We start from the raw sequence: 70,284 nt of genomic DNA, 5'->3' as shown, positions 1-70,284 counted from the left end.
TAAAATATCGTCCATCGTCGCGCTCGTGCCCGTCCTCAGCCAGTCTGCTGTACAGCTGCGGGAATGTCAACTGAAACACATCATGTTGTTATTGGGCACACGTGTGGACTGGAGTGTGTGGTGAACTGGGTCGCATTGCTGTGGACTTCTCTTCCAGACGCGAGGAGGATTGCAGGCCTGGAAACACTTCAGTGCTGGTTTGGCGTCCCGAGGAGAATCTGAGAACAGCTGCAGTCGACTGGACAGTACACGAGCACACAGGCCGGGGACGACTGGACACACACACACACACAGAGAGAGAGAGAGAGAAAGCAGAAGGTGCGTGTGTGCATCATGTCGCAGCTGCTGCTGGTAAAGCCCTTTAAATCTTGATGAGAAGGTCGATCATCACCCTTAGAAGGACATGATAAAAGTCCGAAACTCTTCACAGATCAGAACTGCTGAGTTGTCCATGACTTTTCTTCTGTTTTGGAAAGTCGTGGATACACACAATGTTATTTATGGATATATATGTATGTGTAGGCTATATATATATATATATATTTTACTGCCAGGAAAAATGTCGTTTTGTTAAAATTGTATATATAAACTATATATGATGACACAAATGAATAATAAACAAAAGTAGGCTATTAGTTGTTTGTAATCATTTTTGTCTCCTTTATTAACTGATTGGTTAACTACCAGCCTAACTAAAATATAAACTATAAAATTTGCCCAGTTTTAAATCTGTTTCAATGTTTTATTTATTTACCTATTCAAAATTAAGTGTGTGTAGTAATGTTGTGAAATAAAGTTTGATATATATAGTTATATATTTTTTTTTAAAGTCAAAAACATTGTCTTTGGAATGTCCAGTGAAAAGTCTTCATTAAAATGTCATCTGTGTGTAATGGTGATGTTTCGACGCACGCACGCGCGCGCGCACGCACGCATAGCTGAGCAGATTATCGCGGGCGGATAATGAAGTGTGTTCAGAAGCGCCGTGTTTCGGTCTGTGTGCTTCAGGAGCTCGAGCTGATAAAGCCTTTGACTGGCTGCAGGTGAGCCCGTGTAATGAACACTACAGGCCAGAGCTGGCGACAGCTGGGGATATCTGGAGATGTATGAAAGCCAAGCCAGACAGGGCGTGTGTGTGTGTGTGTGTGTGTGTGTGTGTGTGTGTGTGTGTGTGTGTGTGTGATAGATTCTGCGATTCTGTCTGTCAGGTGCATGTTTAATTAAAGTGATTTATGGCAATGACTGATGTTTAGTAGATATTCTCTCTGTTCCACAATCTAGTATGCTGCCGTGTTGTCTACTTCCTGCATAGGGAACAACCTGTCACAATTTTTTTTTTATTATTATTATTTTTTTTGCAGTTACCTGCTTTTTACGGAGCCCCTAAAGGGACATGGCAAAGAAGAAAAAAATCAGATGGGAGGAAAAATGATTTGCCAATGCTTTTTTCTCATTCACTCGCAAAGAACGCAAAAGTTTCTCAGGGGAATGCAAAACATTTTATTTTGTTTTTGAGTGCTCTACATAGGCAACACCTCTGTGACAAAGTACACGAGTATTAACGGTAGAGTAGGCAATTTCGGAGTGGCTAGCAATAGCAAGCTAGCTTTGAAATCATAAGATTCCACCTCCTTTCAGAGCGTCTCCAAAGCCACGCCTCCTTCAAAACACATGAACTGTACAGCCAGAGCTGAGTCTGCAAAGCGTCATGAGAGACAGCGTTAAGTTACCACATTTTTCATTTTTTTAAATGTTACTTGTTTCAGAACGTTCTGAAAACATTCAAAAGTAACATTCTAAAGTAACATTCTAAAGTAACATTCTAAAGTAACATTCTAAAGTAACATTCAAAAGTAACATTCAAAAGTAACATTCAAAAGTAACATTCTAAAGTAACATTCAAAAGTAACATTCTAAAGTAACATTCAAAAGTAACATTCAAAAGTAACATTCAAAAGTAACATTCAAAAGTAACATTCAAAAGTAACATTCTAAAGTAACATTCAAAAGTAACATTCTAAAGTAACATTCAAAAGTAACATTCAAAAGTAACATTCTAAAGTAACATTCAAAAGTCACATTCTAAAGTCACATTCTAAAGTAACATTCAAAAGTAACATTCAAAAGTAACATTCTAAAGTAACATTCAAAAGTAACATTCTAAAGTCACATTCTAAAGTCACATTCTAAAGTAACATTCAAAAGTAACATTCTAAAGTAACATTCTAAAGTAACATTCTAAAGTAACATTCTAAAGTAACATTCTAAAGTAACATTCTAAAGTAACATTCTAAAGTCACATTCTAAAGTAACATTCAAAAGTAACATTCTAAAGTAACATTCAAAAGTAACATTCTAAAGTAACATTCTAAAGTCACATTCTAAAGTCACATTCTAAAGTCACATTCTAAAGTAACATTCTAAAGTCACATTCTAAAGTAACATTCTAAAGTCACATTCTAAAGTCACATTCTAAAGTCACATTCAAAAGTAACATTCTAAAGTCACATTCTAAAGTAACATTAAAAAGTAACATTCTAAAGTAACATTCTAAAGTAACATTCTAAAGTAACATTCTAAAGTAACATTCTAAAGTAAAATTCTAAAGTAACATTCAAAAGTAACATTCTAAAGTAACATTCAAAAGTAACATTCTAAAGTAACATTCAAAAGTAACATTCTAAAGTAACATTCAAAAGTAACATTCTAAAGTCACATTCTAAAGTAACATTCAAAAGTAACATTCTAAAGTAACATTCTATAGTCACATTCAAAAGTAACATTCTAAAGTAACATTCAAAAGTAACATTCTAAAGTAACATTCTAAAGTAAAATTCTAAAGTAACATTCAAAAGTAACATTCTAAAGTAACATTCAAAAGTAACATTCTAAAGTAACATTCTAAAGTAACATTCTAAAGTCACATTCTAAAGTAACATTCAAAAGTAACATTCTAAAGTAACATTCTAAAGTAACATTCAAAAGTAACATTCTAAAGTAACATTCTAAAGTAAAATTCTAAAGTAACATTCAAAAGTAACATTCTAAAGTAACATTCAAAAGTAACATTCTAAAGTAACATTCTAAAGTAACATTCTAAAGTCACATTCTAAAGTAACATTCAAAAGTAACATTCTAAAGTAACATTCAAAAGTAACATTCTAAAGTAACATTCTAAAGTAACATTCAAAAGTAACATTCTAAAGTAACATTCTAAAGTAACATTCTAAAGTAACATTCTAAAGTAACATTCTAAAGTAACATTCTAAAGTAACATTCTAAAGTAAAATTCTAAAGTAACATTCAAAAGTAACATTCTAAAGTAACATTCAAAAGTAACATTCTAAAGTAACATTCAAAAGTAACATTCTAAAGTAACATTCAAAAGTAACATTCTAAAGTCACATTCTAAAGTAACATTCAAAAGTAACATTCTAAAGTAACATTCTATAGTCACATTCAAAAGTAACATTCTAAAGTAACATTCAAAAGTAACATTCTAAAGTAACATTCTAAAGTAAAATTCTAAAGTAACATTCAAAAGTAACATTCTAAAGTAACATTCAAAAGTAACATTCTAAAGTAACATTCTAAAGTAACATTCTAAAGTCACATTCTAAAGTAACATTCAAAAGTAACATTCTAAAGTAACATTCTAAAGTAACATTCAAAAGTAACATTCTAAAGTAACATTCAAAAGTAACATTCAAAAGTCACATTCTAAAGTAACATTCAAAAGTAACATTCTAAAGTCACATTCTAAAGTAACATTCTATAGTCACATTCTAAAGTAACATTCTAAAGTAACATTCAAAAGTAACATTCTAAAGTAACATTCAAAAGTAACATTCTAAAGTCACATTCTAAAGTAACATTCAAAAGTAACATTCTAAAGTAACATTCTATAGTCACATTCAAAAGTAACATTCTAAAGTAACATTCAAAAGTAACATTCTAAAGTAACATTCTAAAGTAAAATTCTAAAGTAACATTCAAAAGTAACATTCTAAAGTAACATTCAAAAGTAACATTCTAAAGTAACATTCTAAAGTAACATTCAAAAGTAACATTCTAAAGTAACATTCTAAAGTAACATTCAAAAGTAACATTCTAAAGTAACATTCAAAAGTAACATTCAAAAGTAACATTCTAAAGTAACATTCAAAAGTAACATTCTAAAGTCACATTCTAAAGTAACATTCTATAGTCACATTCAAAAGTAACATTCTAAAGTCACATTCTAAAGTAACATTCTAAAGTCACATTCTAAAGTAACATTCTAAACAGTCCAAAGTTAATGTTTGCAGAATGATAAAACAGAATGTTTCATTAAAGGGACAGTTCACCCAAAAATGAAAATTAGCCCATGATTCACTCTCCCTCAAGCCTTCCTAGGTGTGTACACTGTAATGAATTGCTGTAAAAATTACTATTATTTTACAGCAACTGTCTTTTTTCTAATAACACAGCATATTGCTGTAAACTGCAATGCATTCTGGGGTAGTGTGGCGGTTTGACTCAAATATACAGAATATTGCTGTAAATTTCAAATCTACAGAGGCATTTTGAGATCTCCAACGGTCGAGTCGTCGAGATTCGGGTAGCGGCAAAAGGAGTGATTCACAACTGTGATAAGTGACTTATTTTTTCAGTTTTTTTATTTTTTCATGTTTGGTAATTACATGCTTTAATGACAACAGTTGGTATTCACAGGAACTTCGTGTTGATCAGCACACTTCGTCGTGATTATTTTATGGTGTTATCAAATTTGCACACGCAATCATCTGTTAACATTGGTGCCGAAAAGAAAACGTGTTGCTAAACCCTCATGGAAGATGTGTCATATAAATTGTATTCGTCTGAAAGAAGAATGTCATATACATCAAGGATGACTTGATGGTGAGTAAATCATGGGCTAATTTTCATGAACTGTCCCTTTAACTTTTGCATGGAATTTTAAAACACTTTGAATAACTTAACATTAGCAAAACGTTCTTAGAACATATTTTTGTCATTTTAATATGGGCCCGTCCCAAACAGCGCACTCAATGTGGTCTCTTGTAAATGGCCGTATTTCACAGCGAACTGCTACTCGACAGTCTTCAAATTCTGTGTTATGAATTTTTAAGGCCAGACAAGTCATTTGTTGACGTCAATTTGTAGAGAAAGATTACACGCCTGTGCACATATATATTCAAACACACATACCTATAGACTAAACACATAATACGCATGTGCACGCCGTCAGCGTTTCACAGATTCATGTTTTTGAAGTTTACGCGGATATCAAGCTGAAGTCAACGCTTGCTCCTTGGAACCAAAGTTTCAAAGTTTGCGTTCTCGAGCCGCCAAACACTGCCCTGGAGATCCAGAGTTCTCGCGAGAGCACAAGTTGAATTTGCTCAGCGAGTTACTCTGGCGTTGAGTAATGATGCTCATTAAATATGCCCTTGTATCCGAGCTGCACCAATCACATCGGGTTATCTGATATAGGCGGGCCAGAGGCGAGATGACGACAGCGCTGTGACGTCGAAGTCATTAGTAAACATTGCAAGATGGCTATGGATGAACACCAGTTGTTTGAAACGGCTTTGGCCGCTACAATGAACGAGTTAGCCTTGGCTTTTTATCTAAAAGAGGAACAGAAGACGCTGCTCGAATCATTCCTTTGCAAGAAGGACGTTTTTGCTGTTTTGCCGACTGGATACGGTAAGAGTCTAATCCACCAGTTAGCTCCGCTGGTAGCTAAGCGTATGGGGTTTATTGTTGTGATTGGTCGTAGTGTTATCCAATTGCGTGCGGTGAGATTTTCAAATGCATGCCTGGTGCCGCCCCTCGAGCTGGCCGATTTTCATTAGTCGATGCCAGACCATTAATCTTTCAGATTTAGGTCTGGATTTCCAGGCTAGCCAAACACTGTTTTGTGCAAATGAACGGCCAGAACACATTAAAAGTTTTCTGTTTTCTGTGAGAAGCGGTACATGCAATGGAAGTGAATCAATCAAAACTTTAGCTGGACAATAACTTTATTCTAGATCTGCTGTAAAGCCTAAACAATCTCTGTTACTGTAACTTCCTCTTATCGCTGTAAAGCTGCTTTGAAACAATCTATACTTGTCTATACTATCTATACTCTATACTGCTTTGAAACAATATTATGTTAAAAGCACTATATAAATGAAGGTGACTTGACTTGACGGCATCACTTCCTCAAAAGCCTGACCTGCGAGACGTGAGGGACAGGACCTGCGTCAGATCTGTTACTGTAATCGACAGGCTACTGTAGAGCATCAGTCTGGCCTGAATCCTCTTCACAGCCACTGGTTACTGGTCTGCCAGCCGTCTGAGGTCACACGCAAGTCATTTATTGAGAATTTCATCTAATGACGTGCGTTGTGGTCACAGGAGGAAACCAAACGGGGAAGCTCAGAGATTTCAATGAACTGCACAGGCCTTGTTTACAGGAAAGGGTACGAGACCTGTGGTTCGCATTGCATTAGTGCATGAATATGAAGCACTTTCAGTCAGGAAATATACTTATATCTGTGTTTTTGTCTTTGCTAGTGTCAAATCTTAAAAGACTGTTGCATTCAGACTACTGATTCTTCAACTTAGACACAGTGTCGAGATCATACATACAGGACAGGACGTTCTCCGAACTATGAGAACTATTTTCATTCATTGCCAAAGGGCCTGACAGTGGATGAACTGAGACTAAAGGTTAAGGTTTGGTGTTTCCTGTCCCGAAACAAGTGAAACACGGAGAGCTTTAATAGGAAATCAGATAATATACCTGAGTATTTCCTGTAGTTTGTGTGGACGGACCTGAAAGCTTTTTCAGAGAAAGGTTTTCTGGTCAACATGATGCTTTCCTCAGGCGTTGAGAAGTGCTGTTCATGTGCATCTTTCATGTAAATAATATTTAAAGTATGTTCTTTCATTCAGGGAGGGTCAAAGTGAAAATAATTTAAATAATTACTGTCCTGAAACAACAATAACTCAAGTGCATCATGCAGGGGTTTGTGAGCCGTTTTGAGAGTAAAGTTAGTCATCTTCATTAGTTTGTGAATTTAAATTATCATAATCTAGCATACTAGCAGTATTTTTAAGGTAAATTGAACTTTAGTTTTTAGGGCCTGTTCATGTTCACTGAGGTTTATTATGGAAGCACATTTCCATCACATAAGAATAAAAATGATTTGGTAAATAGTCATAATTATTACATATAGTGTTGAAAGTATGATATAGTAGTTATAACTATAAAAAAAGGCGAGATTGACATACTAAGTTATAATCATTATGTAAAAAGTCATAATTGCCAAAAAGTCAAACTGAATGTCTTATGACTTTTTAATCAATTGTGACTGCCATGATTTATCAAGATCAAAAGATTGTTTTGTTTCTTATACCTACAGTATATCATATTTCTAAAATTGATCATATTTATTTCAAAGTCATTCTGCATAAAGACATGTTCTCCTATCTAATGGTTCATAATGACTGAGTGCTTGAATTGTTTAATTGTTTTGCATGTAAATCCGTATATGTAATAAGCAGATTTTTTGGTAAATGTTTATGCACTTACAGGATTTTGCCATATTTATTTTCACATTTATCACTATTTCAACAAAACATCACACAATAATATCGCAAGACCCTTTTATGGTACAATTTGATTGTTTTCGCTTTTCCGTGTAAGAACAGCTCAGAGATTGTGTAAAATAACTCGAGTTTCATAGAAGAAAGAAGGAACCACATGAGTGTGAGTAAATGATGATGAAGTGATCATTTGATTTAAGTAACCCTTACTTAAGTAACCCTTTTAACTTGGAAGTTATAATGTGCTTTTGGACTGATCTGAGACTTTCAGATAGTCAGTAGTGTTTACTTTACTATCACAAAGACAAACAAAGCCTCATTGTGTGATAATTCCCCGTCAACCTTGTAAGAACGTTTAGTTGTTTTGTGTCACGTCTTTCAAACATGTTTCATAATGATCGACTCCCAAACCACTGACATTGAAAGGAGCCACAGAATTGAAACCACAGACGTTTTATTTCCAGCTCTTTCTGACCGTGTCCTCCCAGTTTTGCCCGCGACTCAATGGACTCCCTGCGGTTGAAGTCCTTTCCATGGAACAATGAAGAGGAAATTTACGTTTTGCCCATTAAAACACTGAACAGGGCCGGAGTGTTTTCATGCTCTGGCGGTATTAGGTTTCCTCGCATCTGATTGGACGAGGTCAGAGAGTCTCCGCTTGATGTCGAGGGCAAACCCTACATGACTTCTTTCTGGGCGACGCTGTTTTTGTCCTGTACGAGTCCCAGACACAACAGAAGAGCGTTTTAACCTCTCGACGGCGAAGTGCACAGCACAAAGACGGCTGAGGTCACACACCTGCGCCTCACGAGACCTCAAAGCACTGATGCAGGTGTCTTCCTGTTTTTATTATGTGCATCTAATCCCTGTTTGCCTTTGTTGTTTTAAAAGGTTTGATTGTGTTGGTCTGTGCATCCATTTCGGTGGAACCAGTTCATGTGCAAATGTCAGTTTGGCCTTAATCACTCATTGCTAAATGAGGGTGCGATGGATATTTTATTGCTTAGATTTTGCTCTTTCATAGATCACGAGATTCATTTTGCATATAAGTGTCACATTTGTAAGGAGCCCTTAAAGGGACATGGTGATGGAAACATTATGTCAATGCGTCTGTTCTCTCACAGATGTTTTGCGTTCCCCGAGAAATTCTGTGTTCCCTCACAAATCTTTAACGTTCCCTCGCAAAACTTTTGCGTTCCCTCACAAATCTTTTGCGTTTCCTCGCGAAACTTTTGCGTTCCCCTAGAAATTCTGCGTTCCCTCACAAATCTTTAACGTTCTTACGAGAAATTTTGCGTTTGCTCACAAAACTTTTGCATTCCCCCAAAAAACTTGTTCCCTCACAAAATTTTTCGTTTCCTCACAAAACTTTTGCGTTCCCTCACGAAACTTTTGCGTTCCCTCACAAAACTTTTTTGTTCCCTCACGAAACTTTTGCGTTCCCTCACAAAACTTTTTCGTTCCCTCACGAAACTTTTTCGTTCCCTCACGAAACTTTTGCGTTCCCTCACGAAACTTTTGCGTTCCCTCACGAAACTTTTTCGTTCCCTCACGAAACTTTTTCGTTCCCTCGCGAAACTTTTGCGTTTCCTCACGAACCTTTTGCGTTCCCTCGCGAAACTTTTGCGTTCCCTCACAAAACTTTTGCTTTCCCTCACAAAACTTTTTCGTTCCCTCACAAAACGTTTTCGTTCTCCTGAGAAATTTTGCGTTCCCTCACAAAACTTATGCGTTCCCTCACGAAACTTTTGCGTTCCCTCACGAAACTTTTGCGTTCCCTCGAGAAACTTTTGCGTTTCCTCACGAAACTTTTGCGTTTCCTCACGAAACTTTTGCGTTCCCCGAGAAATTCTGCGTTCCCTCACAAATCTTTAACGTTCTTATGAGAAACTTTTGCGTTTCCTCGCGAAACTTTTGTGTTCCCCGAGAAATTCTGCGTTCCCTCACAAATCTTTAACGGTCTTATGAGAAACTTTACGTTCGCTCATGAAACTTTTGCGTTCCCCCAAAAAACGTGTTCCCTCACAAAACTTTTGCGTTCTCCTGAGAAACTTTTGCGTTCTCCTGAGAAACTTTTACGTTCCCTCACAAAACTTTTGCGTTCTCCTAAGAAACTTTTGCGTTCCTTCACGAAACTTTTGCGTTCCCTCACAAACTTTTCTTTTCCTCACGAAACTTTTGCGTTCCCTCGAGAAACTTTGCCTTGACATAATTTTTCCTCCCATCTAATTTTTTTTCCTTCACCATGTCCCACCTTGCAATAAATAAAAAAAAACTCAATTCCTGAGATAGTAGTATTGTATTTTAGCATTGACCTAATGAATAATAGCATTTCTGGAAGGATTCAATGAGAAATGTTTGAGGTCATGTTGAGATTTCTGTCTTTTGATTGCAGACTTTGAAGAACCTTACAATACTTTTGCAATGTTTTTAAAGGAGGCAAACGGGACAGGCCCGCTGTTTTGCCTCGATCCGGCACTGAGCTCTGAACCTGTCAGTTTCTAATTGCATTTCATAAAGGTTAAATCGTAACATCCACACTTGGATTGGAAACTCCACGAAATTCCCTCTGTCTGTCCAAAACGCCTGTGTTTGTTGCTCGTCCCTGATCTCAGCGGTAAAGACGCTCTCAGGCAGATCAACTGATGCCACATGAATAAACACACGTGCTATATTTGGCACACTCAAACCAGCCATTAAAATATCACGTGGCTTTTTCTCGCCCCTTTTGGCGGGTGTCAGAACAATGTCGTGGATGAGAGAGTGGAGTGAAGAGTGACGTACCCACACTTTTTACAATGTTTCTGCCATGCAAATTAAATTTGACATTTGTATAGCTACACATTTGACTGAAAATAGCAAGCAAAAAGCATAATAGTGATTAGATGATTTTGAAAACGAGACGTTAGAGAGTTAATGAAGAAATAAACTAGTGAGGAGCACCTGTGCCTCTTGACACTCCCACTGTCAGTTTGTGTTTGAGTCAGCGCTGTGACTAACCGTTGGCATGTGTGTGTTCCATTCAGACGGGTAAATGACACGAGCGCCTGCTTGCCAAACCTAGGCAAGAAAGGTCATGCAGGGCGAGGACGTCAAATCATTTTTATTTCACCAGCTTCTTGCATAACTAAAGGATTGTATTGGTCTCTGGTATGGCTAAAAATACTGTTTTGTTCTCTTTAGCATTACGGAAGACTATAACATTCAGTGCATTGTTACAACTAAAAAAAAATTGCATTATTTTTGTTTGCATGCTCTAGCTTTAAATGTGCATTCACTGAAAAAAAAATCAGAAAATTGACTTGGCCAGTTAAAGTTTGTTGAGTAATTTCTACTTAGCTGAAGTTTAATTTGCAATACTCTGCAAAAATTCAAGTACATTTTACTCCAACAATATAACACTGAATTAAGCCACGCTTTTAAAGTGTAATATGTAATGTAAATAATACAGTAGATACTGTGTAGGTAAAAAGTGAGGAAACCCTCTGCCTTAAAATTATTAAGTAAACCATTCGTAATTGAAAAAATTAAGTTATGTGGAATTGTCAAGTCAACTTTTTTTTTTATTTTTTTTTATTACACATTTGTTATTTACTTGATCATTTTAAGGCAGTGGGTTTCCTCACTTTTTTTATTTGTCAGCTGATCACTTTTTACAGTGTATCTAATAGAAATAATCTGGTTACTAAACCTAACAACAAAAGCAATGATACAACAGTGTCAAAACAGTGCAAATACAACCTTATTAATTAATACTGGGAACACCAGTATCAGAAATTTAAATGTTTTACTTAATTTTATAAATTTGATATTTACACTTTAATTTCTACAAATCTGAATTGAGCACTAGTATAGAATTTACTTCTTGCCTGATCTAACTTATTAGAAATGAAAAAACTGATATTTCTGTAGTATTTAATTCACCACACAGGTTGTATTTTGACAGAATATTATATAATGTTCAAATAAGACAGATGTGGGTTGAAATAATTTAATTCTCTTTTAATTGATTGCAGCACATTGTATAACCACACATAACAAAAAAGCACTTATCAAATATTTTAATCAGGCTCAGTTTGCAACCTCTTACAAATTTGTTAAAATAATATTACAACAAAATAATAAAAAATAAAAACAGAAAGAAAGAAGCTACCAAAAAAATAAGCATTTACAAAAATAATGACTCAAACCTTGACCAAAAAAAAAAAAAAAAAGCTTGATATAAATAAGTTAGTTTTAATTTTCTCAGTGTTTTTACAAAGTTATGTACACAAATACACAGGCAGTGTAAATCGTTCAAATATTAATATTTACTTTCTCTATAAATACAGTTATGCATCAGGTTTCACCACAGAATCTATTTGTAGAGTGTTTTGGTGGGGTGAAACACCCACTTCTGCAGTGAAAAAAAAGGCAAAATCAAGGGTGATCGAGTCAAAGTCAAAAAAATATCAGTAGAAAATTTCACTCAAATTATAGATGATCGAGACACATCTTACAAAGAAATAATTTAAGAGGGTGAGAGATGTTTCTCCTCCATGGAAGTGCCTGATAGTAATACTGGTCGATGCTACAAAGGTTTGACCTCAGAGTTTCAACTTTTACATCACCTTAAAAAAAAAAATCATAATAATAATAATAATAAAAAAAAAAAAAAACAGGCTGAGATGTTCAGATCCTAGGGGATCCATTCAAAAGAACTGGTATTTTGTGTACCTCATCTGAAAAAGATTTTTTTTTTTTTTTTTTTTTTTTTTTTACACCACCAATATGAAAACAGGCACACCGTCTTCAAAACGTGAAATTATGAACAGCATTTCGGAAATAATCTACACACGGCAATGGTGGCTCTTCAAGTCAAACCAAACTCACACCTCCAAAAAAAAATAGATTTTTCAAACATAATACTAATTATGTGCTACATACCAAAAGGAACAAATATATATTTATATACACAGGTAGTAAGAAAAAAAAAAAAATAATGAGCAAAAAAGGAAATTAAACCTAATTGCACACTGCTACATACACCGCGTTCAGACGCAGTCGCTTTTTTTTTTTTTTCTTGAGTGCCAGAACTTTAGTGTTTCTGTTTCAGTGCTTGAACACTCTTAGAGTTGATATGTTTTATTTTCCACTCCACTTTCTCCCGCCAAAAAAAATCGTTCGTTCACCAAGCACTGAGGTCATCAAACCGCAGACGACATCTTCAGCCCTGTCAGGAAATATCACAGAGAACACACATTATCGGTCAGAAACATCTTCATACATGCTCTCAATGAACAGAAAAACATCTTTATTTGCACATTCTCTATTATTAATCGCATTTTCAATCAAGATTACGCAACTTTCCATTTTTAGGTCGTTATTCACCTAATTTGTTTTCTGCACTGATGTGCTTAGGCGATGTTGTAAAGGTTAACAATGGTGGCGATTGTCGAGTGGATGTTTGAGTCGACTGCACCACAAACCAGACTATAACCCACCGAAAAACTGAATGAAACTTCGGGAGGAAAAAAAAAAGATAAAAAAACGCTGGAAAATGAGATCATGAAACGCTCCGAGTCCCACCAAAGCAAAACACTCTTCATTGCTAATGTTATGACTTTACAGATGTGCCGCGACCGCCTGTTATTTGCTCATTGACCGGCGGCCCGGTGACACACTGATTTGGCAGGACGTTTCCTCACATGACCGACTGAGGTAACATCATCCTACGGTTACATCAGATTTCTGGACTCAGGTGTTGGATCTAGACCTGGAACCTGCACTCACATTTGATCATGTTTACATGCAATTCTGAAGAGTTGCATTGCAATGCACTGGGAATATTCGCACGGGTGTAAATGCACGCGTATAATAATAATAATAAACGTCGCTCAGGTGTGAACACACTCATGAGTGAACACACTGCTGACGTGTAAAATGTTTTTCACTCAGAAGGAAACTGGAGCTCTCGTAGTAAATGCACCAGATTAACCCTTTCATGCACTTCCATGATGCTTTAAATGAACATTATAATATAATGGGTACAGGGTACTAATCCTATATGATTAACTTATTAAGTTATTTATTTACATACTATTTTATTTTTTTCATGTGCAAACTGAAAAGTGTTTCTATCTACTCTTGTGTGTAAAATGACTCAAATGATAGGATGCAAAAGGAAAAAGGAGTCGTGCTTACCTTGTGTTTATGTGGGTGTCGTCGGGTTGGGGTGTTTTCTGGGCTTTTTGGGTTTTCTGGGCGTTCGGGTCACTTCGTCCACACAGATGTGAGAGTGTTTGCTTTGACACGATGAGTCTGAGGAGTCAAAACATGCATTTGTCAACTCACATCGGGTTAAAAACTAATTAAAATACTAAGAAACAGAGTAAAAACATGACTTGTATCTACCAATCTGAATCATTCATTTTAAGTTGAGAGCATTTCGCACCAAATGCAACTACATTTTAACTTATTTTATCTGTGCATGATTGTAAAAGCTCAAATGCATAATGTTGTTGTGCGTCATAATTTGTCTTGCCCGTTTAAAATAAATTAAAACATTTACATCTACATTTATTACATCAAACGGTGGGCTTCACAAACATAAGTTAAAATGCAATTACATGAAAGCGTGAAAGACTTGAAGATAGATAGATAGATTAAAGGCAAAGTGAAAATTCAGATAGGTAGATAATTATGCAAAGTGAAAATTCTGATAGATATTCATTATAGGCAAAGTGAAAATTCAGATAGATAGATAAGATAGTGCTAAGTGAAAATTTAGATGCGCGCTCTATATATATAACGTTATATAACGTTATATATAGCAAGTAGTGCAATATTTTGGAAATCCTGAATTATCATGATTATACATTCTGCTGAACTCAGACTGATAAATAAGATAATTTAGGAGAGAGTACCATACCGAGACACGAGGGTCTTTTCCGCGGCTCTCGGGGTGTCTCGGGCGTCTCCTCGCGCTCCTCCGTTACCCGACACTCGTGATTCCCGTTAACATCCACATTATTGTCGTTATTATTCCCAGAGGAGCACATGTGAAGACTGGAGCCCTTCCCTCGCTCGGATCTGCTGTAGAAACCGGGAACCGAGCGAATATCCATCGCTTCCCACTGGAATCTGCCGTCGGCGCGCGGCGTGTGCGAGGAGAAGTCGAAGTTCCACGCGTCCGTCGACGCGTCCTCCATCGCCTTCAACTGCCGCTGGAAATCCTTCTTTAACTCTTCATGGTCCACCGGACCGAACAGGTTCCGACACGCCGATGGTTTGGGTTGATCGGACACTCGCGCCTCCATTCGCTCCAGCGTCGGGCTGCCGTTAGACAAGCGAACGTTAGACATTTCGAGTCGAAAACGCAAAGCCAACAGCTGTTATTAAAGCGTCAACGCGATCCAAAGCGACGGGCGTTAAGGCTAAACTTGCCCCGGTTGCGCCGCATGAGCGAGAAACACGGACAAGCGACGATCATCAAAACAAAAGCAGGCGTTCTCGATGGCCACTCCTGTCAACTGCGCGTCGTAGTAAAAGAGGGGAAGAGAAATAACAAGGCGAGGCTTTTCTGCGCCCAATATGGCGATGAAGGGGGATAGAGAACGAAAAAAACGCGTGATTGACACAAAGAGCTCTTTAAACCACCAGAGGAACGCCGTGGATTGGTGCCTCAGAGATCCGCCTTCTCTCAACGCACATCCCCCACTCACAGTCCGAGACAGGGAAGATCAACAAACACCCATTCTAGACGAGCCTCCGAGTCGCTTTAATGAACGAGTCGGTTCGTTCGAATGCTTCGTTTTTGAACCGGCTCACTAAATGATTCGCTGATCCGTAGAATTCGCTGCGCTGCATTTAACGTGCTTATTGGTTTCAATCCTGCTAATATCGCTAAGTTTTCGAATAACTTTCTGCTGTTTTCAATTGTTAATGAATGTGTTGACTTAATAATTTTTCTGCTAGCTCAAAAAAAAAAAAAAAACGCATAGGAAATGTTGGGTTTACTTCTAAATTAAGTTTTCCTACAGGCTAGTGATTCACTAATGAATCACATTGATTCGACTGAATCATTTAAAAGGTCCAGTTCAAACAAACGATTCATTTGCGAATCACTATCGAACGGCGTTGAATGTCAAGTTCTGTAACAGTTTAAAAAAAAAAAGAACAATGGAATCTTGTGCAAATGCTTAAAATTCCCAGTGAAACCGAAACTAAAAGTTTGTATAACAGCTTTATCAGGAAACTTACGAAAATGTTTCCTTCTTAAATGAATCAAACAATTACTAAAAGACGAGAAATAGCCACTGCCTATTGATGTTTTCTCAATATTGTCCTTGAAATCCTGAGGGGAAAAACCCATTGTTCAAAAATAATTGGATATATTAAATCTAAAAGGTATATGGGTTTAAGAAATTCGTTTTTTAAAACCTTCATAAGTCTAATACTTCTAATGTGAATAAACACAATTTATTCATAGAAACTAATATTCGTTTGATTTCATTAACTGTAATGTGTTAGTCTCTGGTATCTGAAGGTGATGTTTAAATTTGAGACACACACACAAAAAAAGGGGAAGTACTAAAAGATTTACAATAAGTTGTTCCAAGTAATGAGAAGCTGCTATTGGCAAAACATTTCCAGGAACAATAGCACTGCCCTGATTAGACCTCGCAATCATCCTGACAAGAACTGAGACTCACACTTGAGTCTGTGTGCGTCACGTGAGGCGTGTCATGAACCATTTTTAACTAGTCTTTGGGAACTGTGACTGTTTCTAATCTGACAACTTTACACATGGCTGATGATGACCATGATGAGCATCTCATCTCTTGTCAACACACCAAATTTAAGAAAGCTGATTTAAAAATGGTGATTTGTTCCACAGATCACCTACCAGAGTATTTATGTAATAAAAATATAGTCTTAAAGGTAGGATAGGCAATTTTCAGAGGCTAGCAATAGCGAGCTAGCTTTGAAAGCATTTGATCCCACCCTCCCCTCAGAGCGTCCTGCAAAACACACGAGGAGTCAGCAAACAAAAGCGTCACGAGTTTGGATAGACACTCAGCAGATTATTGTAAGGTGAAAGCACTTAAATGAAAGGATGAAAAAGTTATTGAAGATTAAATTTACTGTAAATCAAATGCAGTGTACTAAACATTTTTTTACAAAATCATTTTTACTATAAAATCAAAGCCATACATCTAACCAATTTATGTTCCAAATTTGAAGTTGATATCACAAAAAGTGAAGTTCCTATGCGATTTTGTTTAGGCGCTGTACCAAAACTATATATATATTTTTTATGCATTCTCCTGTAACAAAATACATTTCTATCACTTTAATCACAAAAGTGTCACCAAATATGGAACCTTGAGACTCAGACCTTTCCGACGATATGCGTTTTGTCAAGATTAGAAAAGGTTTGATAATAAAGTAACTAAAATAAATTGTAATATGAAAACTGACCACTAGAGGAGCCGCTAAAATAATTAAGTACCATTTTCATGGTAAGGCAACATCCAATTTCAAAATGGTTTTCACAGGATGAATTTTGAGTTCGTAAGCTTTCAAATGATACCTAATTTATAATTACTAAAATATGTGATACGAAAAAAAAGGCAGTGAGTAAATAAAAAGAGTGACAAGTGCACCGCTAGCAGAACAGTAGCGTTTTTAAAGAGAGCACTTAAACCAAAACCGCATCGTGCGCTTATAATAAACAAAACATTATCGTGCGTTGGTGTGGACACTAATATAGTTATTGTTCTTGTTTAATTCTGCATAATTTTGTATTTATTGCATTTTTATGAATTTACTGTACAGTACATAATTTGTTGCTTTTAAATGTGCTAATCATTTAAATTTAATGAATATATAACATCATATTGCAACATGTTAGTTTCACCTCAGAAGCCGAACTGGAAAAAACAACAAAACAAAAAAAACGTTAAAATATCACACTTAATTAAAGAGTTGAACAGAACCCAGTTTTCCAGTGTGATATAAAATCAAGAGCGTATTCACACATCAAAACGTGTAATTTGTCCAAATAAAACAGGCACAAACAAGGCAAAGTCTGTTCTCATGTCTTTGATATATTCCACAGACATTCATATGGGGTTTCTCAACAGCACAATTCAATGTATAATTTCAAAGTCTTTGATGAGTTCGAGCAGACAGAGCGCAGGTTACTGTCCTGAACCGAAACAGATCCTCTAGCGACCACTGCTGGTGAGCGCCGGGACTGCAGGATCGTTGTGTTACATACAGGGTCCACAATTGCACACACAGTTGATTTTGAATGCAAAACGTTGTATATCCGACTTGGAGATTCACATACTAAGCCACTTTAGGATGTAAAAGTTTCTCTTGCCCACTCGGATCAGGCTAAGTCCATTAGTGAGAATATGCTGACCCAGAACCAGAACTTGCTCTGGGTTTGCTGCCCTCTGGTGGTTGATCCAAACTCCACCATCCTGGATCATCTGATACCTAGTCAAGAGAATAAACTAGTCAATTATATCAAGGCATCAATGCAATTTCAAAATAAATGTGTTTTTCTGCTATGGGTCTTAAAATATGGACCAAAAAATGCTTCATTTTCTTCTTAAAGGGAACTATTATGCACTTTTACCTCTCCCTTATTGTCTAATATAGATGTTTGTGCATGCAAACAATCTGCAAAGTTACAAAGCTCAAAGGCAGTGAATCTCTGCAACAGAAACGCCTCGTTTGCAGTCCTGTTATTATTTATCGCAACGTAGCGACGTTACAATGTCATGCATTTGCATAAAGCCCGCTTGCTGGATACTGTGGCTGGGCTTGCACTTAAACTCAGTTATAAAGCGAGGAAGAGATCATCATTTTGCTTTTCACTGTTCAATTCCTCTGATTTTGGAAGTCCATGTAATGCTGCTTTCCCTCAAATCAGTGGTTAAAATGTATTTTTAACACTATTCCTCAGCAGTACAACTGCAACCTTTTGTTGAGTTCTCAGCATTTTTCATTTGCATTTTATTTTACAGTACGTGCACTTATATGTAAATACCTAAGAAAGTACTGGGTAATATAAGGTAACTACAGGGGTTAAGGTTAGGTTTAGGGGTGGGTTCAGGGTTAGTACCTAGTTATTACAATTACTATAATAATAATTACATAGTACATGGGAAACAGGGCTGTAAAATAAAGTGCTACCCGTTTTAGCAACAACTGCTTTCTGAAGCGTGCAGTTCAGTGTGTTAATGGAGAAATAACACAGTTATAATAATCACATCTAAAATGTGACAGAGGTATAAAACATAAATAAAATACCACTGTGAAACATCCTGCACAAGTCATGCTTACGAAGGAAGTTCGGGTCAATCTGCTCGTTCTTCTTGACTGTCATTAATCGGACTGATTTACTAGAGGTTTTGACAAAACTAATAAATATGAATGATTTTTTTGGTTTTAATCGGGCTGAGTGAATGATTCAATGACTCATTAATACTTTGGATGGATACTGTATGAATCAGCGTTTTTTTAACGAATCACTTGAATGAATGATTCAATGACATACATTTTTAAACAGTCACTTGTCGCCACCTACTGGTGTAATGATGTAATTGATACAATCTTTATTTGAAGTGCCATGTTACTTTCAAAAGGTGATTCACTTCCATAGACATCAGTGTTTATATCCAAAATTATAAACCCAGTAGTTTTGTGATAATATGAATATTTGTAACACTGTATGGTTGAAAAGACAGTTTGTGAAGCTGTTTAATACCGAAACATGATAACGGCTCTCTCTGGCTCAGAACGCAGATCTGAGTGTTCCCGTGTGATTTAGTCAAAGGTTTAATTGTCGTCATTTAGGAATGGGATCGCGTGGGTGTTTGAATCGAGATTCTACTTAAAAGTGTCACTGTTGACTAAAAAGTAACAATGTATCAAAATGTGTCAAGAGCATGTGTTACTTTTAAACGGAACATTCCAAAACATTATTAGTCAGATTCAGACGTCTCTCACCCTCGCGGTCCATCAGGAATGGCTTGTGCACGTCTGCAGGCGTCCAGCACCGTCGTCCCGGGATCCAGGAACAGCTCATGGAACGGAGCCTCTCGGAAAAGATCCTGGAGTTCAGTGTCACTCATCTGCTCCAGGGCCTGAATACTGCTGTGGTACAGAGCACTGGTGCACCTGTGTGTACATGCATGCATATATATATATATATATATATATATATATATATATATATGAGTAACATTAATGAAGCATTGCATGCAAAAATATATACAAGTAACACTAATGGAGCATTGCATGCAAAACTATATACAAATAACATTAATGGAGCATTGCATGCAAAAATATATACAAATAACATTAATGGAGCATTGCATGCAAAACTATATGTAAGTAACATTAATGAAGCATTTATAGAACAAACAATGAGACTAAAAGGAATTGATTTTATCCATCTGGAATTGATTGGATCGATGAATTAAACAAAGAGGCCAAAAAAAGAAAAGTTGATTCTGAAGCAAAGCAAGTTAATTTAAATATGTTGATGAATCATACTAAAGAATCTTGCAAAACTGAATAGAGGGTTTATGCATTGACGTCACTTTCCCGGCGGATCACTCCCTCAGCCGGACTGAGTGGCAGAAGAGCTGCTGTGTGACTGGAGTTAACAGGGGAAACTGTGAAAACGCGAGTAAAATAAACGATTATCAGTTTAAACTAACGGTTGGACTCGATATAGTGTTCCTAACAACTTACTAAAGATCCAGTGATCCATGGAAACATGACATGCAGCCAGGGTCGTGTTTCCTGACATTTATATGTGCCTGATTTCAACGCCGGGGAAATACATAAAGCAAATTTGCCTGTGAACGCTTTATATAAATACAATATCGTTAGGTCTAGATCTGTGTGATCACTCATATCAATGTCATATATGTCTTCATATCATCCAGCCCTAAAACTTGTATCGTTTTTTGTCAGTGTTTATCTAAATACGTCCAATTATGCAAAATATATTATGGTAAAGATTTAATTGATGAGTTATCAGTACAATATATAACAATACTATATATACAGGGTATGATTTTACCCCTAAATTCAGCAAATTGACATAAAATGGTTATTGCAAATCCACCTTTCACTGCCTGAGTCCAGTTTTTTCTGTGAATTGCAGAGATTAATTTGCTTCTCTGTTCTGTAGCTTTCAGAAGTGTGTAAAAATGGTCACCGTGATTTTGCCAAGTAAGACATGATCCTGGATCAACATTTAGTTGATCCTGGAATAACATTCCTGTCCCAAAATTTAGTCCTTAATCAACCTATCCCTACCCCTAAACCTAACCCTACCCATAACTTTTCCCTAAAATCAGAGGGAAATGACAGGTGAATAGCACTGATGTTGAAGCACCTCACCCTGGGTCTAAGCCTAAACTTGACATAAACTGTAAACTTATCCCTCAAATCTGATTGGTTGATTGGAAAGTTGATCCAGGAACATGTGGAACATGTGGAAATCATGTTCACGGTGTAAAAATATACCTCAGATTTCTTGTCAAATCTACTTGAACAGTCAATCTGGAAAGCTCTTTCTCGTTTTAGCTCTTTCTCATCTTTTTGCCACTCAGTGTGTGTGACCGCAGTCCCTCCGGCCGACTGTGACGTCACACACACACACACCCTCTATACAGTAAATAGGTGTGCTTTTGATATCATGTTGACTTTACAGGCAGAAATCAGGAGTGAGGATCTGCTCTTGCCTTTTAGCACTCTCTAACCCCTCTTTCCCGTGGACTAGCTTGGTGACTTCAGCGGCCAGGCGTTTGTGTGCGGTCCGCTTGCCCGGGTCCCGTCTCTGTGTCTCCATCACCTTCTCCACCTCAGCTAACGGCAGGAACGTGAAGAGCTTCAGGTACCTGGAGGATAACAAGCGTTTCCGTCAAGCTGAAGGGGTAAACATGCATTACTGTAGGGGTGTAACAATAAAGCACAATACAAAAATGCATGTATGGTGGATAGAGACAACATGTAGTGTGCATAGTTCACCCAAATTAAAATCATTGTATGATAAGTTTTCAGAGTTTTAGTGTCAGTACTATATTAAACTACTATAGAGAATGTTGAGTATAATGTATAATAATCCAATGGGGGAATATTTGTGGGTCCTGATAATGCCAAATGTCTTACGTTAGTAAAAAGTGGCCGACATTATTTTAAATATATCTATATCTAGCATATTCGTCTAAAATAATGCATTATTTTCAGCTTCAGAATCATTCTGGTGTCTCTATTGTCCTGTGCTTTGAGTTTCCAGCACCAAGTCCAAGCCTATTCACTTACACCAAATTTAGCTTTTTAATCAACTATTTATTTTTTGTAACCCATTATTTGTTAGTGAATTTCTCTGACATCATACATGTCACATGTCACAGCCTGGGTGTCCTGTGAAGAGCACATTCAGGACTTTTCAGAGACACCACATGATTGGAGGTTTCACCATGAAAACAACTTCTCCTTGGTCTTTAAAAATGTCTGACATTAATTTAGTGATCAAATGTAGGAAATATGATAATATATTGTAATAATAATTTTAATCGGACTACTTTTCAAATTGTATTTCATAATCCAACATCTCAGGAAAACCTTATGGGGTTTCAAATCCAAAAATGACTTTCTGTTCCAGAACAGAGCGTTGATTTCATAGAGACATCAGGACTTACATCATGTTTATCAGGCATTATTGGAGACACAAGTGAATATGGAAATAAGTTATACATCAATATTCCTATGAAATATATTGTATATTATTATTAAAATGTTGCTAATTATTACTCCAATTATTACACTTCTTTTTTCATTAAATGTTGCTCCAAGAACACATTAATGTGTGCATTAGATACAGTGTATAGATGCATTGCATTGAATGGGAATATTCATTTATGGCCATTTTACCCACATATTGCATTAAGTAAAATGGTGTATCAATTCATCCTGTTATATCTTTCATAACACAGTTGAGAATCATCTTTATACAAATTTTGGTTAAAATAAATCCTGAAACCCCAAAATGTATTGGCGATTGAAAAAAAATCCCATTGTTTTTGCCTATACATATCATTTCATCTCGTTTTATTTTTTAAACTACTGAGTCCTGGTGTCACTACAGAGGACACAGCATAACATATGAATACAATATCATTTTTCAAAAATGTTTAAACAATGTGATGACATGGAAAAAAAAAACTAAATTCAAAAAATATTTTTTTCTGGGTCTCAGGAGGATTTGTCTTGGAGTATTGCAATAATATAATATCGTATCGTGAGTTCAATATCGTGATATGCATCGAATCGTGACTTGAGGGTTTCGTTACACTCCTATAACATCAAAAGTGACAAGGGTCGGTAATATTTTAAGCTCTTTTCCTTCACAGGGACTTATCATGAGCTGACGTCAGGCTCTGTGTTTGCAGACTCACGCTTCGACGCTGTTGTCGGGCAGCCGGAGGAAGTATTGGTAGAACTCAAACGGGGATGTTTTATCGGGGTTGAGCCACACAGCGTTTCCAGCCGTCTTCCCCAGTTTATCTCCCATCGAGGTCGTGACGAGAGGAACCGTCAGGCCGAACGCTTCCTCTCCTGTCTTTCTGCACAAGAGCAAAACAAGATTACACATCAGAGGCTCTGCTATATCATGACGTTTGCATAAATAACAAGCGTTTTATTTTATGCCACACATACTTATTTGTATTAAAATTGAGCAAATGATAGCTACTATCAACTCATTTTCATTATAAATTAAGGAAATATTTATTGCCAGTAATGGAAGCCGATAATATAAAGTCTTATTTTTAACACACACACACACACACACACACACACACACACACACATATACATATATATATATATATATGTATACATGTGCGTGTATATATGTGTGTGTGTGTGTGTGTGTGTGTGTGTGTATATATACACATATATATACATATATATGTAAAATATTATGGTCCTTCATTACCAAAAACACACATTTTTACCATAGTGCTTAAAAATTATACTGTTAATATGCACACATAGTCCTTATAAAGAGATTGAGGTATTACCATGCTATTTACCATGGTACATGTCTGAAAATATGACAGTACATCATGTGCTACTGCACATACAGAACCGCTCAAAAGGTTGAGGTTGGTAAGATTACTTATGTTTTTGAAAGAAGTCTCTTCTGCTCACCAAGCCTGCATTTATTTGATCAAAAATACAGTAAAACAGTGAAATATTATTACAATTTAAAATAACTGTTTTCTGTGTGAATATATTTTAAACTGTAATTTATTCCTGTGATCAAAGCTGTATTTTCAGCATCATTACTCCAGTCTTCAGTGTCACATGATCCTTCAGAAATCACTCTAATATGATGATTTGATGATCAAGAAACATTTCTCATTATTATCAATGTTGAAAACAGATTTGCTGCTTCATATTTTAGTGGAAATCATAAAACATATTTTTTTTTAAATTTTCAGGATTCTTTGATCGACAGAAAGTTTATAAGAACATTTATCTGTTAAATGTATATTTGAAGAGTTCAGATGCAAAAGCCTCTAAGTGCCATCTGAAATTTTCTTCTAGAATGATAATTTTTATCAAGCTCATATATTCAAGTTCAGTGATTTCACTTAAGTGACAAATAATAGGTAATTTTCATTGCCATTTAAGTGAAATTATTGAACTTAAATATACGAGCTTGATAAAAATTATCATTCTAGAAGAAAATTTCAGATGGTACTTAGAGGCTTTTGCATCTGAACTCTTCATATGTATATATATATGTGTGTGTGTGTGTGCGTGAATGTGTGTGTGTGTGTGTGTGTGTGTGTGTGTGTGTGTGTGTATGTATATACAACACATACATGGTATCATACTCAAAAGATTTTCTTTTGATCCCAAAAAAAGTAATACTTTTATTCAGAAAGGATGCAAGTAACATTAAAGACATTTATAATGTTACAAAAGATTTCTAATTCAGAAAATCATATTTTTTTTATTTAATTATATATATATATATATATATATATATATATATATATATATATATATATATATATATATATATATATATATATATATATATATATATTAAGGCTGTAAAAGGATTAATCGCGACTAATTGCATCCAAAATAAAAGTTTGTGTTTACATAATATGTGTGTGTACTGTGTATAATTATTCAGTATATACAAATACACACACATGAATGTATATATTTAAGAAATATTTGCTTAAATATACTATATATATATAAATATTTTATATATATAAATAACACATTTTTCTTTAATATATACATGCATGTGTGTGTATTATACACAGTACACACACACACATATATTATGTAAACAAACTTTTATTTAGGATGTGATTAATCGCTTTACAGCCCTAAATATATAGATAGATAGATAGATAGATAGATAGATAGATAGATAGATAGATAGATAGATAGATAGATAGATAGATAGATAGATAGATAGATAGATAGATAGATACCGGTAGATGTGTGTGTGCGTGTGTCTGTGTGTGTACTATACCACAGAAATCACTGTCATCATCACACCTGTGTATGAGCTCGTGTCCGCTCATGATGTTCCCGAGCTGATCGGTTCCTCCGATCTGGATCCTGCAGCCGTGGATCTGATGAAGACGGTAGAAGTCGAAGGCCTGGAAGAGCTGGTAGGAGAACTCGCTGAAGCTCATGCCCTCGGCGCTCTTCAGCCGAGACTGCACGCTGTGTCTGCTGAGCATCGAGCCCATCCGGAAACACCGGCCCACCTCCGAGAAGAACTCCAGCACCTGCCAGGAGGAGGATGGAGAAAACCAGCTTTTCTCTGATTGTTTCGGGGAAAGATTTGAAGCATCAGCAGCAGTGTCGAAACTTACAGTGCCAACTCTTCACGATATGCTGCTTACTTTTATTGTCAATGTGTTTAACAATGATAATATTAATTCCTGTTTGTTATTTGAAATGGTTTTATAATAAAAAAAAATATATAAATATAAAAAAAAAAATCCTGATACAAAAAGAAAAGAAAACAGCGCCATCTTGTGGCAGGTCAAATGTAAAAGCCGTTGTTTCATTCATTAAGCACAAATAAAAGCCTGACAACGCTAATATTAATTTTTCTGATCAAAAATAAAAGCCTGACAACGCTAATATTAATTTTTCTGATCAAATAATTAACATATTAAAGTGTGGCAGTAAATTAAATGTAACAATTATAATAATACTAATTATAATAATATGAAGTAAATGGTGTTCTAATTATTTTATGTTTTTTATACTGTTTATATGGCAGAATTTATGATAATGTAATATACTGTCGTACATAGGTTTAAATATATATATATATATATATATATATATATATATAAGGTTTTTAAATGGACTTGAACTTCCAAAAACCCGTAGAATACAAACATTAAAATAAAAAGCTAGATGATATATTAAACTTTTTTTGTATGATGGGTAAATACCCACAATTAAATATTCACAAAGCAAGATACCTTTAATTCAAACCTAACTGCAAAGTATTTGGTTATGATTTACAGTTATTATTGCCATCACTTCAAAATATCCCCTCCAATAAAAAAAGCTTTGAAAACATCCTGTGTTACAGAACAAGTTTTATGTAAATTGTATTTTTTATTTATTATTATTATTATTATTATTTATTTTCCCTTTTCTCTGTTTCCCCACATGTTCAGTGTTCAGTATTATTTCCTTTTGTACTGATTTATAATTACGCAATAAAATAAATAAATAATTAAACATCACTACCTGCCAGTCCTTGTACCAGCTGCGGTTATTGAGCACCGTCAGCCGGCCTAGTCTACTCGGGTCCGGGGAGAAGTGCAGCTCGTGGTGGGTGAAGAGCCGGTGGAGGCTCTCCGTGATCCCGCGGGCGTTCTGCTCCACCGTGGCCGGGGAGAGGCGCTCTCTCTCGGCAGACCTCCCGCTCGGGTCCCCGATCAGCGCCGTGGCTCCACCGAGCACCGCGATAACCTCATGCCCCGCGGCTCGGAAGTGCATCAGGCCGATGATAGCGAGCAGGTTCCCGGCGTGCAGGCTGTCCGCGGTCGGGTCGAAACCACAGTACACGGTCTGAGGACCGGACCGGAGCAGATCCGGGAGCTCGGCTTGAGCTGCATGCTCAGGGAACGACTCCTTCAGGAGGCCTCGGTTATGCAGGGATAAGAGAAGTCCGCTTCTTGTAGACGAAGAACAGTGGAATAAAGCCCTTAAATAAGATGATTTTGTTAATATGCTATGTGATTTAACTCTAGACACAATGCGGCATGACCGCACAATGGACGCAGCCATGTTTTTTTTTTTTTTTTTTTGACGGACACGTTCGCCACCTAGTGGACAGATGTGGGAGTGTAGTGAAAAGTGAGTAGAGAAGCAATTAAAGGGACAGTTCACCCCAAATATGAAAATTCTGTCTTTTACGCAGTTCCAAACCTGTATAAATTTCTTTCTTTTGTTGAACACAAATAAGATATTTTGAAGAATGTTAGTAGCCAAACAGTTGGTGGGCCGAATTGACTTCAATAGAATATTTTTCCATACTATGAAAGTCAATGGTGCTCTTCAACTGTTTGGTTACCAATATTATTCCAAATATCTTGTGTGTGTGTGTGTGTGTGTGTGTGTGTGTGTGTGTGTGTGTGTGTGTGTGTGTGTGTGTGTGTGTGTGTGTGTGTGTGTCTGTGTGTGTTCAACAGGCTCGGAGCAACTTGACGGTGAGTAAATGACAGGATTTTCATTTTTTGGTTGAACTATCCCTTTAATAGCTGTTTTCATTGAGACTCACTGGGAGGCGCGCGGTGGCCTAAAAATCTTTATTGCGAAATAAAACACAAAAAGGTACAATCATTTACATATTTTAGTTCTACGGATTGACATTAAAATATAGATATAAAAATTAATAATGATTTAAAAAAAATATTTATGTAATAAGAAACGACTGTGATTGGTCCACACTGACCGGCGCTGAGAAAAGTAACACGTACCACGTGACATTGAGGTATCGTTGTCTGTATATTGATAGACTGTAAAAAAAAAAAAAAGTAATAAAAGTACTCAGTAGCCTTTATTTTAATTTTAATTATTAAAGAATAATACAGAAAAACGCAACTAACTAGTTAAATATTTAAAAATCAGTTAGATAAACTATTTTAGTTTTTTTAAATAGTATAATCGACGAAGAAAGAATTTGTACTGGATCCTAATTATGACAATGTATGTAAAGTATATGTAAACGTTCATGTAATGTAATCAAAGTCGTGTTTTTTAGCCTACACCACTGGAAGGCGCTATACAACGTGTGTTCTTTTATCAAATAGTATGAAGTTTGGAAAAATTAGCATTAGGTTGGGCTTAACTCTTGTTATACCAAACTACTTAAACAGTATATTAAAGATATAAGTTGCCACATTTGAGTTTTGCAAAGATGTATTTTATTTTGAGACAGGACTAGATATACATTTATCAAACATTTGTCTATATTAAGCCAAAGTACAACAAAAACATCACCACTGACAGGCCTTTTTGCAGCAGCAGTATATTAATATTAATAATCAGCTAATAAAGTCACAGATCTGTGCATCAACCAGCTCTTTAAAATCAAGCATTTATTAGAAATAACGCTGTCAGAGGCAGTGACCTGAGCTACAGAGACTAACGGGGAAGACCGAGACACAATTCCCTGATATGACATTGTTAAAATCCCTTCTACAATAAAACATCAAGCACTCTAGTTACAAAAGCAACATTGCTGACAATCAAACATTTCATTTTAATCTGAAAAAAGGGATAACATGAAAAGAGAAACCAACTTAATACTTTATGCATAGGTTTGCTCAATCAGCAAATATTACAAAACCCCCCAAAAAATCTTCTTGGGAATATTGTGAACTTGTCTGAAGATTATAATAACACTTGATTTGATACTTGATAAAAGTTACAGATTTTTTGCCGTAAAGTGAGTTTCATTCATCCATGTCATGCAGTTTCTTACAATCTGGATCTAAGGCACCTGAATATCACACTACTTACTGTATACTGCAGAAATAGTATGAATATATCATGCAAATGTTATATGCATACATTTTCAATATACAACAAAAGCACGCATATGCAATGCAATGCACTTGACTTTCATTTCCAGTGTGATGAATGAATCAGAAATGTCCGAAGAATACAAGTGTACTAACAAGTGAATGAGGTGGGAGGATGAATTCAGCTCATTCACATTTACATGTCAAATCATATGAACTGCTATGATAACAATTGGGCACACACAAAACAATGATGCACATAAAACGTGTTTTACTGCATTAATGACAAATTTTCTTAACTGTCCTGACAGTGTGACAGCAGGGAGTGCGTCTTACAACAGAGAATCTGTCTGGATTTGTGTCACAGGCAGTTATAGTTGATCTATCTCTATCATCAGTACCTCTATTCTTTACCTGAGATCTCAGGGATCACAGTACAGTACATCAGGTGAGGAGCTCGAACACCCCGAGAGCGAAATCATCCTCATGAGATCAGAGCTTTCCAATATCCTGCTTTATGGCAAAAATCATCACTTATGTATGTCATATGTATGGAAGCCCATTTCTGCTATGAAAGGAAAAAATCGTGCTTTGGTAAATCTTAATTATGACATAAGAAGTTCTTATTATGACACACTTGGTTATAATTATGACATACAAAATCATATTTATGAGATTAAAAGTCAAACTTATGAAATACAAATTAACATAGTCACAATTATGACAAAAAATGGACACAGCAAGTCCTAATTATGACATAATTCAAAATGATTAAATAAAATCAAAAATTTTAATCGACAATGGTTTTTAATTCATAATTCAAAAATAATTATTGTCATAATTATGACTTTGAACGTAATAAATAGAACTGTCAATTTTGACTTTCTTTCATGATTATGACCATTTCATAATTATGACTTTATGTAATAATTATGACCCTTTTGTCATAATTTCAGTGTCAAAAATGACTTTGAATGTCATAATTTCTACTTTTTATGTCATATTTTCTCATGTCTTTGACTTAGTATTTGAATGTCATAATTTCTACTTTTTATGCCATAATATGAACCTGGTGTATAATAATGACTGCCTGAATCAAAAGCCAAACCTCATATATATCTTCAATTTCCTGGTGCTGAAATATGGCTCATTCATGCTGCCATATGGTTGCTAGGGTCTTCTAAATGGTTGCTAGGGTGTGGCTAGACAGTTACCAGGATGATACTAATAGACTACATGTTTGACCATATCAAAAAAGCCAACCGTCGCGTCTCTATGTCACTCTAGTGCTGAGATATGGCTTCTTCATGCTGCCATACGGTTGCTAGGTTGCTCTAAATGGTTGCTAGGGCATGGCTAGAATGTTTCCAGATATTTAAAGACTACTTGCCAGTCCGAGTCAAAAGAGGTCACCCACTTATCTCTACGATGTTCTGATCCAAACGTATCCCTCTCACTTTTTTTCAGTGGAAGTGGTTGTTAGGGTGTTGTAACTGGTTGCTAGGGTGTGGCTATGACATTGTTATGTCTACTAATTGGCTGCTACTAATGGCTGGGCTGTCAAATGAGCCCATGACATAAGTCATAATTATGACACACTAAGTCAAATCATGACATAACCCTAACCCATACTAGAGGTAGCAGTTGGGATATAACCAAAACTGATGATTCATCATTCAATATGTTTATTATTCCATGAGGGGTCGAAGTGTGCAGGTCCTCACGCTGCGGGAATTAAAAAGGAATGTGGAAATCACGACATGAATTCCCATGCAAGTGCCATTCGATGACAAATCTTACCCCATATTTACATTGCACTACATAAAACTCGTTCATTTCACAACATCTGATATATATATATATATATTTATATATTAATAAAGATACCTTTGCTTTAGTATAAAAAGACTAAATGTCAATCAACAATAATCTAGGTAGTGCATAATACCTAGACGCATGTACAACATCTGAGCCGTTAAAAAGCATTTATCAAAAGTCGAGACAATGCCGCGGCGGGCCGTCAGTGTTGCGGTGAATCCGCCGCTATTTACAGGGTAACAAAGCTTCAGCGTTTCCAGTTACAAACATAACGTTACAGTTTAAGTGCATCTCAGCTGGCATTGCTTGAATGTGACAGATTGACGGCGTTTTGAGCAACAGTACGACCATTTTCAATGACAAATGTTTTCTGTTCAACTTTATGCAGATGAGAAGCGACACGCTGTGGAACGGTTAGAAACCAAACGACTCGATGACCTCCAGCAGTTTAATCGCCGTCGACTGCGTGAACCAGGGTTGCCAGGTTTGCATAACAAAGGTCCACTGAAGTGCCTTGAAACGCATGGCATTATTCAGTGTGTTGACGTAATTTCCACTGAAACAGCAAGACAGGGCGGGGCATATCGAACAGCTCCTCCCCTTTTTCTAGATAGCCAATAGCGTTTAGTATACATCAGAGCTGTTGAACTCAGTAAAGCCGCAGTTTCCTCCTAATCTCCTTAATATCGCTTTAAAAATACAGCATTATGCGCAGAATTCAAACGTTTTCTGTTCTGCGGCGAGTCATATGATCCGCTCTGTGTGTCGTGTCTCTGGACCGGAGCTGCGACGCTAACGTGAAACCAAACTTCATCCCCTCAAATGGAAAGCATATGTACACTGTCGTTCCCTATCCCCTATATAGTGCACTATGTGACCATGTAGAAAATAGTAAATGTGTGAAAAAGTGACTATCTGTGTGTCTAAGTGTCTATTTATAATGTAGGGGGCGGAGCTTCAGATTCAGATTATTTGATTGGACAGAAAATCTGATGAGTATCTGAGTGCTGTCATCAAAATCATTGATTGGCAGAAGTGAAAGACTAAGTTTTGAATGCTTATATCTTCTAAATGCAATTTAAAAAAATATTTTTGGAGCACACTAGCTTATAGATAACATTAAGAGTAATATTAACACTTTTCAAACTAAAAGCCAAATAACTTTAATTATGATTTCACAGGGCTTTAAAAACCTGCCCAATCGCGTTCCTGGGGAGGTAACATAGGTATCAAATCATAACATCTAGGTATCAATCCAAGTTCTCTAGATGAATCATTATACTGACTTTTCTCATATGAACGCGACCAGAGACGACGGAAAACACACGGAGAGAATCAGCTTTAGTTTCTGCTCTGACAGACACAAGACCAGCCGAACGCTGTGAGTGTGTGTGTTAGAAATCAGGAATGGAGAGAGAACATTGTGCTTGGTACATTTTTTATCTTCAAACCAAACTTGGGTCTTCAGCCGATAAAGTTTAAATCCCGTCTGGCTCGAGCTCTTCCCATAATGTTACTCATTAGATCAGTAGACGGAGAGAAGACGGTGTCCTGTGGCTGTTTGAACACATTCGATCACATGAGCGTTTACACTACGAAAGCAATCCGGTCGAATGTGTTTTCAACACGTCTGGAAGTGTCAAAAAACATTTTAGACCCCGTTTACTCCTGTATTTAGTGTCGTCCACTTGTGATCCGATCGACCGAAACACTTCTTAATACCAGGAGTAAACAGCGCCGGAGTCAAACACATCCGTCTAGCGCATGTGTACAAACAAAAGCAATGGAAAAGCAGCAGTGGAATGCAAAAACGCCTTCTGTGTGATGCAACTACACGGACATGTTTTACACTATTAGCTTCTCTTTCTGGTTCATATAGGGAAGTGAAAAAGTCGTTGAAGAATGAGACTTCACTGTGAAGTTGGGAGACGAGCGATGGATGGACTGCTGGAGGGACAGGAGACGAACGTGTGAAACGGATTCATACAGGACGGAAATGAAATCACGATGCAGGAACACATTGACAGCATCGCTGCGAGAACAAAAGTGGGTCTATACAGAAAATAGACTGATTTCTGGGCTACTGCATCGAGTGTTTACTTTAATAACGGCCATATATTATAAAACGGTTATCGGATATTGGCCCGTTCACAAACTTTATAGTCATTACATCTAATTTACCTGAGTAGGGACGTCACATTCACATGCCGAATGGTATTTAACTGCTTCAATGCATCAAGCCTGACAGACGCCCATGTTCAAGGATCAAGGACGCCCATGCTTTTATGAAGCAATATTGCATGTTGCTTCATAAAAGCCAACATTGCATTAAATTGTTTTGCAGAAAAAAAAAACACATTTAGTGCACATTTTTTGATCTGTAAGATTTTTAATGTTTTTAAAAGAAGTCTCTTCTGCTCACCAAGGCTGCATTTATTTGATTAAAAAAAAGAAAGTAATATTGTTAAATATTATGAGAATTTAAAATAAGTGTTTTCTATGTGAATATCTGTTAAACTGTAATTTATTCCTGTGATCAAAGCTGCATTTTCAGCATCATTACTCCAGTCTTCAGTGTCACATGATCCTTCAGAAATCACTCTAATATGATGATTTGCTGATTAAAAAACATTCATTATTATCAATGTTGAAAACATTGGATTCTTTTCATTTCACGATTCTTTGATGAATAGAACGTTCAACAGAACAGCATTTATTTGAAATATAATCTTTTGTGACATTATAAATGTCTTTACTGTCACTTTTAATCAATTTAATTCATCCTTGATGAATAAAAGTATTGATTTCTTTTATTTCTTTCCCCAAAAAAATAAAATAAAAATTCTTACTGACCCCAAACCTGTAAACGGTAGTGTTTAAAAGTACAAAATGAACAGAAAGAACTTTCTATTCATCAAAGAATCCTGAAATAAAAATTTAAAACTGTTTTCAACATTGATAATAATGAGAAATGTTTCTTGAGCATCAAATCATCATATTAGAATGATTTCTGAAGGATCATGTGACACTGAAGACTGGAGTAATGATGCTGAATAAATTCACAGGAATAAATTAGTTTGCAATGTTGTTTTAAATTGTAATAATATTTCACAATATTACAGTTTTTTGTATTTTTAATCAAATAAATGCAGCCTTGGTGACCATAAGAGACTTATTTTAAAACATAAAAATCTTACCGATCAACAACTTTTGACTGGTAGTGTATGAATGCTGTAACAGGCCTCATTTGTCATGTGTTCAAGCCCTTGAAACGTTAGATTACAGTAAAACAGCACTACCTGTTGTGCTCCGTCAGAAGGCATCGGTCGTGAGGTATTGATCATCTAAACCTGTAAAGCTGCACTGATGGACGCTTGGAGATGTCTAAGTGTCTTCACTGGTCAAACTGAAACGTAATGTCGTGTTGTAACCAGGCGTGAACCGAGAAAGCAATAAATAATTCATGTTTTTCATGATCATCTACAAATGTCAAGTTTTACCGCAGCAAATGGTGAAATACAAAGGCTGGAAACTGTTCAAGATATAAGAATTCCGAGATGCATTTTCATTCGCTCAGTGCTTGATGTTATCAAAAAACAAAAAAAAAGTGTTCATAACGTTAATCATGAAGCAAAGTCCCTAAAACGTTACAAAACGGTACTTTTCACTAGTTACGGTAGTTGGAAGTCACTTGGGTGGTTTAACTGCAAACTGAGTTGTAAGTGTCATAAAAAGTCAGTATAAAAAAGGATATTGCTGTATGAATAAGTTGGATTTTACGGTTTCTATTCACAGTTTCTGGCCCGAAGTGACCAGTAAGCGCTTATATTATAACATTTCCCCCCAAAAAAGTTCCTAAAACCACAGGATGCATTTTAGTTGGCATTGCAACAACCGCAGAAACCATTGTTTAGCTCGACGATAACGAAGAGCCCTGACGTCCCTTTCCACGCAGAAATCCTGGAAATAGTGGTTGATGCCGATGTGTTTTGAAGGCCTCAGTACATGTCTCTGTAAATCTCCTGCAGTAAGGGATGCAGTGACGTGTCCTCGGTCTTCTTGATCTCCTGCACTAACTGAGCGTGCTCCGTCACCAGCTGCCGGAGGTCCACCAGCTTCTGGAGGAGTTTGGGGAAGAGGAAGCCGTGATCGGGGTGGTTGCTCGTCAGATGCAGATGAAGCACGTTAACGATGGTCTCCTGCATCCGCTCGATGTGCGGGACGTTCACCAGGCCCGGACGATCTGAAACACAAGACAATTTAGTCTCAAATAAATCACTTTTCTTCAGCGATTGTTAAAAAAGCTTCAAGCAAGGGTAAAGAAGACCAATTTAAGAGGATTTGGAGTCCCTTTTTATTATTTATTGAATATTGGGGATATTAACAATATAATAGAGGGGGAACAAAATGCTTGATTATACGGAAGAGGATTAAGGCCAAGCAATAATAAAAAAATAAAACCATCTCAAGATTAAGGTCGCTATAATGCGAAATCAAACTTGTTAAAATTCGAGAAAACAAGTCGAAATACAATCTTGAGAATAAACTCATTACATTTCGAGAATAAAGTCATTGTGTTTCGAGAAAAAACTCGTTAAATTTCGAGAGAAAAAAGTCGAAATACAATCTTGAGAATAAACTCATTAAATATCGAGAATAAAGTCGTTGTGTTTCGAGAAAAAACTCGTTAAATTTCGAGAAAAAAAACGTTAAATTTCGAGAAAAAAATCATTAAATTTCGAGAAAAAAGTCAAAATACAATCTTGAGAATAAACTCATTAAATATCGAGAATAAAGTCGTGTTTCGAGAAAAAACTCGTTAAATTTTGAGAAAAAAGTCGAAATACAATCTTGAGAACAAACTCATTACATTTCGAGAATAAAGTCGTTGTGTTGAGAAAAAACTCGTTAAATTTTGAGAAAAAAACCTTGAAATACAATCTTGAGAATAAACGTATTAAATTTCGAGAATAAAGTCAGTTGTGTTTCGAGAAAAAAAGTTGAAATGAAATGTAGAAAAGTTTAATTTCGCATTATAACGACTTTAATCTCGAGATGGTTTTATTTTTTTATTATTGCTTGGCCCTAATTCTCTTCCGTATGATTAGGTATTATATTCATTTGAAAATATATTTTAATTTTATTTTATTGCTTTTATCTGTGGCTATTATTGATTGTAGTGTATTGTTAACTCTGACTTCCAAAGTACATACTGTGTTATCCGATGTTGGTTTGTGCTATTGCACTTTTCATGTAATATGAGCCCCGGTGTTTGTTTGTTTGTTTGATTTGTTTTTGTACATTATATGTGTTGTTACAGACATGTGATGTACATTGTTGTGTAAGGGTTCAAGAAAATGCAATAAAAACAGTATTACAAAAAAATGCTTCCAGCGAATATAAATTTGTTTAAATTTTATTCTCTCTTCAGCGATTCTGAATCAATTCTTGAAAACTTCAGCAAATATATATTTTTTTTAATTTGATTTTCTCCTTAGCGATTCTGAATCGATTCTTTTAAACTTTGGCCGATCTGAAACGGAACATAAATTATTCTCAAATAAATCCCTGGCAAGCAAAAGCTTGTCGATTGTTTTCAATAATTGTAATAGTTGATATTACACAATCACAATCCGATTCTGAGATTATTCTTGATCTGCATATTTTTACTTATTAATTAATGAGTTTACCAACTCGGAATATCACATTTATTTGTGCATTTTTGTAAAATTACTTTGTATATATCTAAAATAATGAATAAATTAATAATAAATATAAATTATTGTTGTAAGTTAAGAATTATTAAATAACTACAGTGAATATAGCCTAAAAACAGAAGCGAATATAACATTTTTAATTCAATTCTCCCATCAGCGATTCTGAATCAAATCTTGAAAATTTCAGCAAATATACAAATTTTAATTTGATTCTCTCTTCCGCGATTCTGAATTGATTCTTTAAGATTTTTCTAAATATAACTTTAATTCGATTCTCTCTTCAGTGATTCTGAATCGATTCTTGAAAACTTCAGCAAATATACATTTTTCTTACTCGATTCTGTCTTCAGTGATTCTGAATCGATTCTGAAAACAGAAGCAAATATAAACTTTTTAATTTGATTCTGTCTTCAGTGATTCTGAATTGATTCTTGAAAACCTCAGGAAATACATATATTTTTAAATTTGACTCTTGAATCGATTATTTCTCCCACCTCTATAGTTTATTAGAATTAAAGATTTTCTACATGAAAGGAAATATAAATGCATAAAATTCAGCTTGTGTTGCTACAAATATTTTTGCTCACATACACATATTAAGTATTATAGCAAAAAAAGTATTTTAACAGTAATTTAAAAAACAATGAAAAAAATTCAATTATTGAAATAAAAATCTATTTAAATATATAAAAAAATATAATCTAATTTTATTTCATTTTATTCATTTTTATTTATTTTCATTTTTATTTAATTTTATTTTTAAAATATGAAAAGACTCAATATACCTCCACAGCAGATGATGGCAGCAACGAACAGCGCGAGGTCACTATCGTCCAGTTCGAGGGAGTTGAACTTCATGGCAAACTGAAACTTGGGCTCCATCATCTCGCTGAACGGCCGCCGTAAGCTCTTCAGAAACTCTCTGGTGATGAACCCGCTCCCGTACGCCACCAGCAGACCGTCTTTATTCATGCATGACGCCAACATGGCAAACAGCGCCTCATGGACGCCGTACTTTAATAACGTCACCTGTCGGAGAACAGACTGTGTTAGATTTAACGTGCTTATACAATGTTCATATATAAAGATCTGGGTGACAAACAGGGTTTGAAATAAACACCCGCCAACCCACCAAATGTGGGTAACGCTGTCAAATCAAGAGCCGTGTTACTTATTATGTTTACTCACTTTGCAGGGGAAGTTTGTGTAAGTCAAATCTGTGCAGATTTAGCGCAAATACTCAACTCGTGAGTCATCATGACATATTAAATACAGTGTATTTCTCAGAATCTGCTCATATCTGGCTTACTTGAACACACACATCACTACACAACAAATAACGGCGCACTTGTTCATTTGCATTGAAGCAATAGCGAAGATTAAAAAGCATTTGGTGAACAGAAAAGACATTGATATTTTTCAACATACATTTTTTTTAATGTTCTTTGTACTGTATTGATCTGTCCACCTAAAACACATATTGAGATGAAAGAGAAGGAGATGCTGGTTGACAGGATTTTGTTTGTATAAGAAATTAATGTATAAAATCCAAATTTTATAATACACTACCTTTCAAAAGTTTGGGGTCAGTAAGATTTTTTAATGTTTTTAAAATAAGTATCTTCTGCTCACCAAGGCTGCATTTATTTGCTAAAAAACAATAAAAAAACAGTAATATTGTGAAATATTGTGACAATTTAAAATGACTGTTTCTAATTTAATATATTTTAAAGTGTAATTTATTCCTGTGATGAAAGCTGAATGTTCAGCATCATTACTCCAGTCTTCAGTGTCACATGATCCTTCAGAAATCACTCTAATATGATGATTTGATGATCAAGAAACATTTCTGATTATTATCAATGTTGAAAACAGTTGTGTACAATTTTTTTTTCAAAATTCTTTGATGAATAGAAGTTCAAAAGAACAGCATTTATTTAAAATAGAATATTTTCTAACATTATAAATGTCTTCACTGTAACTTTTGATCAGTTTAACTCATCCTTGATGAATAAAAGTATTGATTTATTTTATTTCTTTCCCCAAAAATAAAAATAAAATTCTTTCTGACCCCAAACTTTTGAACGGTAGTGTTTAATGTTACAAAAGCTTTAGATTTCAGATAAATACTGTTCTTTTGAACTTTCTATTCGTCATAGCATCATGAAATAAAAATGTAAAAAACTGTTTTCAACATTGATAACAATAATAATCTTTCAACACTTTACTGTATATTCACATAGAAAACAGCTATTTTAAATTGGAATAAAATTTCACAATATTACTGTTTTTGTTTGTATTTTTAATCAAATAAATGCAGCCTTGGTGAGCAGAAGATACTTCTTTTGAAAACATTAAAAATCTTTCAGACCCCAAACTTTTGAACGGTAGTGTGTATATATATATATATGTCTATATATATAAACTGTGACGTAGTTAATCTGGTTTCTTTCTCTTTTTTTGGCTAGTAGAAGTTCTAAATGGCCTGTAACTTAAAAATTTAGTAGCCAAATTGGCCGGTGAGTGAAAAAGTAAATTTAAAACCCTGAATGTTCACATATAAAGATCTGGGTGACAAGCTTAAAGAGTTTACATGGTGCGATGCACTAACCTGGTCATTTAGGTCCAGGTCTGAGAAGCCTGGCACGGATTTGGCGAACTCCGTCAGCTCAGTGACCGTCTCCACCGAGGTGCACTGGCAGCAGTGAAATATCCGAACCTCGGCGTCCTTGTTCAGCAGCCCTCCGGAAGAGCCCACCATCTTCGCCACAAACGTCTGTTCGGCCAACTGCAGCGTCTCCATGTCGTGGATCACGAAAGGCTATACAAAACAATGAGAATGAAGCATAAAGATCAAATGAAGAATAAACTGTAGAGTGCATTCTTCAGAAACAGCGCTTTCCACAATACACTTCTACGCCAGATGACCATTTCTAGAGTAAAGGTGGCAGATGGGCACTGAAAAATGTAATGAAATTAAATATAAAAATATTTAGATATAGTTATGTCCCGCCCGAACAATTGAAAGATTGAAATTCAATAAAATCAATAATATAAAAATAATTAGAAATACAAATTAGTGCTGCCAAACTGATTAATCGTGACTAACATAAAAAGTTAGTAAATATAGATGTGTGTATAAATACATATATATATATATATATATATATATATATATATATATACACACACATTCATATAGATATATCTATTGTATATATATTTACAAACTTTTCCTTAAATGCGATAAATCGATTTGTCAGCACTAATAAAAAAAGTTATATTATATGCATATATACTATCTATATATATATACATAGATAGATAGATAGATAGATAGATAGATAGATAGATAGATAATATATATGCATAATATATATATATGCATAATAAAATATATATATAGTATATATGCATATAATATAACTTTTATATAATACACACACACACACACATACTGTATATATATTTATACTACAGGGACGTTGAATGCTTGAATCTGATTGGTTGACGAACGTTCTAAGGTGTGCATTATTTTCAGGGAAACGCACGGCTAAAGTAGTTCCAGGCAGGTCTTGACCGCATTACAGTTCCATATCCCTTCGCGTAGTTAACGGTAATAATGGAAAATAGGATACAATTCATAACAAGAAAAAACATTTAGCCGCATACGCTTGATCTGGAATTTTCAATGTCTAGCTTCACAATCAATGGAACATGCAGTTTAATTTTAATAAATAAAGTATATAGTCCTATCTATAATCAATATTAAATTAAACTGAATATAGGCTAAATAAATGGATAGTCCTGCAGCACGGATTATTATTGCAGATAATATAACAAATAAATAATTATTGATAGGCCTACTTGTTAAAAGGGCTTTGTGTTTCATTTATTTGGCTAGTCTGTCATCTGTCAATAATAGAAAAAAAAGAATGAATTCGAATTAATTAAAAGGAATTGAATTAATAAATAAATAATAATATTGACGCACATGCTTTTCTGTCTCATTATTGCAACATCTCTCTCTCTAATAACTGCATTAATAACTGGGGACACACACTTTAAGGCCGGTTATGAATGTAATTTGATACGTATGACTGATCATGTCCAAGCGCGTGTTCAGCGCGTTCAGTCTGTGTTCAAAGTCGGTGTTTAAAATATGCTGTGATGAAAACAGTCAGAGAATGTGTCAGCTAGTCGTGTGTCCCAGCATTAGTCTGCTATCAGTGGCTCAAACCTCCGTTACTAACTCTAAAATGACGTTTTGGAATTAGCAACGGAGGCATTGGACTAGATGCGTAAGAAATTAGTCCTACATACAAGAGCGTTTTAATGACAAAAACTTTACAAACGTCTTGAAATACATAATCTGAACAATGTTTCGAGGTGTGGTAACTGTAGTATAAGCGGAATAATTGACTTCAGGCCGTTGAATTATTAGAAAAATAATGCACACCCGAGGTGAACGGCCACGTCCGCTTCGCGTCGTGACCGCATTACCACCTCGGGTGTGCATTATTTTTCTAATAATTCAACGGCCTGTCGTCAATTATTCCTTACATATGTAGCCTATATGTTTAGATCCAATTAATCATAATCATAACAATTAAACATAAAAATAATAAAAACGATAAAATAAAAATAATAACATTATGATTGATATTATGTACTGTATATGTATATGTAACAGACTCAGCTTCCTGTTTCAATACTCTCTAAACTGGCAAGCCAATTAATTGTATCACTATGTAATTGTGTTTCACGAGGATAATACAATATCAGCATCTTCTTTACACAACCTGATTAAGTTCAGATGATGGCATTTGTTGCCTAAAACTCAAGCCGCTCCCCGCCTCCACAAGAGAGGTCGACATGACACCCCGAGAGGCTCGTGAGAGAACAAGCGTACTGTGAGAGATGAAAGACTGGTCTTAATTCAGCTGCTCTCACTCCCGACAGCTGGCCCGTGTCCTGCAGAGCTCAGAACCAACAATCAAGCTAGTGTTGCAGATGCACGTCTGAGGTGGACCCATCCTTACACTGACATACATCCACACCCAGGATTCTGTGCAACTAGGTCCACTATACACCCCTGCCCCATGACCTCGTGTCGGTTTTATTGATGGGCTTTGTGCTTTATAAGAAGGTAGAGAGACAGGAAACTGTGTAAACATGCATTGACCACTGTGCAATAGCTCAAACCTGAAAAATCATTTGTAAATCATTTGATCTTGGCATGACATGCAGCCTTAAAATAGTTTTAATAGGTTATACAGACAGACAAACAACATCTAACATAGACTGAGTGCTAAGGTGTTCTAAGTGGTTGCTAGGGTGTTGCTAAGGTTATCTGAATGGTTGCAAGGTCCTTGTTATGTGGTTTCAAAGGTGTGCTGGGTTGTTATTAGGCCATTGCTAAGGTGTTCTGTGTGGTTGCAAGAGCATTGCTAAGGTGGTCTGGGTGGTTGCTAGGCCGTTGTTAAGGTGTTCTGTGTGGTTACTAGGACATTGCTAAGGTGGTGTAGGTTGTTGCTAGGCCATTTCTATGTGGTTGCAAAGATGTTCTGAATGGTTGCTCTGTCATTGCTATGTTGTTGCTAAGGCATTGGGTGATTGCTAGGGCATTCTGGGTGGTTAATAGGATATGTGGTTGTAAAGGTGTTCAGGGTTGTTCCTAGGGCATTGCTAAGGTGTTCTGTGTTGTTGCTAGGCCAATGTTGAGGTGTTCTGGGTGGTTGTTAGGCCATTGCTAAGGTGTTTTGAGGGGTTGCTAAGGTGGTCTGAGTGACTGGTAGGACATTGCTATGCTGTTGCTAGGGCATTGGTAGAGTGTTCTGGATGGTTGCTAGGTAGTATCAAGGGTGTTATGGGTTGTTAGGGTGTTACTAATGGTGATAGAGTGTTGCTAAGCTGGTCTGAGTGGCTACTAGGACATTGATATAATGTTGCTAGGCCATTGCTTAAGTGTTCTGGATGGTTGCAAGGGAGTATCTAGGGTATTCTGGGTTGTTAGGGCGTTGGTAAGGTGTTCCGAATGGTTGCTAGGCCGCTGCTAAGGTGGTATGAGTGGCTGCAAGGACATTGCTATGCTGTTGCTAGGGCGTTGCTAGAGTGTTCTGGACAGTTCCTAGGTAGTATCTAGGGAATTCTGGGTTGTAAGTGTGTTACTAAGGTGTTCTGAATGGTTAATAGGGTGTTGCTAAGGTGGTCTGAGTGGCTGCTAGGACATTGCTATGCTGTTGCCAGGGCGTTGCTAGAGTGTTCTGGATGGTTGCAAGGGTGTTCTGGGTTGTTTGGGGCATTGCTAAGTTGTTCCAAATGGTTGCTAGGGTATTGCTAAGGTGGTCTGAGTGGCTGGTATGACATTGCTATGCTGTTTCTAGGGCATTGCTAAAGTGTTCTGGATGGTTGCTAGGGTGTTCTGGGTTGTTAGGGCATTGCTAAGTTGTTCCGAATGGTTGCTAGGGTATTGCTAAGGTGGTCTGAGTGACTGGTATGACATTGCTATGCTGTTGCTAGGGCATTGCTAAAGTGTTCTGGATGGTCACTAGGGTATTGCTAAGTTGTTCCGAATGGTTGCTAGGGTATTGCTAAAGTGGTCTGAGTGGCTGGTATGACATTGCTATGCTGTTGCTAGGGCATTGCTAAAGTGTTCTGGATGGTAACTAGGTTATTGCTAAGTTGTTCCGAATGGTTGCTAGGGTATTGCAAAGGTGGTCTGAGTGGCTGGTATGACATTGCTATGCTGTTGCTAGGGCATTGCTGGATGGTTGCAAGGGTGTTCTGGGTTGTTTGGGGCATTGCTAAGTTGTTCCAAATGGTTGTTAGGGTATTGCTAAGGTGGTCTGAGTGGCTGGTATGACATTGCTATGCTGTTTCTAGGGCATTGCTAAAGTGTTCTGGATGGTTGCTAGGGTGTTCTGGGTTGTTAGGGCATTGCTAAGTTGTTCCGAATGGTTGCTAGGGTATTGCTAAGGTGGTCTGAGTGACTGGTATGACATTGCTATGCTGTTGCTAGGGCATTGCTAAAGTGTTCTGGATGGTCACTAGGGTATTGCTAAGTTGTTCCGAATGGTTGCTAGGGTATTGCTAAAGTGGTCTGAGTGGCTGGTATGACATTGCTATGCTGTTGCTAGGGCATTGCTAAAGTGTTCTGGATGGTAACTAGGTTATTGCTAAGTTGTTCCGAATGGTTGCTAGGGTATTGCAAAGGTGGTCTGAGTGGCTGGTATGACATTGCTATGCTGTTGCTAGGGCATTGCTGGATGGTTGCTAGGGTGTTCTGGGTTGTTAGGGTGTTACGTTTTTTTTGTGCCACTGCCCTTCAAACGATCTGTGCACGTCACTGTTGCTTGGATGACTTACACATAGCAGGATTCTCTTACCGGCGTGCTCGTCTTGCCCGTCAAGATAGTCCGTGCTTTGCATTTGTTCATGTTGAAGTTCTTCATGTAGGCCTCGTAGATCTGCTTAGCCAGGGTTTTTTGATCGGCCAGCTGCGGGTCCTCGACCTCTCGTTCTCCTGTTAGGATCTCCGCCTTCAACCTCAGCTTCTCAGACTGTGGCATTCGCCCAAAGCGGATCGCTGTTCGAGGGATTATAAGGTAACTTATTGATAACACCCAAACCAACATCCCATGTAAGAACTGATGCTCCCCCTGTAGGAAGCTCACAGTATTTTGGAACAAAACCGATTCCTGACATGTTTCTGCATATCTGAAGTCTATATGTGGATATAATCTGACGTGATCATTTGTGTTTAGTTCTTGAAAACCTTCCAAGAGCGCAAATCACATAGAAATACTCTTTTACTGCTAGATCTACTGCTGTGTGACTTACTTGGCACAACGCTCAGCAAGCTTTTGTTCAATATCCCTAATAATTCTAAACTTGTCAAGCCAATTAATGTGTCACTATGCAATTGTGTTTCACAAGGACAATACATAATCAGATGTACAGCATCTTCTTTTCACAACCTGATTAAGTTCAGATGGCATTTGTTCCAAACGGCTGTAAACCTTCACTCAGCGGATTCTCTTGCAAAACAACCACATGCGCCACTGATCACGGATGATTAATATTTGCTGAAATCCAAGGCCACTGTGTACAAATTTTGTCAGATCAGGATGTCTGGTGCCTTAGAAACTCGCCCAGAGGAATTGAGTAACACGAGTTTCAATCTGGCCCGAGTTCAAATGGAGTTTGATGGTGTAATTAGACAGGCAAGAGCAGCGGTGGGCATCGTCAGTGTTTTAGAAACTAGCGTGTTTTGGATAGTTGTGAGGTGGTTTCTAACTGTCTCTACTGTCAGGGGTATATATTGCACTCAAATGCGGACATCTTTAGTTCCTGAAATGCAATCCTCTCACAGACGGCGCAATCCCCAACAGCTAATGAGCTTAAAGTCCCGGCCTGTAAAGCTCCAGTGCTTGAAACACAGACCCATGTTCCAAAAACATTCACCAAACATTTGCATGCTATGAACTATATGCATTGCTACGGAAATGTTAAGATCACAAAATAGCCGTTTTCTATGTGAATTTGTTAAACCTGTGATCAAAACTGAATTTTCAGCATCATTACTCCATAATATGATACATTGCTGCTCAAGATTCGTTAAAAGATTCCAATCTCTATTTAAACGCCCATACGATCTCATTCCTAAATGACAAAAATACAATTTCTGTGATGCTATTATTCATATTATCACAGAAGTAGTGGAATAAAAGTGTATAGTTCGGATGTAAACACTGATGTCTACAAAAGCGATGAAAATAGAGCAAATCACCTTTTGAAAGTAACTTGTCGCATCAAATAACGATTGTATCAATTACAGAGTTACACCAGTAGGTGGCGACAAGTGACTGTTAATAAATGTATTTGTCATTGAATCATTCATTCAAGTGATTCGTACAAAAATGCTGATTCATACAGTAATGAAACAAGTTAAGTATTCACGTGTGAGTCATTGAATCATTCATTCAACCTATTTTTTTTTTAAATAATTCATTCAGATTAATTAAACATTTTAGACTGCAGCAATGAACATTTAGTCAGAACCTCTAGTAAATTACATGTTATTTTGTTTAGTTGCCTGTTCAGAATTATAGGAGAATCGTGATATCTGTTTTCAATCTCAATCGATCCAGTGGTACATTTTTATCAGGATTTCTTGTTGAATAGAAAGTTGTAAAGAACAGCATTTATTTGAAACAGAAATCTTTTGTAACATTATAAATGTCTTCACTGCCACTTTTAATCAATTTAATGCATTCACGTTGATTTTTAGTCATTTTTGAACCACAACCCCTGCAGTCCAACATGTAAAAAGGCGCGACATGAGGGTGAATAAATGATGACAGAACTTTCATTTTTCTGTGAACTATCACTTTAAAGTCAATCATTTTATCCCTTAAAACTCATCTTTGAAATGACATATTGAAACGTTTTTTCCTTGGAAAGAAAATTCTTCATGCCTTAAAATATCTTGAATGTAACTCGACACCCTTGCCTAATTTAGTATGCGCGGTTCTATGAATATGCAAATGAGCCCCGCCTCCACTCACTCACTCAGCTCAGAGATCCACTGGTTGACGATCACACGTTGATCTGATTGGTTACAAGGTAGTTTGTGACGTCAGAAACACCAGCGATTTCAAAGCGTGTTTTTGAGACTGTCTTTGGTTCACTGCAGTTTTAAGGAGAAAATACTACTTCATAGACTTATGAATTTACACATGGTTTGTCTTAAAGCATATTAAAAACACCACATAGACGTATAAACAACATTAAAAGCTTGATTTTCAAGCACTTTACAAGCACTTTATGCTACTTTATGCTGGTTAGGTCTAATACTCCAGCGTTTGGAGATAACAGGAATGCTGCTGGTTTTAACTTTCACTGGGATGAGCAGATTTGAAGCAGATGCCTATCCTAAAGCAAGCGTCCAATGGCACATATGTTTATCTCAGCTTACGACGTGAAAGATAAACCACTTTAATAAGGAAAAGAATGGGACAACCCATATCCGTTTCTTTAGTCTCTATTCCAACACATTTCATAGTTAGTATTTCTATCAAAAGGACCAAAAAACATAAAGTAGCTAATTTTAGCAGCTATCCTACATCGCTGTGAGGAATAGGGCTCGGGTGATCACGCCTCGCTGTGTGTTTTCAAGTGTACACGGTTCGGGTTACGGACTTCGACCATAGCACGATTTCAGCACATGCCTTTGCTAGTCATAAAGTCTGTGCAAGATGAGCGCTTCAGCACAGCGGGCCTCATGAAAGATAACCTTTGACTCTAGACTGAAAACAATGCAATGCAACAATGCAAGTCAATGCACTGATATCTCAAGGACAAAGACTTGCTCATTTAGTCAAAGATTATCCAGAACGTTAACCTTGAGGAAGATCACTGGCCAGTGTTGTACTGGTTTCCATGAGATACAATTACCATAAAACTAGGGCTATGTGTTTGAGATGCAAGTTTGTCATACATACCATTGTGGGACATGCCAACTGACAGGCACTTCTGAAAGCGACAGTATTGGCACTTGTTTCGGTTCCTCTTTTGGATCTTACAGCGGCGTTCACACTTATCATACTCCAGTTTGAGGCGAATGGTCCGACGGAAGAAACCCTACAAAGTGGGAGAAACAGAAATCCAGTTTGATTCTAAGAAAAACACCAAATTACACATTTTTAAAGGTCAGGTCATCGCTTGTTTTAAGCGTCTGTCCTGTTCTGTACACTTTAAAGACTGCTCGTTCCATTTGAAGTTCATATCTCTCTATTAAAACGGGACAGAAAATTATGTACACAATCTAAACCAGGCGCTTCTCCAAATAGGGCTGGCAGGACATTCGAAGGTTGTGTTTGTCCTCATTCGTCCTTGGATCCGTCGGGGTTTCCTCTCTTGGAAACGCAGCCTCTGCCTTCCAGGCATAGTGACAGAGATTCAAAATAGGAATGAGGTTGATAATCCGACCCATGGGGATCACTTCCTTAACATTAGGGGAGAACAGTATGATCATACATCAAAATACAGTTATTCTTGCCGGAAGAGCTTTGAATTTTTTTTTATATATTAAATAACCATGTTGCAATGCCTAGTTTGGGATTATTCAGTGAATTAAATATTTTATAAATGAAAATGAATATTGCTTTAATATAAAACTAAATTAAAATATAGTAAAGATAGCTGCACAAATACACTACAACGGTAGTGTATATCCGCAGTAAGCACATAAAAGCACATTGCACTATTTATATTGTAACACCACATAATCCTAACTAACATTCATATTCGAAACAGGGCTGTCGCGATTCCTCGATTAAATTCCCAGATAAAATCCTCGATTGCAATTTACTTGTGTCTGCAAAATACCAGAAGCTGCGAATTCTATGGACGAGAATCCATGAACTGCGTTATTAGATCATTTTATAAGGCTTCATGTTATATTTAAATCTTTTAAAAATCATAGTTTTGCATAGTGCTTTTGTGAAGTCTGTGATTTAACGAAATAAGTATATGCGCCGCGGGTTTCAGAGTGAAGCGCGGCTCTTTAATTATTCACACGCGTGCAGGTTACGTGTTTCAGCAACTCGGTTAACAATAGGGTTGCCAACTGTCCCGAATTAGCCTAGACGTCCCGTATTTTGGGCCTAATTTATTTGTCCCGATTAAATAGACTGCTACGCTGATCTAACCACCGACTGATACAACAGCAACATGACACTTGAGAATGATCACGACGGCGCATCATCCAATCACAGCCCACACTCACGCGCATCAGACCATACCAATAACAAACTCTAAATTGAGAATTAATTATTCTTTTGGGACAAATTATTGTTTGATCTGCTGTCTGGTCGCTCCCGGTTCGATCCGGAGATTCCGGACTCGCGCTAACGGCAAATCCCTTTCACTGTCTGCCCGGGTTTTGATTTCGGCAAATCAGTTTTGGTGAATTCAAACAATGTGATTATTGTTCATGAGTCCAACATCCACGCAAGAAAACATGAAATCTTCCTGAGGGAAAAGTATGCTATTACTTTCTTTAATTTCTTTAAAATGTCTAAACTCAAAAAAAATGCTGGGTTGTTTTAACCCAACTTTGGGTCAAATACAGACAAACTCAGCCGTTGGGTTAAATTTTTAAATGACATTTTTAACCCAATGTTTGGGTTAAAACAACCCAGCATTTTTTAGAGTGTAATGTTACAAAAAATTTCTATTTCAGATAAATGCTATTATTTTGAACTATGGTTTGTGTGTAATGTGACTTTTTTGTGTGACCTTAAAATTCGTTTTAGAATTAAATTGTACACAGGTTAAGCAAAACAAATGTGTTTATATCAGAGAAAATTTTAAACAAGTACGAACCTGAAATGACATATACTGTGTGATACAGTACAAATATTATGAGTGTCCCTTATTTTCCTGTAAAGAACCACGATTGTCCCGCATTTTTCTTTTCTGAAGTTGGCGACGCTAGTTAACAAACCCCATTTTGTGTTGCTTATAACGTTCATCAGGTGAAACAACGTGCATCATTTCTCCAGATTTGTAACGTAAATCACTCTGCAACACAGGAGAATACATCAATATATTTCTAAATATGTGAATTGTCGTTTAATTTTTTTTCCGGATTACTCGATTAATCGTCAAAATAATCAAAGCGATTATAAAATGAATCATTAGTGACAGCCCTTTTTGAACATATTTGACGATTAACCTCTGCTGCAACGGCCAACATCGCCATATAACCATTTCAAACCTTGATATCAAAGCGTTATTCTCCTCAGTATCCCTGGAAATAACGAACAGGCCAGATCCGAATGTCATAAATGCATCCAAAGCATGAAATCAAGTGGCTTGCACAATCTGGCAAAGCGATGAAGACGACCAGCGGTTTGCCAGCGAGAGCAGAGACTCAAAGTGCAGGCTGGCAAGAAGGGAAGGGGTTGTAAAAACTAATGGATGTTGCTTCACACATATTGAGCCATTTTTGTCCCTGGAAACACTGTTTCGAAAGGGAGATTATACAGAGGGAGATGGAGAGGAAGAGGAGGAGAGGTTGAGTCGAGGACAGAAACGCGGGAGGTGTTGGTCCCGCTGGAAGACGACGTGCTCCGGACCGCATGTTCCTCAACCGGCCAAATCACGGGCATCTAACGTGACCGAGCAGATGGAGGCGCAGGGGAGTGAGTTATGAAATCAATAGTTATGGCTCTAAAATCTGATTCAGCGAGCTAATGTTTGCTGTAAAGCACATCAAATAAATCCTATATTAATATTAACATATGCACCAATGCTACAACTTTCTGTCATAATCATTTATTAACAAACAAGTATTCATTACTTCAGTGAGCTCTTTGTTTCTGCCTTAAATTTTTACATTGGTTAAATTAATAATTTTTTAGCTAACTGTGATTTGTATATGTACATTTCTGAAATACATAACTAAAGGTGATGATACACAGGGCAACTTTTTGAGCAATGTTGCTGGGCAATCTTTCCAATCGATTGTTGCTTGGGCACTTTCCCATTGAAAATGGGCAATAAATATATATCTGGATAATTTAGATCGGTCATGGGCCCTGTGTCTCATCTGGTTGCCCGTTGACGGCAACATTGCCCAAAAAGTTGCCCTGTGTATCATCACCTTAAGACAGTTACCTCTGATAACAGTGTAATGTGGACTCATGCACTTTCTGTAAAGCTGCTTTGAAACAATGTGTATTGTGAAAGCGCTATACGAACAAATGTGAATTGAATTGGATATTAGGGGTGATAATGAGTGCACTTATATCTAAAGGCCATTCACACTAAGGACGATAACTATATCGGTAACGATAAAGATATAGTTCTAAAACTTGGTCTAAATATAAAAGAATAGCAGAGTCCGCACCACAACTATAACGATATTGTTGAAATCACGTTTTTTTCCAGCTGATAAACGATAAAAACACTGACAGCCAATCAGAATCCACCTGACTTTAAAGAGTTTGAGCATTTAAAGTGGTAGACGACAAAACTGCAGATAATGATGTGGACGCTAATATAGTAATCGATATAGTTATCGTTCTTGGTGTGAACCTGAACGGGCCTTAAAGCTACACTGTGTCATTTTCAAGTTGATTCTTAGCAAAAAACACTTTGTTCTTGATATGTTCTCATTAATGTGTAATTACTTCTACCAACTAATCAAGTATGCTCGTAAGCGTAGAATCTGCCATTTAGAAAACATACGAGCGAGTCGCTCGACTGGCGGCAGCCATGTTGGCATCCATCTTGAAAATACATTAGCCAAAGAGGGACATACCTGGAAATTCAAGCTTCGCCTTTCGCGTTTTTACACTCAGTGGCGCCGTGACGAATGCGAGGGGGAGATTACTCGTGACTGCCGGCAGATTTTAAATAATACGGCCACCGTAGAAGTTAAAGCGCCCTCGGAATGGGAGGGGCTAGAAAGTAATATTCAGTTGGTAGTCATAAACAATTTCACCGCTAGATGGGAGAAATCCTACACAGTGTAGCTTTAAGAGTGCTTCATTATGAATATCTGAAGAGTTCTAGACAAGCGCATTTGAGGAATTTTTCTCTTTTTCTAAGCATCATTGCTGATGACATCATAGATCTGAATTCACACTAATGCCGTTTTCACATTTCAGACTTCAATTCTGAAGTTTCCGGAGTCATTGATGCATCGGAGAATCATTTTATCTCCCACCGTTAATTAATATGCAATGTAAATATGTGAGCCTCGACGACAAAACCAGTCACATGGGTCAATTTTTTTGAAATTTTGATTTATACATCATCTGAAAGCTGGATAAATAAGCTTTCCATTGATGTATGGTTTGTTATGATAGGACAATATGAAACTATTTGAAAATCTGGAATCTGAGGGTGCAGAAAAATCGAAACATTGAGAAAATCTCCTTTAAAGTTGTCCATTTATGTTGGCGATTGTGCTGCATTCACTCACAAAAATACATGTTTTATATATTTACAGTAGGAAATTTACTAAATATCTTCATGGAACATGAGCTTTACTTAATATCCTAATGATTTTTGGCATAAAAGAAAAATCAATAATTTTGACCCTTACAATGTATTGTTGGCTATTGCCACAAATATACCCGTGCGACTCGTGACTGGTTTTGTGATCCAGGGTCACATATATATTATTACGTATAATTTTATTGTACTCTCTGGTCCAGAGTGTGAGTCTAATGAAATGCGCTTTACCTGGCGTACTGCTCTTCCTCCACAGTATTAGAAATGAGTATAAATAAGTATATAAGCCTGTATAAATGATACACACTGCATCATGACATCACACAGGCTTTATTTAACCCCTACTAAAGCATGCTGACCTCTGCAGCTGTGTCCCTGTGGCCTGGCTCAAGCGGTCACATAACTTACACAGGACGGGGCGAGGACGCACCTGTTGCCCGTGTTTGAACATCAGGGTCAAGGCCAGAGCTTGACAGGCCTACTGTAAGTCGGATGACAGATGAATAAATAGCTTCCAGCGTTTCTTTGCGATCAGAGAGCATTGTGGGGGTGAAGAAAGTTATGACGTGAGGTGTCAAAATATACAGAACCATAAAGATGAGCATTATGTGGAAATGTCATGAGAGATGCAGTGCAAGCATTAGTTATCGGTTTGATCAATGTTCGTTAACGATGGCACTGTCAACTGATTTTTAATAATAATAATATTGATTTAATAATAATAATAATTATTATTATTATTATTAATAGCGCTCAACTGATACGTTTTTTTTAAAGCTGATGCCGATATCTTAGAGAGCAGGGTGGCTGATATAAAGCCAATACATTTATAATTAACATTTATGTATATATAAACATTTAAACTTAAACATATATTTAAACATATAAACATTTAATATATATAAAAAGAAAAACTAATCGGGAAATATCTAAAAAATGTCCAATATCGGCCGATATATCGGCATTGGCCACTAATTATTAATGTATTATAGTATATTTACCCATTACATGTAAAGTTTTGATTGATGTAGTTTAATGATTATTGAAAATAAAAAAGACTAAACAAAAAAACATGCATTCTGCATAGTAGTTATCAGGTAAATATTGTGATAATATATGAAAACATCCTACTTTGACATCATTGATAAATAATTATAATAATAAAAAACTATATATATATATACATATATATATATATATATATATAAATAATAATAAATAAAAACTATATATATATATAGCACATATTATTTGCAACAAACATCTGGCTCCAGTATTAGTTATAAAATAAAAATAACAACCCGAGTACATTACCGGAATCCAGTGATTATAGTTTATAAAGTTATAATATGGATATTTTTCTTTCAAGAAGGCCTATATTAACCCCTGGAGTAAATTATGGGTTCATTTTCATTTTCGGGTGAACACCGGTCTCACCTTACAGCCTTCGCATGCGTGAACTCCATAGTGGTATCCTGACGCGCGGTCCGAGCACACGCGGCACTCCAGGTTCAGAGAGGTGGAGGTGAACTCTTCTGGTCCCGCCGGGCCACCGTACACACATGACGACGGGCTGGACGCAGGAGTCAGGGCATCTACACGAGTGAGCAAACAAATGTGCACACTTAAAAGTGATCTAAATCACGACTAGAAAGACACTCATTCAACAAAACAAGACAAGACGATACAAAAAACAAATATGCACAATTAAAAATGATCTATAAGGAAATTAGAAAATCAATGTCATTCAATAGAATAGAATAGATAAAACAAATTAAAAAAAATAAATAAATAAAAATGACAAAGAAACACACTAAAATAAATACAATATATTACAATACAAAATCTATCTATGTATCCGTCCCCATACAACAACCGAGTTTGGGCTCAGATTTTTTAATGTTTATGAAAGATGCATTTATTTGATAAAACAAATATTAAAATATAAATACAGAAATATTGTGAAATATTATTACAATTTAAAATAAGTGTTTTCTGTGTGAATATATAGTAAACTGTAATTTATTCCAAGCTGAATTTTCAGCATCATTACTCCAGTCTTCAGCGTCACATGATCCCAATATGATGATTTGATGATCAAGAAACAATTCTGATTATTATTAAGTACATACATTATAAGTACATACACACACATATACAAAGCTTTGCAGTGTAATAACAAAGAGAGTAGTGTGAAATTACTATTAGTCTTCTAATAATCAATGAAATACTTCAAAATCTTTACATTTGACAACATTTTATGACCAAACATAAAGCCAAAGCCACCTGTTTACCTCCTTGAGAGAAATCCAATTCACTGCTCTGACTTTCTGCTGCTTCATCATCACACATTTCCATGATGTCACTTCCTCATTTCTCATGTATGGTGTTTTAACCTCAACACTACTCAACCACAACAGCAGGTTATGATTCTGAAACAAATCATTTCTGCCCTTGAGGTTTAAATTTAGGAATGTGAAGTTTGTTCACAGAAATAATACGGATTCCATTGAGCTTCTAGAAGTGAAAACTAGGTCAGACATTACAGAACCACAAGATTAACCAAAAACTGCAACACAACAAGGTCTAAAAGGTCAAACATTTCAAATGATTCTAGATAATTTGCACATACATAACATCTGATAAATCAATGGAATATGCGCTGAAAGCAATGAGGAAACACCTTCATTTTCTGCCTGACAGCATATGAAAATTATAATGCTGCATAATAACCACAACATTCTCTATGCAAGTACATGAAGGCAAAAACATGTTGAACTACTTAAAAACAAATTTTAACTAGCATTTTTTAATGCAATATGCCAATAAAAAAAAACAAAAAATCCCATTATGAGATATGACGATGAAAAAAACTTTTCTTTGGGATGATATTTCTTTCATATATCTTAAGTTTTTATCATATTGGCAAATTGTTTCTCTAAATTTTTTTTCAGAAGCATAAGTCTAACAAAATGTAAATGTTAACAACATGTTAGCAACGCAATAACATCTGCATTTGCATTCTTATGTAGAGTAGTTCCTGTTTTTATTCTTTGCAAATCAGCTGCAAATGCAATGCAATGTAATGTAATGTAATGTAATGCAAAGTCATGCAAAGTAATGCAATGCAATGCAATGTAATGTAATGTAATGTAATGTAATGCAAAGTCATGCAAAGTAATGCAATGCAATGCAATGTAATGTAATCCAATGCAATGCAATGCAATGTAATGTAATGTAATGCAATGTAATGTAATGTAATGCAATGCAAAGTCATGCAAAGTAATGCAATGCAATGTAATGTAATGTAATCCAATGTAATGCAATGTAATGCAATGTAATGTAATGTAATGCAATGTAATGTAATTCAATGCAATGTAATGCAATGCAAAGTCATGCAAAGTAATGCAATGCAATGTAATGTAATGCAATGCAATGCAATGCAATGTAATGCAATGCAATGCAATGCAATGCAATGCAATGCAATGTAATGTAATGTAATGTAATGTAATGAAATGCAATGCAATGTAATGTAATGTAATGTAATGCAATGTAATGTAATTCAATGCAATGCAATGTAATGCAATGCAAAGTAACGCAATGCAATGCAATGCAATGCAATGCAATGCAATGTAATGTAATGTAATGCAATGTCATGTAAGGTAATGCAATGCAAAGTAATGCAATGTAATGCAATGTAATGTCATGTCATGCAATGCAATGCAATGCAACGCAGTGCAATGAAATGCAATTTAATTGCATGGAAAAGTGTCTTTTCTTAAAAAGTCAGAGTGTGTTTGAGTGGCAGCATCTGGGTACCTAACGCAGTGGAGCTCTCCGATCCGGAGCCCAGACCCGACGACTGGTTCTCGGTCACCTCGAAGCTGCTGAGAGCGTCTTCATCCATGGACTGAGAGATGTCCTGAAGGTCTCCCATTCCCCCGATGAAGTCCCTGCACAACGGGCTGTCCAGCACTGCGTCGTTCAGCGGCGACGGGGCGCTGTAGTGGTTCTCCATGTCTACCATGCTGGCGGACAGGGCCAGAGCGAGAATCACACATCAGCCTGGAGGAACCACATAGACATATTAAAGAAAATGTATTGTATATATAGATACTGTAACCGGAGCACATGATATATACATATAATACTTAATATAGTTTTTAAATTGTTTATAGATAGATATATAGTTTAATTTCAATAACTGAAAACGACTTTTGATCGTTTTTTAGCAATAACAACACAGAATCACACCAGGGTTAGGGATAATCACAGGTTAATCTCAACATAAATCACAGTCTCGTCTCATTTAATTAAGGTACAACAAATAACAGCTTGTCAGATATTATAGCCCTACTAAAAGCTTTACGTTGTCTGCAATATTTTTTTTTAGCAGTAATTATGGTTAAGTTCACCCTAAATAGCCTTATCTACACGTCTGTGTTGCGTCTGTCTGACACCGAGAGAAAATCAGAGAGCAAAACCAGGCCACAGGAGCCGCGAGCTCGAAAGAGACTGTGCAGATACAGAGTGAATATCCTTGATGTGTTAAGCATTTACTCGCATGACACTAATACAGGTCTATTTTGAGGTCATGCGAGTTTCATGAACTTATGACACAATGCAAGTGTTAATAGTTCATCTGAGGGCTAGATCACATGACTTCAGAGCGAGTTTATAAATAACAGGTTCAAAAAAAGTACAGAGAGTTTCACATGAAATTACCATGGTACTTTGAGTTTTTCTAAGCAATGAGATGAAATGGAGAGCAACTTGATTCTACAGAGAAAAAAAAAACAATCTTCAAATGTTGTCTTCTCATCAAGTTAATTTGATCAATTAAATTTAAGTAAAGTTTAAGTATATTTTCCAAGTATACTTTATGTAGCATGTATACTAAATTCAATGTACTAGAAGTATACTTGTGTACTACTTCAATACTTCTTGGAACTAAATTGGCCCGCTTTTTAGGTTATAAAAGTATACTTTTAAGTGTAAAGTATACTTTTAAGTACACCAACATTTTTCAAAAACGTTTTTCTTTTGTATTGCACTCTGAACTATGTTACTATAAACCATAAACATGTACATTTATTAGATAGCATGTAAAACATATGCTGGAGAGTACTTCCTCAAAGAAGCCAGTATGTAAGAAAAACAGTATTTAACTGGGAACTTTCAGTATCAACTTTTGTTAAACTTTTAATAAATCGGTGTTAACTTGTGTTTTAATGATTTAAAACTAATTAGACACACATTTTGATTACTAAAAGTTCATTTAAACATTCAAACTGAATTCAGAAAAATTTTAAAAGAATTAAAAAAAATGGAATTGGGACAGCAATTTAGGACTATTAAAGTCTGTTAAAGTACAGACTTTAACAATTGACTATAGAAATGGTAACAAATATGTCAATAGAAAAGATAACTTATATTTTTAAGGGATAAATATACGGTTTATGATGGAGTTTGGGGACCTTTCAGATTAAAAAGTGGTGGAGTTGGAAAGGTGTTAATAGAAGACTAAGAAAATACTTTTTGTGTGTGTGTGTGTGTTGTTGTTGTTTTCTATGTTACATGGAAATGTATATGTATGTTTTTAGTTAAAATGTAATAAAAAAGTTTAAACAATTGACCATTAGCTTTTTTTCTATTTATACTCTTAAACCACAGAGGGCTTGAACACCAATTAAATGAAAATGTAAAAAAAAGAGCAGGCGACCCAATCAGCTGCAGTAGAATAAATACTTCGCCGCTTCACGATTATGTAAGACCCGTGCGATTAAACAAAGGTCCTGTATGTAATGCGAGCTTGTTGAATGTGTCCGCGGCTCCATGTTTAACACCTACTCGCTCCGCCAGGACACACTGTTCCCTGTTCACTCGTCTCAGCCGGACACACACCGAGAGAGCAGCCAGTGGTCACAGTCACAGACACACATTTCCAACACACCACCAGAAGTACATGTGTACGGTATTTATCCGGCTGGACAGTACAACCATATGGCATGTACAGTTTTCCAGGGGCATTGATTTCCATCCTAGATCAGTGGACGCTGCCAAAACATTTCTGTCACTTATTTTTCTCAATAGAATTTTACGTTTTTTTTCTCTAAAGTCCACTTAAATTAATTCTTGGATAATTAACCGAAACGTAACCGTAAGCTCTTCCTTGTGTCAATTCTGGAATCTACCGAAAGCTTATAAATAAGTTGTTTATGTTGAGTCAATACTGTCAAGTCAAATTTATTTATATAGTGCTTTTCACAATACACATCGTTTCAAACTAGCTTTACAGAAAATCACGATGTTAATGTTCATTATATCTTCATATCTCTTAATATCCCCTATAGTTGCATTTAGCAGATTAGAGCTGAACAATAATATTGTTTACATTTTGCAACGATACAAGCAATACTGAGACACATGCTATAATGTATGTGTGCTTTAAAGTTTATCCTTATACATTCTTATATATACAACTTTGTATAAAGAGCTGGCCGATAATATAGTTAAATCAGACAGTTAACCCTAAAAAATATGGGCCAAAAATGACAGATTTTTTTTTTTAAATGAAATTATTGTATTATATTTTAGTTCGTTAATGTTTTTTGTTTAATATTTTGTATTTTTAGGGGATTTTTTGCTCTAAATTATATTTATGCTGTAGTTATAATCCATTTATTCACTTTTTGAGCATGGACCTGAAAACTAAATTTCCCACTTAAATCGTGAAAGTTTTGGACCACAGACTTAAGTTTGGTCTCTTTTTAAAGATGACCATTGACATATTATTCCTGAAGTGAAAAAAGTTATAAAATTTTACATTTATTGTTATGAGAAATGCAGAAAAATATCATTTTTAATTTTTAAATGAAATATATGTTTTCCAAAACACATTTTACTCTAAAACTGTGAGAAAAATCAAAGCCATAAGTCTAAATAAGCTGTGTACCAATACCAAATTTAAGCTTAATATCTAAAAAAAAAAAGCTTTCAGTAAGATTGTGTTTGGGCGCAGTACCAAACGCTTCCACTAGATGAAATTCGCATATATATCAATTATATATGATTGCAATTTGTGTGAATACTTTGCCACCACCGAAGTCTAGAGTAACAGTATACACTGACTGAACTCTTTTATTTCCCAAGATCAAAGAAATATCCTGTTTTTAATTATATTACCTTTTAAAGTATCAAGAAACGGATGCTTTACTGAGCAAACACAATATAATTAACAACAAATGAAGTTCATAATAAGGTTAGAGCTAAGACCAACAATTATGAGGAGTAATGGATTAGTTATTAGCTTCAGGAAAGAGTCTTGGACAGCCAAGGACGATCTTAGTGAATCAATGACAACTCCTTCAACAGCATTATAATAAGAGTGGATTAAAACCGAGATATAGGGCGGCCCGGACAGAAACGCTACACGCACTTACAGTCTGTTTGAATGAAGTGTCCTGAAAGTCATCAATGCATGAAATCTATCAAAGATACTAGCTAAATATATCAGCAAATACAAAACAACTGAGCTCATTCCCACTAGAATTAGAGTCAGAACAGCATGTGCAAAACCACAACAAAACCCCACCTTCCTCTTGAGTTTATACATGTGATCTGATGTTTGTGTGTCTTTACACATGGAAAGTACTCATAGTCCAGCAGGGTTCAGTGGCAAATGCTTCACGCGCCTGGTGTACGTGTCTTGTTTCAAGTTGCAATTCAACACACAACATGACCTAAATTGTGGGTTGGGGGTGGATGAGGGGCCAATGCAACAAAACCGGACACCAAAACCCGGTGACATCAGGATGGCACACTTCTCACGGTAACATTATCACGGTAACATTAAGGCCGCAGGACATCAGCGTGTGGGAGCGAAACAATCTGAAAGCCACAAGTCATTCTTTAACAGTTTAAAAGTGCTAAAATGACTGGGAAAGTGGGAAAGTGCTTGAAATATTTGAAATCATTGAATCAGTTGAAATGACTAAACAGCTCTTAATCTGGTTGTGGTCAGTGACGGATCAGTGGACGTTCAGGATTCGACTCCAAGGACAATGGGTCAGCCGTAAAAGTATGAATCTAAAAGAAAAAAATAAACCTAAAATAAGCTGAAAATACAAACAAAGACATAAAAAGAAGCTAAATTTAAAACTATAGCAACCCTGCTTTGCATAAAAGCATCCGTCAAATATGTAATATGTAATGTAAATGTGTATTTAAATGTCTAAAAGCCTATTTTTACATAAAACTTGGTGCCACACATCTTGACATATTTTGCTATATTTGGACGTCAACATAAAATCAAAATAGGCAGTATTTACTGTCTTAAAAAAAGCCTTTATGCTCTAAAGTTGGGGTGTCGGAAAACATCATTGTTCAGGAAACTAAACAGTTTACCTGACCACTTTTATTATGAACTTAAAAAACACTCAAACTATGAGAAGTGACGCAACGGAACGGGCCAAAAGATGTACATTTTAATGTGTATAGCTTTAAGCAATGGTGCTCTACACAGGGTGAATTCAAAGACACATCATTTACTAAGCAAAGCATGCTAATTAAAAATATCAAAACTAAATCTGCTAAGATTTGAAAAGGAAAAAAGATCCATAGACTTTTCAAAACGACCCAAAACACTAAAAAAAAAAAACGACACTATACCTGAAAATTACTAAAAATATCAGTAAAAGTACTGTACATATCAGTAAAAGTACTGGTCAGTTCATCTCCAAATACAACAAATTCCCCTCTAAAACAACTTGCAATCTACACATATGGGGAAATAATATTAGCCTGTAATACATTTTCATGACTCAATCAAATACTGTTAAATAAATCAACTCGAACCCTTGCCCTGGGTAGGCTATACATCACATTACAGGCGGATTCATGACATTCACCTGTTATCCACTTTAACCTGAAGAACAACAAACCAAATCAATGAATTAGCCTACAGGAAAGCTTGTCAAGAAATAAATAGTGAAGAAGTGAAAACATAAATCTCAAGGGAAAAATATTGCTTTTGTGTATTACTCTTTTGTCTCTTTTGACTTTTAAGCAACCGCACAGCATCCACCCAGCAACCAACCAGCAACCACCGCCCAGCATCCACCCAGTATTCACCCAGCAATCACCCAGCAACCGCAAAGCATCCACCCAGCAACCACCGCCCAGCATCCACCCAGCCACCGCCCATGCAACCGCACAGCATCCACCCAGCATTCACCCAGCAACCACCCAGCAATCACCCAGCATCCACCCAGCAACCGCAAAGCATCCACCCAGCAACCGCCCAGCAACCGCCCAGCAACCGCACAGCATTCACCCAGTAACCACCCAGCCACCGCACAGCATCCACCCAGTAACCACCCAGCCACCGCACAGCATTCACCCAGTAACCACCCAGCCACCGCACAGCATCCACCCAGCAACCGCACAGCAACCGCACAGCATCCACCCAGCAACCACCCAGCATCCAGGCAGCAACCGCAAAACATCCACCCAGCATCCACCCAGCATTTACCCAGCCATCACCCAGCATCCACCCAGCAACCACACAGCAACTGCATAGCAACCACCCAGCATTCACCCAGTCACCGCCCAGCATCCACCCAGCAACCACCCAGCAACTGCATAGCAACCACCCAGCATTTACCCATTCACCGCCCAGCAACCACCCAGCAACCGCCCAGCAACCACACAGCAAACACACAGCATCCACCCAGCAACCGCACAGCAACCGCACAGCATCCACCCAGCAACCGCACAGCAACCGCACAGCATTCACCCAGCAACCACCCAGCATCCAGGCAGCAACCGCAAAGCATCCACCCAGCAACCACCCAGCAACTGCATAGCAACCACCCAGCATTCACCCATTCACCGCCCAGCAACCACCCAGCAACCGCCCAGCAACCACACAGCAAACACACAGCAACCACCCAGCAACCACACAGCAAACACACAGCAACCACCCAGCAACCACACAGCAACCACACAGCAACCACCCAGCATCCACCCAGCAACAACCCAGCAACCACTCATGACACCCTAGCAACTGCATGGCAACAGCCAGGCACTGTGGTGGAAAGTTTTGCACGAGCAATTACAGTCATTTCTGGTCGACTTTGTGCAGTGCTCAATACCTCGTTTACTGGGTAAAACTGAAAGAAGTTACATGCGTAAATTCGACAGTGTGGTTGTAGCCACCTTATTTTACAGCACCTGCAGGCCTCAGCAGAGAGTCCTGGCTCATTAACTCACAATCTCTCCTGAGCTGCTTACGTCTGTCTCTGACACTGTCATTTAGTGTGATGGACGTTTAGAGTCCTCATCAGACGGACTTAAGCAGCGAACACAACTTCAGTATTGTCTGTCAGGACAGAAGCTTCTGAGATTAAATCTGCAGTGAGACAACAGTAGATCAGGTCAAAGCGCAGGAAACGACACGTTTAAAACTGCTCTGTGTTGGCTTAAACTGAAATTCCCCTCGAGGGTCAATTAAGTCAGTCTGTCTTTCCGTCTGTCACTGGGTTTAGAGATACCTGCCTTGCCTGAGTTAACCAAAATGTGGTTTTGTATTTCAACAGGTCTCTTCAAACCCAACGTGCTGATGTTGCAATAAATACGTAAAGTACACATGCGTGGCTATGTTTAAACAAAGTGGAAAACTCAGTCTGAAAACATCTGAGGGAGGAAGAGGCCGCCTGTGTACACTTTCACAAAAACAAAACCGCACGTAAAAATTGCGTTCATGCATGCATATACGTGCATTAGTAAATGCAGAATTTGCAGGAAAAAGTGACAGATAAAGGGATACAAATTAACATCTTATCATCATTTCACCCTCATGTTGTTCCAAACCCATTAGACTTGCTTTCTTCCATGGACAACAAAAGAAGATGTTTAGCAGAATGTCCAAGTTCCAGTTTTCATTACAAGTGCATTGTGATTTGTAAAAATCATAAAAATATATCCCAACTGACCCCAGTAGTGTACTGTACATGTTCTACTTAAAAAAGTCATTGAGACGCTAATGTTAACTTTTACAGAGACGCAGACATGGTTAGGATTGAAAAACTAGTCAGCCCGACCTGAAAATCCTGTTTTAGGAAAATAAACAGTGGGGGAACAGAGCGAGCGAGAACATTCCCATTCTCTTATGCTGAATAACTAAAAAAGAAGGGTCTGATTAGACGTGTCAGATTCCAACCGGTAGAACACAAGTCAGACAAACGCCCTCAGAACGAGACGAGGAGAGATTAGCATTTTGCTTATGATTTTGAGAGCAAGAAAACACTGCAGAGAGGCAGACAGAAGAAGCAAAACATGTTCTGACATGAGAGAAAATTAATTACTTAACACTAAAGACACTCAATCATGCAATGGTGGTAATGGAGGCCGATTTGGTTTTCCTTGTTCCTTGTGGCTTTTCTGAAATACTTGTTTCTGACTGGTCAAACATGGCCTTCTGCAGCCAAATATTTTTGCATGTTTACTGCTAAACTATCCATTAGCCCGGGCTGTTTAGTGTTTCACTTTGCTTTCTCTTTCCTCTCAACATAATAAAAAAAATCACATGCATTTATTTATTTATTTCTTTGATAAGTGGCTGTGCAATACACGGGTCATTTACAGTCAGATGGTCAGTTTGCACAATAAAACTCCTTCAGGGTAATACAAGCTTTGCGTTTATTTAGCGTTTATGACCGTCTGACGGTATATTATCTCTTCTTACATGTTTGACACTGAGAGTTATTACATAATCCTGGCTAGTCAGGTTTTGAGTTTCACACTGTACATTTGTAAACCCTTGGTTAATGTTCTTATTTGCATGTCTATGCAATTAAAACAGTAATGGTTTAAAACATCGTAGGTCTCTGCACATTCAAACTAGCGCCCACAAATGTGAGTATGGTTGGGAATCGAAAATCGATACTTAGGGTCAGGAATCGGATACTTGTTATAAAATTTCAATTTCGATTCCTATGTGCGCATTTTAATGTGGTTTAAACCATTCAAGCCAAATAAGATGCGAAAGAAAACTCAATTCTGCACACGAATACTGAATTGAGTTCTCTTTCACTTTTTCTTGAGCTTGAAAAGAGAAATACACACAAAATTAAGTCAAAATATCCTCATAAACACAGTCGGTTAAGTGTTGAGTTCATGCAGACAGTTGAGAAAGAAAACTCACGTGTAACAGTATAATGGATCAGTGCATCAGGTCTTAAAGTGACAGCAGCCTAATATTCGTGTCATTACTGTGAGTCAAAGAACAAAAGAAAAAGAAAATCACTCACTGATCTTGACTGAAGAACTTTTGTAACTTTAATACGGATTAATATAAAAAGAAAACTATGCAGAGTTATTTTACTTTAGACATCAATTTCTGAACTTTGTTCAGTTGTATTTATTTGTGCTATTGCTAATTTGCTTATTTGTTCTCATTGTATTACTGATTGTTTACTTGTCTTTAATAATGTTTGAAATTTATATTAGTTAGTCTAGTTTATTAGTTTGTTCTTTGGGCTGCTGATTATTGCTCATGGTTTTCAGCTGCAATGGAATGTTTTGCAAAAACACACAGAATAAATATATTTGACATCGAAATGTTTGACTTAATTTTTTTTAAACCATATTGCAATCAAAACTGGGAATCGATAAGAATTGGAATCACTAAAATTCAAACGATACCCAATCCTACATGCGAGAGGTTAAAAAATTCCATGGAATTGTGCTGCATGGAAAACACAACTTAGGAACGTCATATGGGTGAGTAAATAATGACAGATTTTTAACAACTATTACTTTGACAAGGGAAAAAGAGAATTTTCCGTAAATATATTTTGCAAAGATTAAACACTAAAATACTCCACAGATAAAGGTCAAATATACCTCAAATAATAAAGGTCAACACAACTACGACAACACAAAGTAAACTCCATGACCTCTCACAGAACGTCCAGTTATGCAAGTTTATGGGGGTTGGTGCTTCAAGCAGTGTGTCTGCTTTAGCAATTTAAACACCGGCCCCGCAGCGAGAATAGGACAGTCTGGTTTGTGTCCAGGGGTCTGTTGTATTAGCCAAGCAATGCCAGTTACAATTTAACCAATGTGTAGCAGAAATTACAAATGTTGGAATTACCGCAATTACCAGTTTCCCATTTGCTGACTTGTTTGTCGAACTTGTCGAACTAGTACTAGCCGTTTCACTCGGATATACATCAAAATAGAAAAAAGAAAAAGGAAAATAGAAAACAAAAAACAAATATGACAACCTGTCACTAACTTGAGATCCACCAATAGCAAACCACAACCATCCAATCAGTTCCCCACAGACAAAATCAAGCTCCGCCCACATTTGTTCTTGTTTGAAAAACCGTTTCCTCAAAATAGAAAAGAAAAATACTATCGCAATCGTTTCATGCTGACTTTAATAAAACATAAAAGAATAGTCCAAATGACTAAAGTAAAGTCACATGATGAGATGTGACAGACACAAGTCATTATCTGGTGAAAAAACTATTTTTTCTTGTTAAGATTTAAAAAATCTAAAATTCGCCAATCATATGACTTTGAGAAGAATATAATGCATGAGTTAGACTACTGTTATGGATTCCTAAATAAATTGCAACCTGAAGAACTGGTAGAGCAAACCTCCCAGAAAATTATGAAACATCAGTTATTATAAACTGAGATGGAAAAACCCAGATGGCATTTATGTAGCTGGTAAATCTGAGACAGGTACTGCAAGATCTAGGTCAAATTACAGAGAGCCATGTAATGCATGCTGCAACACACCGTCTGTCTGCGAGAACCCGTGTCCAGCAACATGCCGTCTCTGCTGACGGTACTAGTTTCACTGTCAAAAGTTAAACAGCCGAAATATTTGAGTTTATTGGGGCTCGACAGCAGTTTATCCCTGAAGGCAATGCTTGTGCTTGTCACAGTAGAGCTGGAAACCAATAAAACAGGTGGAAAAATGAATGAAGATGCTCAGATTTTGGCCAATAATACTAATTATCACAGCAAACATTACTATTACACTTACTCTTTGGATTAGGATAAGAAAAAATCCCACTTACACCGAACAAAGGATCATAGCGACTATTTCTTAACTGGAATGAATCAGTCCAGGTCTTCTAAGATGCCCATTTACCACATAATAAACTCTCTATTGCAGCTCTGCAAACACATTAAAAGCATAAGCAATCTGTCTGATAACACTGCGACCAGCTTTATCGTGTTGAATATTTGAAGAAGGCACCCTTAACATCACAGATGTGCTGTGGGAGAGCAGGTTAGAGTGAATTACAGCAGGTTTGGGAGAAAACAGCGCAGTAAACGCAGATTAGAGGATGCCTGCGGGACGCTGGGAAGGTCTTGTAAATGCATGCTCAGCTAGCTGGTGATACGACACAAAGAGGTCACCATAGGATTAAAGGACAGTATTAACCACTAAATTATCATGTAGTGTGTCTGACATGATGCTTAACAACAAGTACTGTGGTGATACCATAGTACAATAATGTTGTCAGATGGTTCCACTTGATTACCAAATTCATATATCATGGTATAATACTCCAATTAGAGCTGCACGATTAATTGTTAAAAGATGCCGATCCTGATTCAATCATTTAAATTATCACAGAAGTACTGGAATAAAAGTTTGGATATGAACACCTTTTGAAAGTAACTTGACGCTTCAAATTGAGTTCAGTAACATCATTACACCAGTAGGTGGCGACAAGTGACTGTTAAAATTGTATTTGTCATTGAATCATTCATTTAAAAGACTCAAAAGCACGTCCAGTAATGATCGCAAAGTCTTTATGAGTGAGTCATTGAATCATTCACTCAACCCGATTTAAATAATAATAATAATAATGACCTCAAATGAAATAGATTTTTTAACAAACTGCAGAAATTAACATTTTGTCAGAACCTCTAGTAAATGACGTTATTTTGTTTAGTTGTCTGTTCAGAATCGTGCCGCTCTAACTCCAAGGTAGTTACAAAAAAAACACATGAACTAAAAACAATACAAAAAGTTAACTGCACTTAAAATAGGCAACATAGTCTTTATGCAAATGTATAAATACTTCTTTTCTTTTCGATTTTTAGTGAGATTAACCTACAAATTTAAACAAAGCCTGATTTACAAACTTTTCTTGTTTTTCACTAATATTAATGATAAGAATAATTACTAATATTAATAATGTCATTATTATTATTAAATATTATATTATGTAACTTTCACTGGAAGAGCAAAAATCTCTGCTCTTCTCAAATCTAAAAGGTATAATGTCAACAAAACGATCTGATATGCTCAGATAAGCGTTGCAAAAACATTGAGGTATGACTTTAAACAGACAAATATACTGTCAATATTTAATACATAAAAAAACAAATATACAGTAACATAGCAAGAGCAACTACAATAGAACAAAACAGAACATGGCTGAACATAATAGAATAAAACAAAGCAGAATAGAATAGAATAGAATAGAATAGAATAGAATAGAATAGAATAGAATAGAATAGAATAGAATAGAATAGAAGTGTTCTCCTTTCACTTCACACAACAACACTGACTCTGACCTTTAGCTGCAGCAGCGAGTGCTCGTCGAACATCGGGTCTCGAGGCGTCAGTGAGCCTGTAACGGTGCTGTCAGCACGATCACTGCAGCATAATATCATTTATGATAATTAATATAAACACATAACCTCCGCCGAGTCCTGTCGCACGTCTACGCCGCTGTCAAACTGCAGCTGCAGGTCTCGCGCGCCTCCCGGAAACGGCGTCATGACGCACAGATGATCATGCAGACGTACAGACACACCCCCCGACACACCTCAGCGCTCGGCCAATCAGAGCGCAGGACGGCCCCCAGGAGCACTGGTTGAGGAGTGTGGTGTGGATGATGGCCAGTATATGATGAGATGGTCTGAATGGTTGGACTGGGTTCAGGGGACATTGCTGCATGTCTGTCGACTGCATACAGTAACTGTATCATCTCGCCATCATCCTGTAAACTTAAACACTGACAGAATGCAATAGGCCTTCAATCCTGTACTGCAGGAAATGTATATTAAGACATTATTGTTGGCTGCAAGGCTGCATTTATATGATCAAAAATACAGAAAAAACAGTAATATTGTGAAATATTATTACAATTCAAAATAACGTTTTTAAATTTTAATATACTTTAAAATATAATTTATTCCTGTGATCAAAGCTGGATTTTCAGCATCATTACTCCAGTCTTCAGTGTCACATGATCCTTCAGAAATCACTCTAATATGAGGATTTATTATCAATGTTGGAAACAGTAATATATTTTTGCAGTCATAGGCTACTTTTATTTTAGGATTGTTTGATGAATAAAAAGTTTTTAAAAAAGAACAGCATTTATTTAAAATATAAATCTTTTTTAACAATATACACTACCGTTCAAAAGTTTGTGGTCAGTAATTTATTTTCCTTTTCTAAAAGAAATTTACATTTTTATTCAGCAAAGATGTGTTAAATTAATAAAAAGTGATAATAAAGATTCATATTGTTAGAAAATATTTCTATTTTGAATAAATGCTGTTGTTTTTTACTTTTTATTTTATCAAATAATCCTGAAAAATAGTATCACAAAAAAAAATATGAAGCAGCAGAACTGTTTCCAATGTTGATAATAAAACATCATATTAGAATGATTCCTGAAGGATCATGTGACACTGAAGACTGGAGTGAAAATTCAGCTTTGATCACAGGAATAAGTATATTACAATAGAAAAACACACTGTAAAAAATAATTCTGTAAAAAAACAGTAAACTACTGGCAGCTGTGGTTGCCAGCATCATACTGTAAAATTACGGCGTGTTACTGTTAATGTTTAAACAGCTTTATGCAGTTAAATTACAGTTTTATAGCTGAAAAAAACAATATTTAGCTGTTAATTTCAAAAACAGTCACATACCGTATTTTCACAGCTGCCAGTAGTTTACCGTTTTTTAACAGGATTATTTTTTACAACATTTAACCAAAACCAACAGGTTTTATTCTATATCATTATTACATTATTCTTCAATTCAGAATGAAGAACATCTCGGGATGAGGCAAGCCGGCAGGTTGGCAGAGAGCAGCGTTTAATCCGACTTAAAAACTCTTTCCATTGCAAAAGCACTTTGAGGAGAGACATAGGGCTTATGTTGTGAAATCTTCCAGACACAAATGTTGGGCTTGCAGTGATATTGCCCAGGGGGGCGGGTGGGCCAGATTGCAAAAGAAGAGTGAAGGTGAGGTCCTCTCCTCATGGACAGCCTCCAGAAACCCCTGCCAGCCCGGGGACTCGTTGCATATCATTTCGTTGTACTCTTTTGTATAATGACAAATAAAGATTCTGATTCTGACCGGAGCCAGTCACGTAACGCAGGGATCTGGGCAGGAGCGGCATGGCTGGCCGGGAACTGGACGCCTCCCAAGGTCTGGAGCACGAGTTTGCTCATTAAAGCGATAGTTCACCTAAAAGTAAAAGTTCTGACAGCATTTACTCACCCTCAAGTTGTTCTAAACCTGTATAAATGTCTGTCTTCTGCTGAACACAAAAGAAGATATTTTGAAGAATGTTGCTGGTCCCCATTAAAGGCCCTCTGAAAATACGTTTTTTAGCTTTTAGTATGAATATGTTAGCCTTAAGGTTTTGAATAAGCTGCTGTGTTCCAAAACAATGACAAAATTCACATTTAGGAGATTCAAAACTCTCTGTCACTTCCGCTAAAATGGATCAGGGATTTTTATGACATTCAGCTTCTCATCACATCTTCTGTCCAATCAAATGCTCTCTAGAATCTAAAGCTCCGCCCCCTGTGCTATAAACACCAATAGAGAGCCTAAGTCCCTCCCCTCCGCTTCCGGCTCATGGGACCTTATTTCGGGAAAAAATATGTATGGTAGTCAATGACGCGAGACAACTTATCTTTTTATTCCATCTGAACTGTGCCCTGAATTACACATATGATGTTTGTCAATTTAAAAGATAATTATGAAAGTCAAGAAAGTCACAGTTTGTCATAAAACAGAAGAGTAACATTTAGTTTTATGTGAAAATCGCTCAATGAACTACATCTCTCGTCTCGCACTATGTATGTCACCAACAGTCTGTGTGCAGTCTGGTACAAAACACTCAGGCATGACGGCGTAACGTTACGATTATAATGTAAGACTATAGAAAAAATGACAGGCGTTAGCTTCAGTAAAGTTAGCTTCATTCATTGAGAGAAAAGGTATGACGTCACATGTGCGCCTTTTGGTTTGTAGTCTTTGTAATTACGTCTTATACCTCAACAGTTTTACATCAAACTGCGACTTTCTTGACTTTAAAATGTATCTTTTAAATTGACAACATCATATGTGTAATTCAGGGCACAATTCAAACGAGATCAAAATATTTGTTGTCTCTCGCCATTAACTACCATACAATATTTTTTCCGAAATAAGGTCCCATGGTGGTCCACCGGAAGGGGAGGGACTTAGGCTCTCTATGGCCAAAGCAACCGATGATGCGTCACAAAGCATTATGGGTTGGAGATAATGTGTTCAGTTGCTCAAACACTCGAGTTTTATTCTGTTTTCCAACTGTACGGTGGTTAATAATGAAATGTATAGTATTTATTCACACCTCTACTATTGAATCCAACGTATCATCATTGCTCGGATTCGCTTCCATGGTGCTGTGAAGTACGACGCTATTGGCTATTTGAAAAGGGGGAGGGGCTATTCAATATGTCCCGCCTTAGCTTCCTGTTTCAGTGGAAGTTACGTAACTTCCATAGTATTTTTTTGGTAACACTTTAGTTTAGGGTCTAATTCTCACTATTAACTAGTTGCTTATTAACATGCATAACGTTCTGTATAGTATGAGTGTGTGTAGTATGGATGTAATCTACATCCGCCATGTTGTTATTATCATGTGACCTAGCGTAAGTTGTGTCGCTTCACTGT

General features: G+C 36.6%; 3 protein-coding genes across 3 annotated transcripts; all 3 read right to left on the bottom strand.

Annotated features, from left to right (window-relative positions):
• Positions 1 to 11,574: 11,574 nt before the first annotated feature.
• On the bottom strand, positions 11,575 to 15,333 carry cdkn1bb (cyclin dependent kinase inhibitor 1Bb). The gene is made up of 3 exons (XM_081355441.1): positions 14,510 to 15,333; positions 13,783 to 13,899; positions 11,575 to 12,811 (listed from the first exon to the last, which is right to left on the bottom strand). Exons 1-2 carry the CDS (start codon positions 14,940 to 14,942, stop codon positions 13,790 to 13,792), a joined length of 543 nt encoding a protein of 180 aa, XP_081211567.1. The 5' UTR covers positions 14,943 to 15,333; the 3' UTR covers positions 11,575 to 12,811; positions 13,783 to 13,789.
• Positions 15,334 to 16,706: 1,373 nt separating this feature from the next.
• Positions 16,707 to 27,014, bottom strand: yars2 (tyrosyl-tRNA synthetase 2, mitochondrial). Its single transcript, XM_081355923.1, has 6 exons — positions 26,431 to 27,014; positions 25,210 to 25,445; positions 23,073 to 23,240; positions 21,357 to 21,512; positions 19,606 to 19,776; positions 16,707 to 18,087 (listed from the first exon to the last, which is right to left on the bottom strand). Exons 1-6 carry the CDS (start codon positions 26,971 to 26,973, stop codon positions 17,928 to 17,930), a joined length of 1,434 nt encoding a protein of 477 aa, XP_081212049.1. The 5' UTR covers positions 26,974 to 27,014; the 3' UTR covers positions 16,707 to 17,927.
• Positions 27,015 to 33,665: 6,651 nt separating this feature from the next.
• On the bottom strand, positions 33,666 to 67,071 carry pparab (peroxisome proliferator-activated receptor alpha b). The gene is made up of 8 exons (XM_081356454.1): positions 66,890 to 67,071; positions 55,097 to 55,342; positions 52,715 to 52,872; positions 46,753 to 46,891; positions 43,636 to 43,835; positions 38,859 to 39,068; positions 37,033 to 37,276; positions 33,666 to 34,773 (listed from the first exon to the last, which is right to left on the bottom strand). Exons 2-8 carry the CDS (start codon positions 55,302 to 55,304, stop codon positions 34,529 to 34,531), a joined length of 1,404 nt encoding a protein of 467 aa, XP_081212580.1. The 5' UTR covers positions 55,305 to 55,342; positions 66,890 to 67,071; the 3' UTR covers positions 33,666 to 34,528.
• Positions 67,072 to 70,284: the final 3,213 nt, after the last annotated feature.

This window comes from Scardinius erythrophthalmus (genome assembly GCF_964197995.2).
Source record: "Scardinius erythrophthalmus genome assembly, chromosome: 24".
Taxonomy (NCBI): domain Eukaryota; kingdom Metazoa; phylum Chordata; class Actinopteri; order Cypriniformes; family Leuciscidae; genus Scardinius; species Scardinius erythrophthalmus.
Note: the sequence above shows the minus strand (reverse complement) of the source record. Positions and strands in the feature narration are given on the sequence as shown.

Excerpts from the sequence above, each read along its gene's own strand:
- cdkn1bb (XM_081355441.1), bottom strand. The coding sequence starts at position 14,942 with ATGTCTAACGTTCGCTTGTCTAACGGCAGCCCGACGCTGGAGCGAATG. Across the intron at positions 13,900-14,509 it reads GAAAAGACCCTCGTGTCTCG|ACTCATCGTGTCAAAGCAAA; the intron begins GTATGGTACTCT and ends TTGACTCCTCAG.
- pparab (XM_081356454.1), bottom strand. The coding sequence starts at position 55,304 with ATGGTAGACATGGAGAACCACTACAGCGCCCCGTCGCCGCTGAACGAC. Across the intron at positions 52,873-55,096 it reads GGAGAGCTCCACTGCGTTAG|ATGCCCTGACTCCTGCGTCC; the intron begins GTACCCAGATGC and ends TCACTCGTGTAG. Across the intron at positions 39,069-43,635 it reads CGGGCAAGACGAGCACGCCG|CCTTTCGTGATCCACGACAT; the intron begins GTAAGAGAATCC and ends TGTTTTGTATAG.
- yars2 (XM_081355923.1), bottom strand. The coding sequence starts at position 26,973 with ATGGCTGCGTCCATTGTGCGGTCATGCCGCATTGTGTCTAGAGTTAAA. Across the intron at positions 21,513-23,072 it reads CCCGACAACAGCGTCGAAGC|GTACCTGAAGCTCTTCACGT; the intron begins GTGAGTCTGCAA and ends GTTATCCTCCAG. Across the intron at positions 18,088-19,605 it reads ATTCCTGATGGACCGCGAGG|GTATCAGATGATCCAGGATG; the intron begins GTGAGAGACGTC and ends TCTCTTGACTAG.